The sequence below is a fragment of the Lathamus discolor genome, chromosome 3 (genome assembly GCF_037157495.1).
Source record: "Lathamus discolor isolate bLatDis1 chromosome 3, bLatDis1.hap1, whole genome shotgun sequence".
Taxonomy (NCBI): domain Eukaryota; kingdom Metazoa; phylum Chordata; class Aves; order Psittaciformes; family Psittacidae; genus Lathamus; species Lathamus discolor.
In genome coordinates this window covers 22,954,054-23,022,075 of record NC_088886.1, presented here as the reverse complement: position 1 = coordinate 23,022,075, position 68,022 = coordinate 22,954,054, and the positions used below count along the sequence as shown (strand labels likewise).

Here is a 68,022-nt window from a genome sequence, read left to right as displayed (position 1 = left end):
GCCTATGTGATTTTGGATAACCACAGCTCCTTACACATGTACAGGTTGATAGTGGCTGAGACAAAAATCTTTCTAAAAGGGTGAGGGGAAGAGTCAGTTCTCTCAGTTCTCAGTTGATTCAGTCTAGAGCAGAGCTGGAAGAATCAGAGTATCGGGGTTGTTATCTGAAAGGGAATGAGAGAAAGCAAGCTGGGAAAAGGGACCTTGAGAGAGTGAGAGAAGAAGAGATTCTGGTAGCATGTGCAGGGTTAAAGTGCAATGAGATGGAGGCAGGTGGGTAGATAGCAATCGGGTCCCCTGCAAGTATTAAACTGAGAGTTTCAAAGCATTGGATCACCTTGGAAGGCAGACACAGGGACTGTGATAATGAAGACCTTAGGCCCACTGTAGGAGAGGATCTGGTTTGAGACCATCTTAAGAACCTGAATCTGTACAAGTCTATGGGACCTGATGAAATCCATCAGAGGGTCCTGAAGGAGCTGGTGAGTGAAGTTGCTAAGCCACTGTCCATCATATTTGAAAAATCATGGCAGTCAGGTGAAGTTCCTGACGACTGGAAAAAGGGAAATATAACCCCCATTTTCAAGAAGAGAAAAATGGATGACCCAGGGAATTACAGACCAGTCCGTCTCACCCCTGTGCCTGGCAAGACCTTGGAGCAGATTCTCCTGAAGGCATGCTAAGGCACATGAAAAACAACAAGGTGCTTGGTGACAGCCAACATGGCTTCACTAAGGGGAAGTCCTGCCTGACCAATTTGGTGGCCTTCTATGATGGGGCTACAGAACTGATGGACAGGGGTAGAGCAGTTGATGTCATCTACCTGGACTTGTGCAAAGTGTTCGACACTATCCCACATGACATCCTTGTCTCTAAATTGGAGAGACGCCAATTTGATAGACGGACCGCTTGGTGGATAAAGAACTGGCTGGATGGCTGCACGCAAAGAATTGTAGTCAATGACTCAATGTCCAGCTGGAGACCGGTAACGAGTGGTGTCCCTCACGGATCAGTGTTGGGACCGGTCTTGTTCAACATCTTTGTCGGTGACATGGACAGTGGGATTGAGTGCGCCCTCAGCAAGTTTGCCGATGACACCAAGCTGTGTGGTCTGGTTGATACACTGGAGGGAAGGGATGCCATCCAGAGGGACCTTGAGACGTTTGTGACGTGCGCTGATGCCAGCCTTATGAAGTTCACTCATGCCAAGTGCAAGGTCCTACAACTGGGTTGGAGCAATCCCAGGCACAGGTGCAGGTTGGGCAGAGAAGAGATTCAGAGCAGCCCTGCAGAGAAGGACTTGGGGTTGTTGGTCGATGAGAAAATGAACATGAGCCGGCTGCAGTGTGCGCTCGCAGCCCAGAAAGCCAACCGTATCCTGGGCTGCATCAAAAGGAGTGTGACCAGCAGGTCGAAGGAGGTGATCCTGCCCCTCTACTCTGCTCTCATGAGACCTCACCTGGAGCATTGTGTGCATTTCTGGTGTCCTCAACATAAAAAGGACATGGAACTGCTGGAACAAGTCCAGAGGAGGGCCACGAGGATGATCAGGGGACTGGAGCGCCTCCCGTATGAAGACAGGCTGAGAAAGTTGGGGCTGTTCAGGCTGGAGAAGAGAAGGCTGCGTGGAGACCTCATAGCAGCCTTCCAGTATCTGAAGGGGGCCTGAAAGGATGCTGGGGAGGGACTCTTCATTGAGGACTGTAGTGATAGGACAAGGGGTAATGGGTTCAAAGTTAAACAGGGGAAGTTTAGATTGGATATAAGGAAATATTCTTTCCTGTTAGGGTGATGAGGCACTGGAATCGGTTGCCCAGGGAGGTTGTGAGTGCTCCATCCCTGGCAGTGTTCAAGTCCAGGTTGGACAGAGCCTTGTGTGGGATGGTTTAGTGTGAGGTGTCCCTGCCCATAGCAGGGGGGTTGGAACTAGATGATCTTGAGGTCCTTTCCAACCCTAAGTATTCTATGATTCTATCTTTCTAACTGGCATAGAGAGGTCCTGGACACATTTTCTGTCCCTGGCTGTGATCTCTGTTACAGTCTTTAGAAGCAGTGACAAGAATTTCTGTTGAGGAAGACAGTGGAATGAAAAAATAATCCTACCTACAGTCATTAGGGGGAGTGAAATGCACCAGTCAGCTGCTTATGAGAATAGATGGGAGGACCTTGTTTCTCTGATTTGTGCTCATCTCTTCATCATAGGGTTTTCTGGCAACATCACCAAGTTGCATTTCCTCCTTTTCAGTTTTCACTGCTCATGTTTTCCTTTTCAGTGGTAGTGTTCTGAATTGTGTTATTCAGGTGGAAGAGTAGGCACTGCCTTGCTTCCTGCTCCTCACAGCACTCTCTAGGGTATCCTCTCTGGTTTGCCTCTTCTGTATACTGAACAGCCTCCTGTTTTAATTATGTCCATCCCAGCTTTTTCCTTTGCTAACAGATGTTTTTAGTGTCCACCCTTACACCCTGTTTCTGCTTTGCCCTGGAGTGTCAGTGACACTGCCTGCACTGCAACAAGGATAGCATAGGTAACAAGACGAGATAATTATTATCTTTTAACCTTGTTCTTTCTGCATTTTAGACAGAGGTTTTCAGTGGGCTGGAGGTATCAAGCTGAGTTGTTGGTTAATTGGACTCCGATGATGCCTGTTACCCAAATTATTCTGTCTTGGCACTGAATTTCTGCTACCCAGCCACTGTAGGTCTCCTGGATACTTCAGAAGTCCCTCAGGAGTGCCTTGTGGGGGACAATTTAAATTGCTTAAATCTGCTTGTGTTAAACAATTGTGTTGTTCTGGGCTAATCCTCTGAGTGCATTCTCACCAATGGGTGAAGCACCTCTGAATGGTGATCCATCCCTTCTGAAGGTGAATGCCTTTCTTCTGCCTTGGCAACAGAAGAACCCTGCACAGCAAGCACCTTAGTTTTGAACAGCTGTGGTTGGCAAGGTGAATTGCTGCTTCTCTGTGGTTTCACTACTTTTCTCATCTGTACTGAGTTAACAAAAACAGACATTGGCTCTAGTCCCTGTCTAGTGCTGACACATGTGTGATGATCCCTGAAACTTTAATTTGTATTCTTAAGCAAAAATGCAGAGGGATTTCCTCTGACTCAGCTCCCACTCGCTTGCAGACACTCCCTGTGTCATTGCCATCATTTGTTGTGCGGGGGGCTGCTGACAGATGAACCAGATGTTAATTCTTTGCTAAGACATGGTGATTTGTATCTTGTAATAATCTGTCACTCTTCAGCTTGCTGTGTAAGAAAAGCTGCCTTTTGGCCAAGGTTGTGAGGAACTAGGGGTCTTTGGTGGGGTGTGGGGTTTGGGGCTTTGTTTGCTTGTTTTGTTTTTTCAAACTATCCATTTGCTGACATTCCAATTTGTTGCAGACTTTGAGAGGTAATAAAGATTAGGGCAGCTAATGAACCAAGCATGCACTAATCACATCCTCTCCTGAGTTTTTTATATACGTTTGCAGACACCTCATTGTCTTGAAGAGTCCTCAATGCCTGTTGTCTTATTCAAGTCAGTGGAAGACTCTTACACCTCCTGTATGTGCTCCAAGGAACCAGGAGGAATGAGCCAAGATAAGCCTGATCAGACGGAAAGATTTTCCAACAATCTCCAACTTCGTGAAGCTGTACATCCCTCTGTTCTCCTTATGGCAATGCCTTTTATGGACAACCATAACAGTACGAATAGATTTGTCAGTTAAAGTTAACACGGCGGAAAGCCGAGCAGTCTGTTACTGTGCTGTGAGTCTTGCAGTCACTACTGGGTATATTAGGACTGATGCTGCTTCTTTGCTAGATGAAAATGCTCGTCTTTCTGTGGGATGGACATATGAAAGTAATGAATGGCTGGGTGCAATGCATCGGTTTGACCTTTGTGCAGCAAAATGGATTCCTAAATGTTTAATGGGAACAAATGAATTGAGGTTTATTTCTCCCTCGGTTGATTTTTGTTGTCTTTTTTAGACTTTCTGCTGCTTTCATGCAGAAGTCTTTGTTTCTCCACTTCATACATGGGTCTGTTTGTTTCATACTGAGTCTCTCAATCTTTCAACTGTAAGGGACAAAAGGGTTTTTTTTAAACCCTTATAAGGTCCCTGTCTGGGTGTTCATTTTCCATCTTCCAAATGATGAAGAAATCTACAACACCCATATGAGAGTTGCTCAATTTATGAGGTAGATTAATGACTCAGTAAAGGCAGTGCCTATTTGTGCCTTGGAACAGAGCTTTCTGGCTGGAGTGGAGACCCAGTTCTCCAGGCAGGAGCACTCAATTCACAGCTGATTTCCCACCTCTGGGGAAACTGGGGGGAACATTGGGAGGAGTGGGTGACAGGCTCTTGGATTATACAGTGTTGGGCTCATCAAATAGGTGGGCAGTAGAAAGTCCTCTTGCCATGACCTGGTAAGGTCCAGGCAAAATGTATTTCAGTCTAAAGTGGAGCTCCAGTTTAGTTTCCAATGTCAATACTGTCTTTCTTTTCTGTGTCCTTCCTTATGCAGATGAAGAGCAAATGAGGAGAAAAGACCACCCTGGGAGCCTGTGCTTTGACAGTGGGCTGCCTGACCAGGGGCTGTCCCGGAAACTCTGTCTACCTCCTACCACGCTACCTGCAGTGTTGGCAGCTGCACGCTTAGCCTCGTCCAGTAACTACTTCCACTGGCTCCCCAGCCTGAGAAAAAAGGTGTGAGAAGAGGGGAGACGCTGGAGCAACTGCTGGGAGCAGCAAAGGTCCTCTCTGTGACCTTGCTGATATTTTGTTTGCTCAGAAATGTTTAATTGCTTGGAAAAACTTGGAGTCTTTCATCTTTCCATATGCGCCTGGTACGCGTGATAAATGTTGCTTTTACTGCTAGGAAAATAGTTTGGTTTGGTTTTGTTGTGCTGGTTTATTGCTCTTTAATGGTTCAGGAGAACATTTAAGTGTCACATTGTTATATATCCTTTAAGTTTAGGAGAGGGAAACTGACAACTTGTCCCTCCCTCCTTCAGTGCACGAGCAGTTTGACATTGTGTGAAGAGATGTTTTTGGTTTTTAACGCAGTGGATGCTCTATGCGCTCTTTTTTGTTAGAAGAGCTGGTTGTATCCCAGCTCATGCCCCAGTCCATGGAGGTGCTGTTAACTTGCAAGAAGATGCTCTGATTTTGTTGGTGAATTGTGATGCCACTCATATGAAGCATAAGGAATCCCCTGTCACTGATACTGAATGAAACCTCTGAAGAATCCAGAGAAAGAAAGCTTATGTTGGCCATGTTTATGTAGATCCTTGCCTGTGGCAAGAAATCCTTTTGGGCTTGAGTTTTTTAATGCTGAGGAGAGCTGTGAAAATAAAAGTACCCTGGTTATGCATGCTGGTGTTCAGCTGGTTTGCTGGTGCCCAGACTGTTCCTCAGGGCTTCAGGGGCTTCAAAGACCATTCTGTACCCACCTGCAAATGTGCCAGAGGTATGCTTCACTGCAGACCAGCAAGTAAAGCTCAAGATAGGGTTTAACATTAATATTGCAGTGGATAAAAGACCAGCAAAAGAAGTTTATTGTTTGGGTTTATCCTTAAAGCTCTTTTCCAACCCAAACCATTCTATGACTATTTTGTTTTAATTTCAGCATTTAGGGGTGGTTTTGGATGTGAAAGGTCCAAAAACAAGTAGAGAAAGGAAATCTGGGGCCCATTGTAAAATAGAATCAGAATCATAGAATAGTTAGGGTTGGAAAGGACCTCAAGATCATCTAGTTCCAACCCCCCTGCTATGGGCAGGGACACCTCACACTAAACCATCCCACACAAGGCTTCATCCAACCTGGCCTTGAGCACTGCCAGGGATGGAGCACTCACAACCTCCCTGGGCAACCGATTCCAGTGTTGGAATGGAAATGACCATGCAGAAAGCTATTGAAGGAGAATGAAGCAGAGAGGTAAGGAGCCCTGCCTTGAGCAGGGGCTGTACAACCCTGCGAGGAGGTTCAGAGGTTCCTGACTTCTCTGGTCCCATGTTCAAGCTCAGGGCTTGCTTCAGTTATCTTGCATAGGGAGTGACTGAAACGGAGCTGAGGTTGCTTGCAGCTGTCTGGCCATGGGGTGCTTGCTTCCAGCACCACCCTCTCTGCGGAGGGAGACCTGTTTTGGTTGCACGGAGGTGAGAACTGTGGGTAAGTCCTGAGGAGACCCCAACCTCCTCCCCTGCCTGTCCCTGGGCTGCAGCAGGGGGCCAGCAGGCTGGAGGAGCTGTCGCCATGTCCCTCCCAGATCACTGCTAGGTGGCGGCAGAGGCTGCCTCTGTGCTCCCTTCAGCCTAAAACGGGGGGTGAGGGAGATCCTGCTGGGTGGACAGCATCCCCATTCCCAGCTGGGGCTGCCTGGAGATGTAACTGGCGGCTTTTGGGGATGGATGCTATGGGGGTCTGGGAGGCGTGTGTGTGAACACTGGGAGCTTACATGTGTGCAGACAGTGAGCGTATTCTGTGCTGTTAACCGCTGCATATCACCCTTTTTGTGTGTTCTTCTGGGGTACCTGTTGGAGGTGGGGTGCAGGGCTTTGCTGCTATTCCATGCTGGCACTTAACTGATCAGGATATATTTTTTCCTATGAGTTTTTGCCATTCACGTGTCATCTGCAGGTGCTTGATTAGTTTTCCACACCCTTTCAAGATAAAAGGTGTGATCCTTTAACCCTGAGCCTGGACAGCCCCCCCAGCATCCAAGGGATGGAAAACCCACCTGGAGCTGCTCCCCTGCTCCAGGGTGTCCTGGGCTGATCTTTCCCATCTGTGCGGCAGCATATTCCTCCCCAGAGCAGCTCGGGTCATGTTTCTCGTGCTTAGCAGGTCCCTGTTTGTATGTTTATTGCCTGAGGCTGTAGAAAAAGAGAAAGATGCCTCAGGGACTGAAAAGCGATGCCGCATTTGTGTCCCTGCTCTGGGGCATTGCTGTGCTGGTTCCAGGCGGTGGGGAAGGAGGGGTGGCTGTGCCAGGCATCAGGAAAAACCTGAGCAAGACATGAGGGACTCAGGCCAGCAGAGGTGTCTGATGAAAAGAAGGAAGGTGTCCTGCCCTGTGACAACCCTGTCTCTGCAGGTGTCAGGTCTGTGCTGGAGGGGCTGGGAGTCCCCCCATCCTCATGAGGAACAACTACATGAGGCACTGTGGGCCCTTTTGCTAGAGCACCCTGTGTGTGTGCCCCTCGTTCTAGAGTAGGGATGCATGCGAAGGGGTCTTGCTCTTCCAAAGGAGAGCATCTTGGGGTGGAGCTGCTTTCCTCTCCTTTGCCCGCCATTTCCATCCTCCCTGTAGCTGTGGGGCAGCCATATGCAGGCAGAGGTTATCGACTGGGAGTCCCCCAGGCAGAGAACCAAAATGTTTAGAGCAAATTAAAAATTGAAGGGCAGCGCAGCTCTGCAGCTCTCCCTAAAAGCTGGGGTGAAGCAAACACAGTGAGGTGTGCGCTCCAGGGACTCACTAATGGACTTGGGTGATGTGTGGGGTCTGGGGTCAGCCCTGCCAGCAGGATGGAGCTGGGGCAGGTGGCTCTCCTCCCCACTGAGGTGCTGGGGAGCGGGTGCTGGAGATGGAGACAGGGGTTTCACCTTGGAGATGGAAACTGAAGGTCAGTTGGGGCCAGGCATGCAGGAGCAGAGCCGGACCTGAGCCACCAGGAGAAGGACCCTGGGGTGAGGGTGGGTCTGGGGAGGTGAGGAGTGATGCTCTGTGCAGGGATGTCACTTTGGCAGGGGAGAGGCTGTGGAAGTGGTGTCTGTGAGCAGCTGCCTGGCCATGGCAGTAACCGGGTGCTTTGAGTTTTAAACGGGCTGTCAGGAAGCATTTGGCTGACAGGGAGGAGGCTGCGAAGTGACAGCTTGCTTCATCTGAAGCAGCAAAACAAATGCCTCCCTCCCAGTGCACAGCTGGGCTTGTCAGGGCTAAGGCTGGGGTACCCAAGCTACATGCTGAGGGCATGGGGGGTCCTGGGATGGCCTCTGCTGTTGCTGTGGCTGGTACTAGCTCGGTGTGGTTGAAGTTTTCCAGATCAGTGCATCAGCCCATCCCTTCCCCACACCTCTGCGCTTGTGGCTCAACCCATGCTTTGCAAAGTGGGGTTCAGTGCAGCAAGTCATTTTGGCTTAAAACCAAAATCTGGTGCTTCTGACCCCAAAAAGCTTTGTCTCTTTATTTTTAGATTTTTATTTTTTTTTAAGATGGAAATTGAATCTTTTCCTGGTTTCAGGAGGATAAAAGTGCACTCAACCCTGCATCAGATTGTTTCACTTGACCCATGAGTAAATGCTTTTCTTTCCTCTGACCTGGAAGGATTTCTTTTTCTTTCCATTTTGCAAGAAAAAGGAAAAAGCTAATTCTTGGTACAGGTCACTGCAAAACAAGGTCTCTGGCTCGAGCTAGCTTTTCAGCCTGAGCAATGTGCCAAAACCCATCAGCTCTTCCCACTGCTCCCGAGCGCATGCACCGGTCCCTGGAGTGGATCCCTTTTTCTTGCAGTAAAAAGCCCCATTTTCCCCTGCATTTTGCTGGGAGCAAGCACTGCCAGGTGAGAGAGCAGCCTCTGGCTGCTGGGCTTCGGATGGGGTTGGTACTTGTGCCTTGCTGGCTTTTTGGAGGATGACTTAGTGGCCACCCCAGCATGGTTTGCACAAACTAACCCCCACTTCATCTCTGCAAAAGTCCCTTCGGGTGGGTCTGGGGGAGATGCTGAGATATTCCTGCTTGTAGGAAGGAAGGTGAAGGAGAGCTGGGGCAGCCAATGCTGCTGGAGCATCCCTCAGGTGGGAAATGCGTCAGTGTTACCTTTTAGTTGAACCATGGCTGTGCTCTGGGGCGGATGGGAACTGGTATAAGCTGCAAGGGTCTGTGCACATTGTATCCCACAGAAACGGGTTGTGAGTGTCCTCCCGAGCACCCGCTTGCATCCAAGAGAGTCCTCCCATCTCTTCTCCCATCTCCATCTTGGACCTGGCTTCTTGGGTGTTGTTTCCAGCATCAGTGGCACTGCCCCAAGTGCAGCACCCAAGGGAGGGAGGGGGCAGTTGGGTTCTTGCAGGTGCTGTGCAATGCCTTGAGCTTGCAGATGGCAAGAGGGAGGGGTGAGCAGCACATGGCATGGCATGCTGTGCATCCACAGTTTAGGGAGATAAAAGTACCATCCCACAGGGACCAGTTGGATGTGGGGCTGTTCCTGTTGAAACCCTTCACCATTGTTGCTGGTGCTGGGTTAGTAGTGCAAGCAAGGAGGGCTTGGGACAGGGAAGGTTCTCCCCAGCCCCTGCTGCCCTCACCTTGTGTGGGGGGGGCTCCTCATCCTTTACCTGCTGCCAGGAGGCTTTTTTTCTGGTTCATCTCTTCCAAGGCAGAAGCTGATTGCAAAGGGGTTGTGATCTCACTTGTGCTTTTAATCCCGTTGCTGTCAAGCTCCATTAGGAGGTTTGGCTTCATCTTGCTACCTCTGGGGCTGGGCCGCTGCTTGCCCAGCCTGAAATGAGGACAACCCTGGGCTACGCTGGAGTGGGCAGGGGAGGCAGGGATGCTTTCGGGGCCGTCATTGCCACTGGTTTCCCCTGTGCTTCCAGCCGCCCAGGATGCTGCAAGCAGAGCCTGGCATGGCCGCTTTGGGAGTGGGATGGAAAGGAGTTGGGGTGGTAGCAAGTGCCATTCCCCAGCCATTGAGGGTGTTGGAAAACCTGTCAGCACTTGCAGCCGGAGCCCTCGCTATTCTCCGCACCAGGAGTGTGGCTCCATTTCGGTAACCTGCTCACGATCTCCCTCTGCTCTTGTCACAGCACGTGTGGCTGTGTTCATGCTGCGTGTAGCCAGGCATCCCTCTCTGTGCTGCTGCGTGTGGCTCCTACTGCCTCAGTGGGAGGTAATGCAGCTGGAGAAGCCAACTGTAGGAAGGAGAGCTAATGGGCTGAGCAGCCTCCCCTGCCTCGCAAAATGGACTGCACAGCTCGGCAATGGGAGGGGAAGGTGCTGTCGCTCATCCCTGCCCCAGCCACTGCGAGCACCTCCTGGGATTTCCAGGGTGCTTGCGCTCCAGGCACACATGCTGCAGGGGGGCTGGGGGCTGTCCTAGGACCAGCTTGCTCACAGCAGTTTTACAGCTCTGTCTGTGCGTGGGCTTGCAGCTATTTGGGAAGGAGCCGATACGTGATGAGAGCGTGGTGAAGGGCAAGGAAGATGTGAATACAGAGAGCAGGAGCCCTAAGAGCACCAGGGAGCTGGATGGGTGGACATCAGGGTAACGTCTCAATTTCATCCAACCTCCCTGCTAGCTACGCTGAAGCAGAGTACGGCCAGTCTGGTGTTCTCACGGCTAGGAGCAGCCAGCGCCAGGGTTTGGCAGTGTCTGCTGCGTTGAATATGGCCAGAGCATGGTTGTGAAAGGCTTCCGTGCAGCCCGGGAGGCTGATGGCTCTGCTGCAAAAAGGAGGGGGAAATTTTCAAGGGGCTGCTGCCATGGTGGAGGTCTTCATCCCTTCCCTGTGCTGGGGCTTAGGGATGCTGGTGCTGGTTGGGGGTCGGGTTAGCACCTCTGCAACCCCTGCCTCTTGCTGGTGCCCGCTGAGCTTTTTTGTGGCCAGCACATAAGCCTGGCTTGATCCCCGTGGGTTTGCTCTGTGCTGCCATGTCGCATGGACAGCTCACTGCTGATCCCTGGGAGGATGCTCCAAGCAAACCGCAGCGCTTGCGTTACCCTTGAGCCTGGAGAAGGGGTCAGTGTACATGTGGTAAGGCCACGCTTGGCTGGAAGGAGTTAACTTTCTGCTCTGTCTGTTCTTCCTTCCCACCCCCTGAGAGCCACCCAAAAACTCCCCGTGGGACCAGTGGGCTGTGGTGGGCCTGTCCCCACACCCAGGGGTGGCCCAGCTTGGAGCTGCATGGACCACAAGTCCCACAGGGCATGTTTTCCCTATAAAGCCGGTGCCGCGGCTGTGCCTGTGGCAATCGATGAGCCTCTGCCAAGCCAAGCAGGGCTGCGGCTTGGCAGGCAGAGACCCCTCAGCTGATGGATGCACTCCCGTGCCCGAGGAAGTCCCTGCCTTCCATGAGAGCAAACCAGCATCACCTCTTCACGGCCCCTCTCCCCTACCTGAGGGCTCTTCCACAGGCAGCAGGGCAGGGTGAATCCCCTAAGGGCTTCTTTTCCTTGCTGCAGAGCCCTGGGTTGCTCACACAGTGCAGTGTTTCTTTTCTGGCTCCAGCAAAAGCTTCTCCGCTCCTTCGAAGGCTTTGTGTTTACTGGGAGGGTGCAAGGAAAGATGTGGCTTGTGTTCGTGCTGCACCTGCTAGTGATGGGGAGAGCAGTGGCACTTTCCCTGTGGGACCCCTGTGCTGGCCAGGGAAAATCCTGCCTCTCCCCACAGCACTGGGCAAGGGAATGAAAATTGGCGGGGTTATTTCTATTTTTCCAAGTTTTTCATAGGCACTGCCATTCTTGGAGCTATCCCAGTGGATAAAACCACCGCAGAAGATGGTTTTGACCCAGATGTTGCTCCTTTCCCCTCTTTTTATCCCAAACTTGCCCAGACTCCCTGTGCAGCAGCCTGCTTCCTTTGCATGGCTTGGGCTGTGCCTCCTGGGGAGGAGGAACCCTGAACGATGTTTACCCAGCTCATGGCAAGCATCCCAATTTGTGGCTGAACAGTCAAAAATGTGACATGTGATGTTCCCCCCCACCCCGTCCTGACTCTTCAGGTAACGTAAAGCATATCCACAGCCCCTGGCAGGGCTTAGGAGCACACAGATAAAGCTCCACATTGCACATTTGTCACTAAACAAGGAAAACAGCTAAGGCAGATGGTGAACAGCCAACAGCTCCTTAACTGGGCGCTTCAAAATCACAGCATGGGGCGCAAAACAAATCTCCCCTGACAGTTCCAGATGTGGCTTTAAGTGGCTCATAAATAGAAAAGGCAGCCCTGGCCCAGGGCTGGGGGAGCCTGCTGTGGGAGTTCTGGGCAGCCGGGATGCTTTCTCGGTGCCTTGCATTGCACCTCAAGCACTGCTGCTCGTGCTGCCCATGGCTGTGAGGGTCCCCGGCACTGGAGACGTGCAAGGCTCGAGCACCCTATGAGCTGCATGGATTTCTCCTCCGTAGTTTCACTTGCTGCACCTTGCTCCCGCTGGGCTCTCTCACTGCTTCCCGTGCCTTGGAAGGGGGATACTGAGCCAGCTCCAGGAGAGAAGTGGAAACGGCTCTTGCTTCCAGGCTGATGATCTGGCAGTGGGATGGGTTACTCCTACCCTGCTGCCTGATTGCAGTCCAAAGCTGTAACTTCCCGCCCCATCTCAGGATGTAAGAGAGGGGCTGAGCTTTAATGACGTTTATCTGTGTTTGGGAAGGAGACAGCATAATTCACAGCTAACAATATTACCCAAGGCTCATTCCACCTCTCCTCCAGCACAAAGACGGATGCCACTGCAGGCTGCCTTGTGTGTCCCCACTTGTTTCCTGTCTAGCATGGGCAACCCTGGCCCTCACCAGCCAGGTTATTGTTCCTAAGTGGTCACATGTGATGGAGAAGGATCCTTTTTTTGGGGAACATGATCTTCCTAGATCAGCTCCCAGGGGAAAACATTCATCCACCCCATTAAATGGGCACACAAGTGTCACCGCAGGCCTCTCCTCCACCCCACCAGGTTGGGGGGATCTCTGCAGCCCTCTAGCCGTATTAGATTTGGGGGTGAGCAGCTGCACAGAGGCTTCCTGTGATACTAATGTATGGGCATGTGCCATCCCTGTGTTGCATGGTGAGCGCATCACTTAGATAACGGGGAGGGGTTGGGGCTGCAGGGTAGCCCCTGCTGAATGTTTCTTGTGCTGTTGGGCTTGTTTTCCAGCGCTTGTGCAGGCAAAAGCAAACCCGCTGAGGTGTATAATGACAAATTCACATCTGTTGGGAATGTGCTGTGGAGGGGAAGGCTGTGCATTAACTCTGCGCTCCCCAGGCAGGCTTGGGAGGCTGTGGGGTGTGCTCCCAGGGCCTCACTGGGAGGGCAGAATGTGCCCTGAGGTGAGGGCATTACAGCATCACATCTGATGCTGTAACCAGCTCTGTGCCTGCTCCTACACACCCAACCAGAAACAGGGGTGCTGAAAGCTCTGCCTGACTCCCAAGGCCCCTTCAATGTGTGAATGCCCCCATTTGAAGCCCAGTAACCCTGTTCTTGAGTGTATAAGGTAGCTAAACTCCAAACCTGTGAGGAGCAGGCTGGACGCTGGTGGGGATGGTGTTTTTCACTATCAGGCTTTTCATGATTGATACAGCTGCCCCAGGCTCTGCTAAAAATGAAAATAAAAGCAAATTCCAGAGTAGAGCAAGATAAATTTCCATGCCAGCAGTGGCAGGTTCAGCTCCTGAGCATCCTCCGGCATCAGCATTTTGGGCCAGTGGAAACGCTGGCCTGAACAGGAAGGAAATTATTGATGTGCTCAAGTCCACAGATATAAGATGTAATAACACAAGGCAGGCGCAAGCGCCAGGCTTGAGACGCACGCTGCATCTCTGCAGCATGGCTGTGCCTGTGTGTGCACACATGTGGAAGTCTTGCAGGGTTTCCATGTGTCAATGTTGCTGAAGAAAGACCTACGCAGGGAATCGCTGCAAGGGTTCATCCTAACAAATAAGGGAGTCGAGTATCAGTGTGTGGTAGTGAGGCTTGTAGGCTTAGATTTTTTACAAGAGAGGAAAGCCAGAAGGAAATAAAAGTGTTTTATGGTATGTTTTAAAACTAGTCACTAAAATCCTTTTTGGTGCTGGGAAGAAGGAACCTTATAAAACTTACACAAGCTTCCCAGGCTGGTATGAGTTTAGCTGTAATACTTAAGAGCTTTAAAGTCAATTGTACATGTGGGTACTGCAATGGCCGAGGGCTGCAGAGGGTGAGTTTCTGGCAGGTTCACTATCCCTGTGCTGCCAGAGTGCCTGTGCACCCAGGGCCTGAATAGGCTGAGCTGCTCCAAGCTGCTTGTGGCACCCCAGAGGTGGCAGGCACCGAGATGGCAGCAAGGCAGGGATGCTTTGCAGGTGCTTTGTGTTGCCCTTGCCCCAGAAGAAACTGTAATAAGAACTTAAAAGGTATTTTGGATCAAACTGCTGCTCGATTTACCAGGAGCGCTACCCCAAGCACTCCCAGCTGGGCTTCCCAAACTGTGTTTTATTTACCACCACACTGACTGAAAAGAACAACTACGGGTTTAATTTTCTACCCCACGGTGCAGCATCTGGCTCTCCCATTTCTGAGCTTTCCCCAGCCACCACAAAGGCGGGACTTCCACCTTTTGTGCTCTGTTTGTTCGCCCGTGCACTGCTTTAGAAGATAATGAAATTACAATAGGAAACATGGCTTGGGGAGAAAAATCAGACCAGCAGCAAAATCACGCAAGCTGATAACCCTGCTCGCCAGAGCGATGCTGTTTCACGTTCCCTTTGTCGTGATCTTCTGCAGCACCCACCTGCTTTGGGCTGGAGCCATGGAGGTGATGGAGGAGCAGGATCTGGATCTGGGCAATCTCAGCCCAATGTTAGCCAAGTGATTCCTTTATCCCAGAGAAACTCTTTTCTGTGTCCATCCATGGAAACAGCAAAACGTCAGTTCCTGAATTAGCCATAATAATGCCTCCTGTGGCCCTGGCAGTGCTTTCCAAGGGGAGAAGTGTCTGTCCCTGCATCCTGGGCTGTCATCACCTCCTTGCATCCTGCCCAGAGCAGCCCAGGAAATTAATTTCTCACTTCTCCTGGCCTCCTACTCTTCTGGATGTCTCTAATTCGCATCCCTCCGGCATCTCTGAAGCCCAGCTAAGGGAAAATGCACCTCCGCTACCCTTTGCAGAAATACTGTGCATGCTCACCTTTCTCTCTTAATGCTGCTGCCTATTTACCAGCCCTCTGATGTGCTGGAGTGGGTACTGAAGATTTCTTTATCGGCAGGAAAACAGGGAGGCTTCCCCCGGCCTGGGCTGTGTGCGGGTGTACGTGTGCGCTAGGCAGCCTTGCGCCCGCAGCCGGCAGGCACTTAGATCCTGCGGCACGGAGGGTAAGTGCTGTGTGACAGGATCCACTTATCTCGCCTTTGCATTTCATAATTCATCCTGCCCTTTTGCTAACGGCACAAAGCCATTTGCATCCAAACGAGTGTTTATTTCCTCCCGGCTCAGCTCTGCCACTGGATCCTAGGGAGAAATCAGCGAGTCGGGCTCCTGGCACTGGCAGCAAGCAGCTGTGAGGACTGGGCTGGAATAACGGGGAGAGCGATCCATGGACAACGGGATGCCCTGACTGATGACGAGGGTGACGGAGGAGAAGGTGAGTGTTTTTTTTCTCCCCAGCTTTAGAGCTTGCTCTACAGGGAGGAAAAGTATTGGTGGTGTCCTTTACTTAGGAGAGGAGAAACAGGCACAGGACTGTTCGACTGACTTGCTGTAGCAGAGTTCTTACATTAATCCCACCAAGCTGCACTGCTTTGCAGTAGCTCTCATGCCCCATAGAGACCAAAAACCGAGAAAAACACATGTTCTCCTTGCACAGTAACCCTCACACATGCAGCGGTCAGCTCGGGCACAAGGCATGAGATTCTATTATCCTAACTCGCAGAGGTGAGCAGCTCTGTTTCCGAAGATGATGCCAGCTGTACCTTCTCCAGCTTAAACTCTTGGTTTGGAGCTTTAAAGCTTCCCAGCAGCTGAAAACACTTACTGGGGGCAAAAGCTTTCCATGTGCATGTGTTCATGCCTCCCGAGTGCCAGCATGTGCTTGGGGCCGTGGAGCGATGGGCTGGGCTTCCAGCAGAGCCGGCAGTGCCGTAGTGCAGCCAGGCTCACGCTGGGAAGCTGATGTATGCTGAAGGTCAGCTCTGTTTAGAGAGTCATGGGGAGGGGGTAATCTTGGCATCCTCGCCCCCCGCTCATCGCTCTCACAACAGCGTGACGGATGTTTTTCCTGCCTGTTTGCAGCGCCAGATCCCTGCCTGTGCTGGCAACCAGAAGGGTGTCATTATCTGGACATAGTGGGATGGATGGAGCAGGAGCTGGAGCCTCCAAACCCCTGGTATGGGGCCGAGTCAGTGGTGACGGCAGCACAGAGAACACTGACAGGACAGGGGGAGCTTGGGAGGCTGCAGGTTTGATAGTGCAGGGCTTGGCTTTGGGGATGCCCTGGGGGTACCCAGGAGTCTGGAGGTGCCATGGGGATGCTGCCAGTGGGTGCTCCCGCGGACAGAGCTGCAGCACGGGGGTGTAGCCGGGGGAGACCGAGTGGGTGCACCCCAGTTTTCGCGTCCCTGGGGCAGGGACCCGGGCGCTGATGGGCCGTGATCCGAGGCCCCAGCCTGGCTGCCCCGCCGCGGAGTTGGGGGTCCGGCCCGCGGCTGCCCTCCCCTGCAGCAGGCGGGGCGGGGGGCGGCAGCGCCGGCCCGGGCAAACTCCTCCCCGCTCGGCTCCCGCCCGCCCGCCGGCCGGACCCGCCTCGGCGCTCCCGCTCCTCCGATCCGGCGGCTCTTCTTCTTCCTATTATTTGCTATTACCGCCGCTGCCACCATCGCTGCCCCCTCCTGGCCGCCCGTCCTGCCCCCTCCAGGCCCGCACCGTGCCCCACCGCCGCCGCTGGAGCCGGTTCCGCCGCCGCCCGCCCCGTCACCCAGGTATGACCCGGGCACCCGCTGCCCTCTTCTCCCGCAGAGGGGTCTCGGCAAGGGAGAGGTTTTCACTTGGATCTGGGGCTGCGGTGGGAAGGGGAGCCCGGGTGCCGGGTGCGCTGCAGGCAGGCCAGGTTGGGATGCCCGGGTGGGATGCTCCCAGCATCCCGGGGCTGTGCTGGGCCTCTGCGCCGCAGCCTTGTCCAGGCAAAGCTCCGGGGTTGTGGCTCCCTGCAAGGTCCTAACTTATTTTCTCAGGGCTATGTGGTCCAACTTCGCGCCGAGCTGGGGTTTTTAAGCGAACTCTGCTGGGGCGGGTAGCACTGAGTTTGCCCGTCTCTAAACCCTACTCCTGCACACTCAGGCAAAGTCTGGAAAGTCCTATGCCTTAGGCTCAGCCTCTTGCTGTCGGTGGGAGCCCACAGCCTTGCCGTTCAGCAAGGACACAAGGGCCTGACAAATCCCCAGCCTCGCTAGCAAACCTCTCAGTGGAAATGGTGGCTGGCTTTGCTGAAGTGGAGGAAATCAAATCCTTTTGTTTATTCTCAAGATCTCTGTTTTATCTCTCACCGTGCCGTGGTAATTAAAGGAGAGCGGTGCTCAGGTTATTCGCCTGGTATTTGTTTTCTCCTAAGGTTATCCTGGAGGATTTTATTCCCTCCAAAAGGGCATGTGGAAACATTTAGTGTTTTCAGCTGGATTTTGTTAAGTGTGCTATTGATTGTGTCTCCAGCAGAGAGATTTTCTAAGGTGTGGTGGAATATTCCACCCCAACAGAGGACTGTACTACCAGGACCTTTTTTTTAGCCCTCTCCCAGCCTGGCCCCTCACTTGTCCAAGTCAAAACAGCTTCCCCGTTATGCTGGTTTGGGGGTACTGGGTTTACTGCGGCTGCTGGTTGGCATTCGGTGTTGTCCCATGGGGTCCAAAGGGCTCTAACTTTGGCTTTGTTTTCCCTAGGAAAGGCTTTTTCACCTGTTGAAAAGCCAAGAGGGGAGAGCAGCAGTAGGCTGCTGTTCTCAAAATGATGGTGAACATTGGATCAGTGAGTCTGATCCCCTTCCCGCGCCATCTCCACTGGGATGTGGGATCCTCTCCCATCTCTTTCCAAAGCACTGGGTTTCAGCCCGACCGCAGGCCTGAGAACAGCTGGCGCCGAAGCCCTGCTGAGACGAGGCAGTCTCACCCCGCTCTGCTCCCACCCAAAATGCCTTTAACAGGGTGAAAATCAGGCGCAAAGGCTTTTCCAGTCAGCAAGCCCTCCTCTCCGGAGAACCCGCAGCATCCTCCAGCCATTTTATGTGGGAGCATTTTGGGTGCGCAGAGCAGCGGGAGACCCAGGCGGCTGCCTGTCTGTTGGGAAGCATTAGGACAGGGCATTCAGAGGTTTGCTTCCTTTCCCAGGGTCTGCTTTGTGGCCATGCATCAAACTGGGTAGGCCCCAGGGCAAGTGGCAGACAGAAATAAGGTCAGGCCGTGGTGCTCCTGTTGTTCCCTGCCCCAGCTACCTCCCCTTTCTTTGCCTCCTCCCGCTCCAGCCTCTGCCCCCCATCCCTCCTGGCCTCTCTGCCCATCTGACCTTCCCTGTCGCTGCTTTCCCACCGGGATGAAATATTTATTGAGGCTCTGTTACCCTTGTTTTCTTGAAAGCGAGTTTCACACTTCATTTGCGGGAGACATTAAGAGACTTCACAGTGGGTTTTCCTTCTCACTGGGCGCGTGTGATGCTGTGTGCGTGACCACCCTGGCCGGCCTCGCTCCTGCCTGAGCAGGCAGCACGGCCTGGGCGAGGAGGAGCACCTCAAGCAGTGGAGGAGTCTGTATCCCCACCATGTGAGAAATAACCCGAAAACAAAAGCCTGGTCTGAAATCCAGCAGCTTAGCTCTGCAGAGCTGACCCTTCCGTGCCTGGTTGTATTGCGCCGCCTCCCCCTGGCTGGGATACAGTGAGTAAAAGGACTGTGAGTGGTGTCATAAAGTGACTGGGGGTGAAATTTTCTTATGGCTTTGTGGAAAACTCACTCCTGGACTTGATCCTGGAATGACCCTGTTTGGATTTACTCAAAACAGTGGGATTGCGGTTGGATGCTGAGCAATGCATGGCTCTGGTTTTCCCTGTGCAGCTCACAGGGCTGTGGTCCAATATCCATCTGTAGGGGCTGTCCTGGAGGGATGAATTGTTGTTGGCTTGGAAAGCAGAGCTGCGGCTGAGGACCTGTGCCTGTCCCATGGGGTGGCTGTCACCAGGTGGGCTGCTTTCCTACAGCACTGTATTAGGATTGTTGCAAGTACTGTGAGCATCTGAATTGCAGAGTGAGAAAGGGGGCACGTGCCTTTCCTGTTCCTGTGTGGAGCAGCTTTCTAGGGGTAGAAAGCTAAAGGTCAGTAACAACTGATCTCTCTGGCTGTGTGGGTGAGAAGGGCAGGATGGACTTACCAGCATGCATCCTGGGGATGGGGATCCCCAAGGGTCAAGGCGGCTGTAAGCTCCCCTCCCATGGGTGTTGTGGCTGTCACTGGGTCTGCATTCCACTGGGAAGCATGAGGTACATGGGCAGATCCAGCTGGGTCCACCCAAAAAAGCAGAGGAGGCAGACCCCATAGCTCCTCATGGGTGGTGTCGAGGCAGTGGTGTACCTGCACTACAGGCGGTTGGGTTTTGGGTGGTCCCCTTCCAAGCTGGGTGTATTTTAATATGCCCAGTTTGTTCTCCCCAACCCAGGGTGTCCCTGAGATGGGAGGAGAAGCTCATCCCTTCCCCATGCCACCTCCAGCTCTCTGCCAGGGCAGCCTGTGGTCCCACACAAGTCCTAACCTGCTGAGCAACCTGCTCCTGCTGTGAGGTCCTAAAAGGGGAGTTAAAAACACATGGGTCATTAAGGCTGGGAGATAAAATAGCTGCTGGCCTGAGGCTCTGGAGATGGGCACCAAAGCTCTGGGGCAGGTCATGTCTCCTTCGTGGAGCTCAGGGATGAGCAGCCAGTGACAGCCATCGTGTCAGGCAGATGGAGGCGAAGGAGGAGAAGAACAGAGACATTTCTGGGTTGTTTTTTGGAACCCGACCATGAAGCTACACTGCTCCAGAGCCAGCAGCTGGCCCTGCTGTCTGGCCCCACCAAAAAGAGACAGTCTGTCTGCCTTGTGCTTTCGGGGAGGCGTTGAGAGCCCTCCTGACTGTAGTACTGCCGCACGTGGGAGGCTCCTCTCTCTGTATTGCTGCCTGAATGCAATTAGGCTTTAATGAGTCATTAAAATAAATCTCTGTTTCTACTCCAAGCAAACATGCCGGGGGGATGCTGACAGTCGGAGCTGCAGGTCTTGCATCATGCGGAGGAAGAGGCTGCACTTCCACGCGCCCTCCTTCCCAGGGCTGGGCCCGGCACCCTTCATCTCCCTTCCCCATGAAAAAGAGGATTTTTCCCAAGCAGGTTTGCAGCTACTGCAGGAGTGGGATTAAATTATAGCCAGCGCTAGGGTTCGGGTTCTTTTGGAGGAGCAGTGGTCTGAGGGTTATCTGCTCCCTGATGCTGAAAGGCACTTGCCCACTGGAAGTAGTCAGAGGTGTAACAAATCCCAGATTTTGGCTCCTAGGTTGTTAAAGATGCTGATGGCTGTGTTCCTTTTAACCCATATCTGGATCTGATGGGTAGCTGGGGGAGATCTCAGCAGGCCCTGTGGCTTGGGAGGGATGTATATGAGGTGAGCACTGAAACAGGAAAGTGTGGTGCATCACTGACAGACATCCATATAGTTTTCCTAGCTGTAAATGGGATTTCAAGAGAGCTTGTGAGCCAAGAGGGATGTTGGTGGCCTTTCTCCTCATGGGCAGGCTCAAGGCTCGTCTTCCCTCACTCCACCTAACTGGTAAATGATCCGGTTATCCCTAAGGATGTCTTTGCTAATCTAATCCCTCCCCAGTGGCTGTCCTGCTGGCACGCTTGCAGGCGGGAGGGCAGATGCCAGCAGGACACGGGGGGACGTCCACTGCTTGTCCCCAGGGAGCAGCATCCCTCAAACACAGTCGCTGTGTCAGCCGCCGGCCCCATATTATTATCCAGGCTGCAGGAGGGCACGAGTTAAAACCAGGGGTTGAGCAGCAGAAGTTGCTTTATATTGGCAAGACAGAGAAGTTGGGTGACGTCGAGGCACGACAGAGCCGCGCAGGCACAGCTTGGGTGGCAGTGCCCAAGTGTGCTGTGCTGGGGAGCGGCGTGGAAGCTGATGGGGTTACAGAGGCTCCAGCTCGGCCAGAGCTTTTCCCCCAGCTTTGCTTCCACGAGCAGAGCTTACTGCTACATGGAAAGGTTTTGCACAAGTCGTGTTTCATACACCGGGCTGGGAGGAACTGGGACAGGGCAGCAAGGGCAGAGCTGGGTGGGGATTTGGAAGCTGGGCAGAGGATTTTTGTGGGAATGATGGAAATGAGGAGAAAAAGGCGCGACGGCACCAACGTCCGGGGCAAGGAGGGAGATAACAAAGTGAAGCCTTGGAGAAGAAGCTGTCCTGGGGGTTGATGCAAAGAAAGCTGGTGAGAAAAAAGTCTTTAGTGAGAAACTCACTGCTGTGCTCGATCGGATTTTGTTGGGGATGCTCTGGACTGTGTTGCACAATGCTTCTGCTGGGATGCATGCTCCTCTTCCCGTATGCACCCGGGATGAAGATATGTTTTGGGTCACTGAGTCCCCTGGAGGGATTAGCCCCACTGGAGAGCAGAGCATGTGCCTTCCTGTGGTTGAACAGCAAGAAAATCAAACTGGGGAGAAGATCCTATCTCCACGGGGTATGTTTGCAGTCCCTGCGGAAAGGAGGGGTCTGGCCAAGGCCTTCATCTCCTTGCCCTGGTGGGAAGAGCCTGCTGGTGTGAAAATAAATGGGTGCTGAGGAGGTGAAGGTTCCCTCTTGGAGCAGCGAGGGTGCTGGGAATGAAGGGCAGAGCATCCTCGGAGGGGGGCTGGCTCCACCACACTGCCAGGGAGGGTCTCCAGGCTGTGGGACCAGCAGGATCTGCTCCACCCTGAGACCTGAGTGTGGAATAGCTGAGGGCTGAGAGCTTTTAAAGAGGTCCCTGCTGGCCCATTTTGCTTTGCTGGTGCCTTCTCGCCTTTTCCTGGGCAAGTTCTGGGAACGCTGGCTGACGCAGGGGAAATGCTAATGCTGTGTTAGTGCTTTACCACAGGGTTGAATCCGTCATGGGATACCTACACCAGTGCAAAAAGCTTGTACAAGCAACAAGGGTGACATCGGGGTGAAGGAAATAACCCTTCCTGCTCCTTTTCATGCTCACGAGGATCCATCGCTTGTGCTGTACACAGTGAAAACTCAGGCCATGCTGTGGCAGGGGATCTAGGCGCAGCATGGGGAGTAAATCAGACCCAAGTCCTTGCACTCCAGGGCTGTGTTCACATGGTACCCATGGTACATCAGGATCCAGCTTGGGCTTCAGCTCTCTGCTGGCTGTGGCCATAGGCATGGTCCTGAGCCTTTAGCACTCGTGCTGCAAAATGCTCTTTTTGGCAAAGGTCAGTCTCACCTGGGGCACACCCAGCACTGGCTCTTCACAGCATCGCTCTGCTCTCCGTGTGGTTGCTGCTGCCACAGCTGCTCATCGCAGCGGATATTTGGGTACTGGGAGGGATGGTGCACACAGCAGGGGTCGGCTGGCCAGGGGTTGGCTTGCTCCATGGAGCCTGTGGGGATCGATGTGTGGGGTAATCTCAAAAGCCCTTCTTTGTGTGACTTGGCTTGATGCCACCAGTTTTGTCCCTGGTTATTTTGGGACCACAGTGGAGCGGTTCCCTGGCACATGTGTTTTGCTGGGAGCAGGCCCAAGCAGGACCTCAGGCACAGCAGCAGGAGATGAGCCATGTGGGTCAGGCAAGGGACGTTTCCATCCTGCATCCCACCATGTGCTGCCCCTGTCTGACTCCTTCCCTGTGTCCAGGGCTGCACCAACCACCATGGCTCCCGGGCTGCACTGGGCTGGAGCTGGCCAAGAAAATGCAGCGTGTAGGAGATGGTGGGGATGAGGAGGGAGGTGTCATTTCCCTGCACTGGGTTTTAGGCCATCCTGCAATTAGGAGGGACTGCAAAGGGTTGTAATTATATAGGTAATTGCCTAGATCCAGGTGTAGCCCTGGCCATGCTTTGCAGTATCACATCGGTGTGTGTGCTTGGTGGGGACAGAAGGGGGTGATGGCTCCTTCTGTGTCGCTCCATCTCTGTGCATGGGTCCAGTTAATCCATGCAGGCAGGTAACACAGGATCTGACTAGTTACTTAAGGGTATAAAGGGCAGCTGAAATGCCAGAGTAACGAGATACTTGTGTACTCAGTCTGCGCCTGAGACATCCTAGGCTACAAAGCTGTCCTTCCACCAAAAGTCTGTGAGATGCTCGGAGGTCTTCCTGGGACAGGGATGTGGATGTGCCAGCTGGGTACAAAACATGCTGGGACTTCACACCCCAGGCAGTGCTACAGTCAGAGATGGCAGGGGATGCTTGGTCCTACGTGGCTGTAAAGGCAATTGCCGCTGGTGGGGAAGGTCTCTTGTGCTCGTGCAAGGCAGGATGAGGCCCAGTGTTGGGGGGAGTGAAGCTGGGCTGGAAAGAAGGTGGGTTTGGCAGAGTTTGACAGCCAGGAGAAGGGATCTGCTGGGCTTGGTGGATTGGGAGCACAGCATTAGCAGCAGAAATGGAGTCTTGAGTGCCCACCCAGGATCTGGGGTCTGGCTGGCAGCTTCCACCCTGGAAATGGTTTGATCTGTGTTAATTTCAGTTAGTATCTTGCCTTTTCCACAACAGTTTTGAAGGAAAGGTCTGGTTTCAATACCCCGTTGGCATTTCTTCTGTCCCATCCCTTACCTGGAGAGAGGCAGGGCTGGGAGGACGTGGCAGGAAGCCCCAGGGAGCTGGTGAAGGAAAAGCAAGGGCAGCATGTGGCAGGGCACGGGGTGTTTGGTTTTGATGACTGAGTGCAAATCACCGCAGCGTCAGTGGTGGGACAGTGTTACCTCTGCAGGCTGGCTGTCCTTGTGACACCTGGGACAGGGTGTTTGCTGTGGTTTCCCTTGCAAAACTGATGGGCTTGAGGCACCAAAGGGCCCACAGCACAGAAAAGTCTCCGGTAGGAAACAGGTCACACGAAACACCCTTTCTGCCAGGAAAAGCCTTTCTTGGTGTTCTCTGCAGCAGGTGGATATCCGTTTTCCCAAGTGCTGCTGTGATTTCTGTCTGCAGACTGGTCCAACTTCAATTATAACTTGGGCAGAAATCTCCATGAAGCTCGGTGCTGGCCTGGGAGGTGTTACTGCTGCAGGAGGGAGCAGGGCTGCTCCAGTCACCCAGTGTCACTGTTGATTTTCATGCCTCAAAGATGCTTTTTCCTTAATGTATTTATTAACAGCACACCAAAAGTCAGAATGAGCTGGCCCCATCTCCCCCTTTCCCCCTGAAAGTAATGGGGCTTAAGCAAGCTTATGTGCAAGGGTAAGTCAAAGCAGCAGTCTGTAATGCTTCCCACAATCAGTGTTCTCAGGGCCGGGGTGGACAGCAGTGCCTTGGTGGTTTGTAATTTAAAGTTTAAAGGCTTCCAAGTGACCCAGTGGTTTGGGACCTGGGCAAGAAGCCCCATCGGTGAGTGCTGGGGCTGGAGGGGAGACGCTGGGGGGCTGTTGTCTGAGTGCAGCCCCCCACATCCTCTTGCATCCCAAGGTCACTGGGAAATTCACTTGGGCTTGGCTCGGTTTGGGAGGGGGATCTCATTCATTCTGCTTCCCAGGACTTGCCTTGTCCCGTTATACCTTGCAGCACAAAGCAGCTGACATGCGATGAGTTTGCCAGGCCTCGACCCAGCCTGTGCTCCCATCCTGCCCCATGTTGTCCCACCTCACCAAGGTCTGCAGCCGCGGGTTAATCCACCCAAATCCCACCGCACTGAGCCCGTGCCCTGTTGTTTGCTGCCATAATCTGTTTTGAAAAGGCAGCCCCTGCTGCTGTTTTTTCCAATTAGGCCCTGGGAGATGATTCTGGTAAGGCAGCGGCGGGGCTAATTCAGCAGGCAGACATTTCATTGAATTAGCCCGTGAGCTGCAGAGCAACACCGGGAGAGCAGAGCCCGGGCTGGGGCAGGACTCACCAGCGAGGTTCAGCACGGTGCTCACGGCAGATAGCTCTGCCCTGCCCCAGCCCAGGACCTGCTCCCCAGCTCTCATGGTAGCGTTTGACCCTTGCTGGATGGCAGGGGTGAGCTGGGACACACAGGGTGAGGAAGGACGGGAGATTCTCAGCTGGGCTGAGAGTGCTGGTGGCTGGCAAAAACCTCACCACTGACTTGCAAACTCTGCAAATCTCCTGTGGACGTCATTGGAGGGGAATAAATATAGAAGCCTGAGATGCCACTCGTTCCCAGAGTCACTTTTCAGGCCGTAACTTTGCGGTGCAAGGCAACATCAATTAAAGAAAATGTATCTCTGCAGCAAGCAGTTCTGCACGCCGGCCCAGGGTTGTACAATATGGCTGGGTTCCCTCCCTGTGCCTGCTCCTGTCCCTATCGGGACAGCGCGACACCACTGCATAGCATCTCAAATCGCTTCCCAAAAGCCAGTGAGGGGAAGGGAAAGTAGCACAGCCTGGCTTATATAAATCCTGATTTTATTCAGCAGTGGTTTGTGCACCATAGGGTCTCCATGCTTGCCCTTTGGTCATAGCCCCCTCTCCTGAGCTGCCCAGGAAGCTCAAGTGAGCAGAGAAAAAGCCAAGGCATCTGCTCAGCCTGGGGTATTTAAATATATAAACAGCTCCAATTCCCTTTTTAAGCCAGAGGAGAAATGGGACCGTGCCCCAGGGAACTGGGCTTCTGTGTCCCCCTGCAATTTTATAGGCACAGAATAGAAATTAACTGCTAGGCGGCTAGTGAGCAGGATTTTGAGGGGGGAGGAGAGTAGAAACTTCCTCCTCTCTGAAAGCATCACCGCCAAAGAGATGAGGAAAGGCGATGCTTCTCTTCCTGTTTGTTTTTATTTCTGCTTATTTTTCTTTTTAGCAGTCCCTATTTTAATAAGGAAGAGCCTTGCTCCTGAGCAGGGCCAGTGAAACACTGACCCTGGCAGCCCCAGAAATGGAAATGCCGGACGTGGGGCACGTGGAAGCCTGGCCCTCCTCGAGGCAGTGCTGATCAGACATGTGGCTCTCAGAGGTGACCAAAGAGTCCCCAGGGCCGGTCCCTCCCTGCCCAGGGCTGTTCTCCAAGGCTGCCTGTTCACTCCAAACCTTGGCCTAATTGGATGCTGCTCCCTGAGCTCTAAATCAAATCACAGCTCCCATGAAATGAAGTTTTCTGCATTCGAACGGCTGCTTGCATCATCCATCACTGCCCAGCTCACAGCGGGTCCCTCTTGGGGGTCACTGAAGGTCAATGTCTGCCTTTTCCAGCTGCCCACCATCAGCTTTTCCCTGTTAAGGATGGCACTTGGGGAGGCGATAACTCCATTGAAGGCTCCCTGGTGTGTCCCCCCTGCATCTCCAGTGCCCCTCGCTCTTGGCAGTGTTTCAGGGTGCTTTTTGATAACAGGGTGTAGGAGCTGAGTGTGTTGGTGTCTATTATTAGCTCTGCTGGGTATGGACCTATTGATTTCTTAGGGCTTTTTTTTCCCCCTTTGTTTTGTGTGTGAGAGCAGCTTGAGGAGGAAATCCAATGCGTGCCCGCCTTCTGGCTTCGTACAGGAACTTTCCAAGAGCTGAAAATCAATTTGTGGCAGGCAGGATCCTGCAAATCGCCACAGCAGGGTGAGCAGGAGGGTGATTTGGGGAGGACGGCATGTCCCCATGGTGCCCAGCAGCACATGCAAGAGCAAGGGGCCAGGGCAGAGTCGGGCAGGTCTTGTTTGGAAGCTGCCACCTCTCTCTCAATTAGGGCTGCGTGGTGAATGGGTAATTAGATCTCTTCAGCTGCAACCGGCTGGAACTTGGGCCCTATCAATTAGCCTTGCTCTGGATAAAGCACAGAGGGATGCAGGGCCAGTAATGAAATGTGGTTGTGCCAGGCATCGCCCGAGGGTGGGGGTGGCAGGGACGATGGGTGCACCCACTTCTGGGGTGCAGGCTTCTCACTTTCCCTGAAATTGCAGGGTTTGGGTGTGGGATTGTCCTTTCATGGCGGTTTGGGTTTACCCACCTTTGCAGCACCACCTTTTCTGCTGGTCTCCCTAAAACAAGCAATTTATCCAGCTCCGCTGCAGGAACAGAGGTGGCACCAGTGGAGATGGGGACATTGGGCAGCCCCCTTGAGCTGACGGTGGGTTTTTCTCCTTGTCCTCTCTCCCAGGTCTGCCAGTGTCTGCCTGTGGCCATGCACTGCTGCCTGTGCCAGCCGCCTGTCCCGGGGCCAGTGTGTCCGTGACGCCCTGCCTGTCATTTTCCCTGGTAGGTGCCTGCGGGGTGGCAGGGGGGTGCTGGCGAGAGCCCGTTTCCCAGCGGCACCTAAAACATCAGCTGCTTGCACGGTGATGCATCTGCCTCCCCTGTAATTCATTTTAAAGAGGAAAAGGCAAAGTGCTGACTAAGCGAGGCCTTTGCCCTGTGAAGCTGCGTGATTCACGAGCTGCTGATGGCACAGCCTTGTCCTGTGGAGTGTATCTCTGAGGTCGGGAAATGCCTCCTTTCCCTGCTCCAAATTAAAGAAAACAATCATAATACTTACCATCATTATCATCTGCAGGACCCAAAAATATTTTTGCACCACGCGGGGTCCCAGGGGCACATGCTGAGCCCCATCCCCACGGGACACGGGGTGAAGCAGTGCTTCCTTCCCGCAGGTCCCAAATCAAGACAAATTCTCGGGAAGCAGGGAAACACGGGCAGGTGAAGGGGCACTGTCAGGCCACCACTAACCTCTCCCTCCACTTCTGACAGGTCTAACGCCTCCGTTCCTGAACGTAAGTAGCCCCCAGGTGCTATGGCACAGGGATGGTGGTGGTTGCTGCTTGGCTCATGCCAAGCCCATGTTAGACCCATTGGTGCCTGGCAGGCAGCCGGGGTGTGTTTTTTCAGCTCAGATTGCCACAGTTGTAATGTTCAAAGCCTCCCCTCTGGCTTTTCCTGGTGGAAACCCAGGTTTGCTTCTGGGTTTTAAAGCAGGAGCTGTATTTTCTGCGACAGGATGGAAATCATTCCTTTCAGCTCAGCAAGGGAGGGGGTTCTGTGGGTGGACCGCGGGTGCTTCCCAAAGACCCCAAGCCAGAGGCAGTGATAACAGCGAGGGGCCGTGAGGCTGCATCTCACGTGTCCTCTTGCTAAGAGGAGAATGATGTTAGGTGATTGATAGTTTTTTGGTTGGGGCGGGAGGAATAAGAATGTGATGTTTTGGGATGCCTCATGAGTGTCATGTCTGTGATATGATGATGAAGCCATGGTAGATGACTTTCATCTTCTGGGGTGACGCATGTCCCCGTGGCCCTGCCTTGCAGAGTTTGATGGAGAATCGGTCGGATGACAGCAGGAACTGTTGTTATCACCGGGGGAATCCTAGCGACAGTGATCCTACTGTGCATCATTGCTGTGCTCTGCTACTGTAGGCTACAGGTGAGTGCTGCGGCTGTCCCCATCTTGCCACAAACCCCAGCAGTGGCATTGCTCCTGAGACTGAACTGATGCTGCAGGAGAGGTCTCAAAGGGCGTTTATTGCCTGCGATGGACAGGAAGTTGAAATACCATTTCCCCCAGGTACTGCAGTTATGTCCATTCCTCATCCCAGTGTCAGGAGACTCCCCTAAGGCTTCTGAGGCTCTGCAGTGCTTGCTAATTTAGGTGTAGGCTTGGCTGGGGTTGCAATACCAGGCTGCGATTTCTTGTGTTGGGTTTTTTTTTCGCACTGTAAATGAAATGAGGAGGCTTTCCACAACAGCTAGCCACAACCTCCTGCTCTTTAAAAGTTAATGTAAAGTCTGTGCCATGCAGCACTGTGATGAAAAGCACAGCAGTTACTTGGAGGAGTTTTCAACTGGCATAGTAAAATACCTTCCTCTTGCAAACCTCACTGGGAGGGGAGGACGAGTTCCCAGCAGCTGCCTGCTGCAGAATGCTCAGGTCTGGGTTTGTCCAGCTTCTGCTTTGCAGGACCAGGTACCAGTGGAGCAGATCAGCAAGAGGCCAGCAGAGGGTTTCTCTGCCAGGGGGATGAGGGGGAGGGATGTGGCAGGGCAGGCTGTTAAGACGCATTCAGCTGCTCTGCTTCCCCTAATACAACCCTTTCCCTTTCATGCAGTACTATTGCTGCAAGAAAGATGGCTCTGATGAGGAAGAGGAGGAGGAGGAGGACGAAGAGGAAGAGCCAGACCTTCCCACACACTCGCACCTCGGCATGTGCAACGCCTGCAGCTCCCACATGGTGGACGGCCAGGGAAGCCCTGTGCCCCCCACCAGTGAGCTCAACCAGCACGGGGCTCACAACTACTGCCCGACCTGCTCCCCCTACGGCTCCCCCTTTTACATCCGGACTGCCGACATGGTGCGCAACGGGGGTGAGAGGGTCACCTACACCCCTGCATGCTACAAGGAGATGGGGCCGCCCATCAACATGGGCACCCTGCAGAGCTACCTGGTGAGCCGCCACAGCCTCCTCCGCGAGAGCTTCCCGAACCCACGGGCTATCAGCACGGAGGTGTAGTCACCATTGCCACTAGCACAGGGTGTTCCCAGCCGGCACCTGCTCGAGGGAAGGGGCTTTTCACTTGTCTTTGGAGGGGGGGTCCTGCAGAAAAGACCCCATTAAGTCCAGCCCGAGACCAGCATGGTCCTCCTGCTGAACCGCCCAACGCAGCTGAGTTTTATGGGCAAGAAGACAAGAGAGACCTCAAATGACGACATTGAACCGGTCACCTCTGAACCCATCATAAGTGTCATTATTATTCTACTCTTATCTCCTGAGGGGACTTGTCTAATGAGGGCTATGTACAGTACAACCTAATTTAATTACCCCAGGCTCCCCAACTCCCCAAGCCTAGAGTGAGGCATTGGGTGTCCCCACGCAGCCACCCGAGGTGATGCCCACCACCTCTAGCACACAGAGCGATACGTGACCACCCACCGGCTGCTGCCTCTGGCAAATCCCACTGCTGAGCTGGGAATGGCAGCACTCCTGGCTGATGGGAAAGCAAAGAAGGGAAGATCTAGATCATCCTGCTCCCCTCGTACTGAGTTAGCTGCCGCTAGCAGTTAGCTTTCATGTTCGAGTGTAAGATAGGACACCTTCTACCACCCGCTTCGGTCTTTGCACATTCTGAAGAAGTTCAAGACATGAGTTTATATCACTGCCGAGGGAGGCAAAGTTGCTCACAAAACCATTCACCCACACAAGCGGTCACAGGATGATCTTTCTGCAGCCAAAGTCCCCCCCTCTTTCACTCTTCACAAGCCTTTTTAGGAGTGATTTTAACTTGGACCCATAAAAATAGCAAGATTTTACTTATGGGAAGAAGTGCATCCCTAAATAACTGCAGCTTTGGTCATCTTCAGCTTTCAAAGACCTAGCCAGGCCACCCTGACAGCTCTGGACAGCCACAGGAAGGTTGGTTTTAGGATGGCTTTTGCTTTTGACATCAACAGCAGAGACCACCAGGTCACATCTCCTCCTCTGAGGGGCCCACAACCTGCAATGGGAAAGACATGATGTTCCGTTGGTCAGGATCCCCTCTTCTACTTTTGGAAGAAGAGGGTGCAAGACCCAAACTCGGGTCCACCGGCTCTGTGGCTGGTAATGACAGCCAGTAACTCTGCCTTTCTGCAAAAAATGAATGAATGTGGGAAAGTTCCTTCTTCCTCCATAAATCAGATTAGGTGAAAAATTACTAAAGGACATCTCCATCATTCACAGGCACTTCGTAGCAACTGGTGCAGAACTGCTCAGCTGAGCACTTCACAGTCAATGCAGGAGGAAGGACCAGGACAGCAACAATTCCCACAGCCCTACAGATGCTGTTGGAGGCAGTGATAGGAAATGCTTGCCATGCCTTTGCAATATAGGGTACCACTGCTCAGAAATTTGAGTGGTGGGTTGGTTTTTCTCACCACTGCAATTTAGAAATCATCTTGCTGCTCACAGAAGGATTTGGACTTAACCTCCCTGTTCATGCACAGAAAAAGTAAGTCTTGGCATAGATGCATGTGCTACATGAGTCTTGAATGTCTACGTTATCAGGCAAAAGGCTAATTTACACTTTGGGCCTGCCCATACCTTGGCACCTCTGCACCAAGTACCCAAAGGAGACAGATGAATGCCAAATGTGGTGACAGTCGTAGTAACCAAACACCTTGCCCCAGCCTGCATTTTACACAGCCTTTTGCGCAAACTTTATGCACCATCTTTCCCACCTCCAGCCCAGAAAGTCATTGTATTTCCATTATTCTGAGACTCAGCCTAACTGCAGTGCTTTTAGAGTCTCCTTCCATTCTCCAAATAGTGATACCAGGTTTTAAATATCCTCTCACATTAAGGGCAGGCAGGCAGGAAGACCAAAGTTAGCAGCAGCAAAGCTGTCTGGATCCAATCTGGGCAACAGTCCATGCTTCCCATCCAGCCAGTACTCCTCCCTGAAAACAAAGTCTGTAACTGGAAAAAATATCTTGACTAAGTCAGTAAATACCATCCTTTTCCACTAGAGCATCTGCTCAACTATGTCTCATCCTGCTGGAAGCCACGAGAAGTTACTATATCCCAGCGTGATCTGCGGGCTGCCACCTGCACAGTTCCACCAGACGGCCCTGAAATGCCATCACCTCGAAGGGCACAGAGCCAGCTCACAGGCACAGCGGCTCCCGGCATCCAACTCTACCTCTTGGCACGCAGCAAGGCTTCCCGCCGCAACGACAGCACGTGCCGGGCCGTGACCACCGGAGGGTGGGAATAACACAGGGGCTTTTGCTTCTGTGGGTCACCCTTCTGGTGAAGACAACCGCATCATCCTCACATGCACATTAAGCATGACCCGTCACTGGCTAACGAGGAGCCAAGGCTGGCAGGGCAGTTCCAGAATAGCTGGATAGCCAAGAAGAGGGTTAGCCCCTCTTCTGTTGTAGAGGCAACACAACACCCTGGGTCTGGCACAGCTACAGGGAAATGGGTCAGTCTGAAAGGGCTGGAAACGCAGGAAATGCAGCTGTGGGTTCGAAGGTTTTGGGATGGTGGAGGAACAGGATAGGGTAGAGGCAGGGATCCCAGATTTTTTCAACTTCAGATTCCTCCTGGTATTATTCTGTCTTTGTTGCTCAGCTATGGGTCCAAATTCAATGTCAGAAATAAATGAGGACTTTGAAATACAAACAGGAGCGGTTTCTGTTCTTTGGCAGGCAACACAAAATGGGGTTACCTGGTGTTGCCTGGAAGCTATACTGATGCAAGAATTTTTCCTCCCCACCCTTCCTGCTCCTGCTTTTGTTCCTTGTGGCCCCTCTCCTCCCTTGCCTCTGGCCTAGGTGCATGCATCCCAAAACCACAGTTTCATAGTTCAGCTCTTTATTGTGACACAGAGTTTTTCAGTGTGTTTTGGAAATTGTCCTTCTAGTAAAAAATCTGCAGGGCAGACCAGAGAGATGGCTGCTTTGTCTGTGCCCTGTTGCAGGCTGGCCTCTGCCCCAAACTGCCTCCAGCTAGAGCTCTTCAGAGACGATGACAGCAGGGACAGGCTTTGACAACTCATTTCTCAGTAGCTTTTGAGGAACTGATGGGTTATCCTGTGTAAAATCCTCTTGGTGGAGAGGGAACAGTGATGACTAACTCCTAGGAATTCTTCCTCGGTGAGCAGGCTGGTCTACAGGGACTGGCTCCACAGCCAAGCCAAGTGGTGTGGCTTCAAGTGGTAGAGTCTGGCTCAAGAGAGCTCTTGCCCCTTAACATGGAAGGGAAGTATGACCTGGCAGCAGTCAGGGTGACCTGAGCCGACATGACCAGCAGCAAGCCTTCCTGTAGTACCAGTGAGAGCACAGCTTCACCTTCAGCACCAGCACACAGTTGGCTGTCGCTTTATCTTCACAGTCCTCTTCTGGGGAACAGAAGCATCCACAGAAGGCATTAAAAAGGAGATGTGCTTCCCCAGCAAACAGCTGGACAGAGCAAAGGGCTCCCCAAGGGCTCCACTTCCTCCCTACCCTCCCACACTTACCTGGTGCCTCTGTGGGGCATGGCTGGAGCTGGCATGTCTGCCTGGCTTCTGGTTTGGAAGTAGGGTCACAGCCCTGAGCCAGTGCTTCCCCTTGGTAACACTTTACCTCACGCAGTCGCACACCAGCACCACATGTCTTGCTGCACTGTCGGTATCAAGAGGATAAAGGAATCATGAGAGACATTCTTTTATTTTTCTGTAGTTTCCAAGTTTGCTCTTCCAGTGAGGCCTCCCAGTCCCTGCTTTGGATACTGTTCTTGAGGAGGTCTGGGTAAATTTCACACTGATCGCAAACTTATGCTCCCTTTTTGTTGCTGAAACAGAGCCTCCCTGAGCTGGGGTCAGGGCAGAGCAAGGAAGGTGTTTGCTTCCACCTCTTTAGTGCAACTTGCAATGTTTTTTTCTTGGACTGTCAATGGACTGCAGTAGAAGAAAAATGGCTGCTGTGAGCCAGCCCCAGCTTCCCCTGTCCTCCATTCCATAAAGGCTCACCAGTTAAATCAAGGGAAAGCCAGAACACTGGATGCTGGCTGTATCCTGTACGTCTGCAGTATGGCACATGCTCTTGCTTGAGGCAATAATCCACATGCTAGAAGGTTTTCCCCAGCTTGCATGTGCCATTCCCTTCACCTGCTCCCTGGTCTGCAGAAGAGCAGAGCTTATGGTCCCATCCAGACCTGACAGAGACATCAGCAGAACAGGCTGCTAGAAAACCTCAGTGCAGGTTGGGCTCTACCAACCAGGATTATGAGGCCTCCTCCCCCCCATCCCCACCACCCTGAGCCCTACCTGAGACCATGAGGTAGTGAACCACGTTGCACATGGCCTCCTGAAACAGGTAGCTTGTTCCTCAGGTTTCTGAGAAGCTTCACAGTGCTTCTCAGGGTACTCCCTGTACACTCCATTCTCCAGGCCCGCACACAAGACAGCTCGGGTCTTCACCCCTCGCCCACAGCTGGCATCACACTGGGAAAGAGAACATAAAAGCCAGGTAACAAATGATGCTTGTCAGCTGTAGAGCTTCAAGTAGTATGGCATCCTGCTCAGAAGCAAGGTGCATAATGTCTCTGCTAATACCAGTCTAATGGAGCTAGTGCTGCCCAGGTGACAGCAGCAATGGGAGTCTGCAAAAGAGCGGAGTTTCTTAGGGAGTGGGGACTCCCTAATTAGTGGTAATTAGTGTTTAGCCAGTGCTGGGGATGCCGAATTCACCTCTGCTAGCCTTGAGAGCAGCTACAAGGGTTCTGGAGTAGCCAAGGTAAGACTACAAGATGCTGTTTCTGTCTTATTTTATGTGTATCTATGTTCTCAAAAACCATGTAGCCTATTCATGTAGCAACCTATATTTTGGAGTACTGACAAGCTTTGTGTGGGCCCCAGGGGACTAAACTGGTACAGTGCAGGTAAGTTGCATAGACAAGTACTACTGAGGCCAAAGCTACACGTGCCTAGCTGGGAGGACTCACCCTCTCGGGACACCACCAAGAGAAGCAGCTCATTCTAGCTTAGCTCTGCTTCCTGATGCCCACGGAGGCAATTGCCAGTTTCAGATTTCACTGTTTTGTCCCTTCTTCACCACAGCAGAGCCAGCATAACTAGCTTGTGTCTGCCCTTAGTCATCCTGTGAACTCAGAGCTTATCAGCTGAGAGAGAGAACACAGCAAAGGCAAAGAACCTGGCACATACAAAGGTGGGGAATTTGGATTCAAGCGAGTTTAATAACCTGGGTACAGCTGAAAACTGCACTACAGTATTGTTTGTGACCCACACTATAGGCCAGAGTTGAAGAGGGTTACAGAATTGCCACGGGTCCCCAGGTTTAACTAGTTTGTGATCGTTGCCAGTGTTGGAGGAAGACTCAGCTGAATGTAGTCAACAGCTATAAAGGACAGCAAAATGAGAACAGAGACAAGACTTGATTGCTTCTCTGGTTCCCTAGAAACCATTTTTCTTACTACCCTGTGAATCCGTGTTTTGCTCAGGACTTCAAAGATAAATCCCGAACTGGACTCAATGTGCTCTTCTAGGTACGCTGGGATTTGGATCAGCTTGTATCAGGAAGCCTAAAGCCTCAAGGCCTTAACAACAGAAGGGAAGTATGAAGATCGACAGAGACCAATTGACTTGATTGTTAGAACAAGGCCCCTGAACCATTTTTGCTAGACTGAGTAAAAGTTCTGAGGCAAGTACACAGTCAATGGCCTGGACATGACTTCCAGGAGAGAGATGTGGGCTATAGTTCAGGTTTATCTTCAGATATTATTTATCAGAGATGAAGCTGTGTTTGTTGAGGCTTTCTCTTTAGCATGTAGGACCAGACTCTTGAAATGAGTGAGTGCAGGTTCTGGACAAAGAGCTCTGCTGAGGTGTCTGCAACAACCCAGCTATGACCCAAAAGTGGAAGAGGGTAGTTTCTGTAGGTCACTGCTGCCCTCCAATGGAGGTCACTGGGAAGACAGCAAATGCCACAGACTCCGTGGCAGACTATAGGGTATTGGAGGCACAGGGCAAGCTAGGGTATTCATTACTCCTTCCTCCTTTCTAAAAGGAACTACGAGAACGGTACAGCCCCAAAACTAGAGGTCACACCATACAACCTTATTCCAAGGCAGCCAGGCTCCTACCATCTCCTATGGGATGCAAGGTGGAAAGGAGGGCTGAGGACACAGGGCTGTGCTTGGCTTTACCTGGTCCCACTCCTGCTCCACCCAATGTGCGGGGCAGTTCTTGTCTCCACACGGATGGACAGCCAGGGGCTTCGTGACTGGGTCGCACTGCGAGCTGGAGATCACCTTGCCCTCCAGGTTGCGACACGCGATGAAGCGGCTCATGCGTCCCTCACCACACGAACCTGAGCACTTGGAGGAATAAAGGGCATTTAGACACATCAGAAAGCAGGAAGGTGGAGGGGTCAGGGTTGGTGGTGCCAGGAGACCTCAGTCCAGAGCCTGGCCCTGCCACTGGGACTGTGGCACTGGATCCCAAGGGTCTTTAGAGATACATCTGGTTAGGGGCTTCCATTTTCCTGGTGCCATGAGCTTCCCAGGTAACGGAATGTAACTCACCTCACAGCTAACCAAAATTTACAGCATGAAGAGGCAAAAATACTCTAGTTTCTTTAGATTAGCCTCTTCCAGAAGCAAGCCAAAAGAGAGCAGTAGCATGACAGCCTGCCTGCCAGCCCTGCATCCCCAGCATCAGGTACAAGCAGAAGCAGACCCTCGGCACTCACCGGGCCCCAATCCGATGCAGTCCAGTGGCGGTCGCAGGGTGGGCCTGTGCAAGCCTTCTCGCTGCTGGGCTTCTGGGACTCATCACAGAGGGGTGCTTCCACCGAGCAGCGCACCTCCCGCTTCATCATCCCCTGAGTGCCACACCGGGCTGAACACTGCAATGGCCATACACAGTCAGCCCTGGGGCTGAGACCAAGAAGGATGAGCAAAGGTGAGGGAGGCAGCTATGCCTCCTCCCATTTCCTTCTGCAGCACTAGGTGAGAGGGGAAGAGCACCAGCAGGGACAGGAAAAGGTGGGTCCGTCTCTATCTCTGCTGCTTATTTAATTTGGGTCCTAGAGTTCCAAGGCTCCAAGATGCTGATACCTGGAGTAATGTTCAAAGTCACTACTAGTTCACTGGTCCAGTACCAAGCAGACTGTGAAGAGTTAATCAAAAGAATTTTGATTGAATTTTAGCTTCTCTGTGTCTCCACGCTACGGTTTCCCTATTTGCTCTTAGAATCATAGAATTGTTTAGATCCTCTGGAAGAGGGAGGTAAAGCCTCTTGCTTGCAGGGCTTTAATTAGGTCCACATCCTGCTTGAGAAGTGACCTTAGAAAAAATGTTTTGCAATGGATATTGTCTGCTGAGCAGTACCAGAACAGGGTAGCCATGCATAAAGGCAGCCTTTGCTTCCCCAGGATGCAGGTAGCCAAGGGCTTCTTTAGCACCCAACATCTACTAGCCACCTTCCTCCAGGCCCCAGCCCAGCCCTGGCTGCTTACCTCTGGAAGCAAAGCTCTTCTGCTGCATACCTACCTCAGACCACTCGGAGAGCTCCCACTGGGGCCCACACGCCTTGTTCTTGCAGGCTTTCCTCTCCATGGGCCTGGCCAGCCCAGCTGACTCACAGAGGTCATCATAAACAGAGCTGTCGAAGCCTGGAGCCAGCATCTTCCAGCAGCGCACAGTGCGGTACTGATAGCCCTCACCACAGGTTCTGGAGCACTCGCTCCACCGGCTGGTCTCCCACCTCCACAGGCAGTCCCAATGAGAGAAGGAACAAAGGAAAACCCAGGTAAGGGAGACAAAAGGCATGGGGTAGCTGGGGAATGCCTGCACACCTGGAACCTCCTCACCCAGTAGCTGCTGCTATGAATCTGCTCATCACAGATATGCCTGTGTTAAGGCAATGCTGGTCTAACTGCAGGCAATTTAGACAGCAAATTTCTTCCCTCTTTTTGCTTAAAGAGGATACTTTCAAGTTTAAGCGTATCTTCCAGCCTGGAAATGGCTGTATACATTGAGCAAAAAATGATCCTTAGAAAGACATCTTGTCCCTGTGGACAGCTGATGTCATTTCCACTCACCTAGGCTGGCAATCTCTTCCTGTGCAAAATTCGTGAGTAGGTTCTGGTCGGGTTAGGGCATCACAGTATGTTTCATCCACTTCCACTCCATCATACCGGACACATATCGCGTAAGAGGCACTGATACCTGCTGAGCAATCAAGACACTCCCCTGGTCACACTCCATTGGATTAAAAGCCTCCACTCATCATGATTAAATTACTGGAGTGCTCACTGCATCTGAAATGCTACCTGCCATTTTAAAAAATACCAGTATTCACTCCATCAACAGCCAAAAAGGACTTCACATGATCAGTCACTTGAAGCCAAACCTACCTGAAGTGCATGTGGAGCTGCAGGGGGCATAAGCTGAGACTTTCCACCGATACATGTCAGCCAAGCTTATGTCATCATGGCCCACAGGGCTGACATCAAACTCATTGCTGTGGAAAAAGGAGGCAATATGAGCTAAAAATGAAGAATTGCCACATACATAATATATTGAAATTCCTCTTCAGTGTCTCTGAAGATGGGAAAAAACCTAGTGTTTCTCCTCTCCACCTCCCCAACCTTGGGCAAGGTGGACCACTGAACATAATGTAAAGACTTGATCCACCTCCTGAATTCAACAAGCAAGGCAGTGTGTCAACATCACTGCTGAGAGGAGGCAACACTCATTATGAGTCTTGTGTATATTATGGTCTTTTGACCAAGTGGGTGCCCTCAGCCTCAGTTCACACTATCACCTTGAGAAGTATACTAGGTGGGAAAGGGGAGCTCAAGCACAGTCCTTCTTAGTATATAATTTCGTGAGAAGAATTCACATGTGACTTGCCAGAAATGTTTAAAAGTTGGCCCTCATTCTCCTGCCAAATATTTACTGATGTTACAGAAGTTTCAACAAGCTTATGTGCTCAGAGGAATGCAACAGAAGGGGCATGATGTAGGGGTAAACACGTGACATGCTATAGACTCCTAGCCTTCTTTACAACCACGTCAGTGTTGGCTTCACAGGTCCTTCAGCATGTTTAAATGGATCCCCTAGATGCAGGGGACCTGAAATACGTTCTCGGAGCTCTGTGTCAGGCCATTTGTGACAATCAGTCTTTGGAGGACATACCATTGCTCAAGCATCTACATCAGCTGCCGTGGGCAGACACTGGTGAATGGGGACATCAAGGACAGCAGTAGGACTACCAGAGGACTGGCTTGTCCTTCCCTCCCTAGCTAACCATGCATTTGTTTTGCCCAGGAAATCAAGTGCCACCTTTCAGTGCCAGGAGCTTGCAAAGGCTCTGCTTGGCTGATGTCCATGGTTGGGCTGGCACCTAGCACAGGGCTCTCCACAGGTGCCATCATGCTGTAGTTGGCTGCTTCCCCCTGACTCCCAGCAAATGCCTCCACCTTCAAGTCTTCCAGTGAGTTCTTACGGGCCAACACTTTGTGGAGGCCCTGTAGCCACCGAGCAGCTGTCTCAGTCCATAGTCCTGCTGTGGAGTTCCTTGAGGCCACCCTGGCAGCCAGGTGCTGCAACTCCCTACAGAAGGCAGTGTTGTGTGGGTCTCGGTGACACAGGCGCCTGAAGAGATGAAGCCTGGAGGATGCTATGTGGCTGTTCTCTGGGAGCTTGGATCTCCTCATGCTGTAGGGTACAGCTGTGCTGATGGAAATCTGATTGAACCTAAGAGCTGGAAAAAAATACAGGCATGCTTGAACCATACTGAATGGCTTAAACTTCAGCATGCGGTATTTAACAAGACAAAAAACCTTATTTGGCCTCAAAATCACTTTTTTTTTTTTTTTTTACCACCAGGGTGCACCAACAGGCCTTAACTGCCCTGAGCAGCTCCATACACACTCTGCCCATTGCTCAGGAGCTCCAATTAAGCGCAGACTTGGGCATTCGTTTCTGGTGTTCTTTCTTCCTAAATTGTTGTTTGGCTTCCCCAGACTGACCTCAAAGTGGACTTCTCCCCTTGTTTTCACCTGATTATCTCTGGACTGTTGCTAGGACCTGCTCCTGTCCCTGCCCTGCCTGCCAAGCTCAGGTGCTGTGGGACTGCTCTGCCTAAGAGGGCATTGAACGATCTCTGCTGCGGTCACTCTCTCCCAGCTCCCTTTCCCTAACAGAGTTACTAGCCCTTGCTGCTCCCTGACAGCCTCCACCCCACTACGAAGTGTCATTCCCTCCTGTCCACCTTGATGGTAAAGCCACCTTAGATTTCAGAAGACCAGTGTGGGATGTCCTCTTCCAAAATAAATCGAGAGAGAAGGAACAACAAAGCAACCAACCCGCCTCTGTTTCTCGACCAGCTGCTGCTGCTTTCTCCTCCTCTCCTGCTGTGTTTGTGGGATAGATCTGTCTTATCTGGAAGTCATACTTCTTCTCTTCACCTTGTTCCCAGCCCCAGTCCTGAGCATGACTGGTGGAGTTGGTCTGGAAGAAGTGTGGGTGACCCAAGCCTAAATCTTCATGCCCTTCTCTTAGAGGAAGCTGTTCACTGGTATCATCTGGTGACAGAGTGAGCCACGTGGCATTGAAATCCTGGGCAGCTCTGGAGTTAGCTGGAATGGGATAGTTCTGGCTGGTCTCTGGGAGGTGGTGGTAGAGAGGTCTGTCTATATCAGGGGCTGCAGTTTGGAGAGGCAGTATCCGTGGTACAGTGTAGTCATAAGTTATGTGTGGCATTTTCCCATTGAAGTTGTAGTACTGGAGGAAATGGAGAAAGAAAACAAAACTCTCTTTAAGGGCATGTATTTTCCAGAGAGCTCCCCTAGCCACAGCCATCTTGTGATGGATGATAAAAGAAGACAGCATCCTCATAAATCCAAGAGAAGTACATACAGCCAAACCAATATATGGCTTCCTCAGCCACCTACCTGTTTGGCTTGGGAACCAGGTTAATATTCCCCTTGTCTGAGGGAGGCTGACAATTTTAGTATAGGCAAGATAGGAAAGCTTAAAACTATTTCCTTACATACCATGGCATTCAGAGACTGGTTAGTGGGTCCGTGAGCTATGATATACTCCAGTCCATCTGAGTTCAGGCTCAAGGGCCGCCGGTACTTGAAGACTGTGCCAGCTACCCTGAAGTTCTGAGGGTTGTCAATAGCAGAGTTACCGTTGAAGAAGAAATGTCCAGATTCATCTGCAAGTGCTTCAAAGAGAGAGAAAATGGGTAAATGCGATACTCCGTGCAGAACACTGGGGCTGCACTGGTAGTGAGGAGAGCAAACAGCTCAAGATCAAGAAAAACCCAACAGAAAAAGAACTATAGGCCTTCCAGCATTCATCTTCCATATCAGGTCAGCAGTGTTCAGTGCTTGGTGCCTTCATTTCCCTCTCCAACAAGAGCACAAATGTCTTCACAACAGGGACAGTCCATAGTGAGCTCAGTTACCAAATGTCCCTCTTGCCACTGATTGCTGGAGATACAACTTTGATTTATGGATAAATGAAGTGCCCTTACGCTACCCTGGAGGAAATGCTCACAGATAGCTCTCTCACAGGATTGATGAGAGTGCACAGAGCCATCTTCCCACCTCCCAGGCAGCTGAACTGGGATCTCCACGTCCATCTGGTTCCTCTACTTACCTAGGATGTTTTCTGTTTTCCTGCGCTCAATGATAAGGATGTCTGTGGCACCAGCTGGAATGTTGGTGATGAACACATAACCTAATGAACAGAACAGAGTGTGAGGAAACCTTGAGGACAAAATAAAAAGGTCTGGGTAGGAAAAGCAGCTCGTGGGACAAGTGTGTATGTAGGAGGGCAATGCTGCCCTTCAGGGGCAGGACTCTTATTTGTATTACAAATCACTGTTACAGATCTCTAAGGCTCAGCCTGAGCACTACTGGGTCTGGAGTGAGGAAGGAGCTGCGCAACAGTCTGGCTTTAACGTGTGGATGAACGTGCTGTTGCAGTCTTTCTGTCAAGAGCAGAGAAAAAGCTTATTATGATCAGGACTAATGCTAAACAGAGGATGGAAAAAAACACAGGGCCCCTCAGCAACTGACTCAACAGAATTTGTCTCAGGAGTAGCATAAAAATTGACCTTTAAAGGGAGAGGAAATAAGAAGGCTCTTAAAAGTTGTGGGTTTGGCAGCTAGTCTTTCCTGCTAGAAATGCAGGTCTTGTCCATTCTGTAAGATTTTATGAGGACTGGAATTGGAAGCCAAATCCGTATCTGTACTGCTAGAGAGGTTAGCACCATTACCCCTGCTCTGGAAAGGGGCCTGAGTGCTTTTCCTAGTCTGGTGTCTGTAGGGAGTGATGCAGACTAGTGAAACATCAACAGTGGGAAATGTTCCAAAACACTCTCAAACACCAGTTAATTAACTACTACTGAGTATACCACAGTCTTTTTCTTCTGTGGGTGGAAGAATGGGCCATGAATTTGCAAGGGATGAATCTCAGCCCAGTTTCAGGGGGACTTCTCCTCAGCTGTGCCAGCCATAGGATTGGGTAAAGCAGGAGACTACTTGAAGGCTGAAACACTGTGACCCTCATCAAAGGAGCTTAAGTTTCAAATGAATACACAGCACAAATAAAAAATGATTCGTTGATCTCTTCACATTATCTGAGGTAGGCAAGATGCCAAAATCAATAGGAACAAATAGATCCCCAGCTGCTTCCTGTTGTAAAGAGGTGAAGGGAAACCTTACCAGCCTAATATAGAGCACATCAAAACCCATCTCCTCTGGTGAATAAGTGAAAAGGACAAATTACAGGCATTTAAGCAGGCATGGTATTCTTCAGTTCTTTCCATCAAGCAGCTGGGAAACTCCTACCCGCATCAAAGCCAGTCACCCTTCATGCCCGCTGGTGTAAGAAGTAGCAGGTGAAGTCTCCAGACTGTGGTAGCAGGGAGTACCTATCTGTGAGATTGCCTTTCGGAAGCTGCCCGAGACACGGTGGCAAGTGCTGCCGTCCCCTCCACACACCCTGCATCTGTCCATCGTCCGGGGTGAGTACAGGCTCCCATCACACCCAACTGGCTGCAAGGAATAGAACAAGATAGGGTTTCCTGTGGCCAGTATATCTCCACAGGTCAGGGTCTTTTCAAGAAAATGCTACCATGCTCTTTTGGTGAGGCTCTGGGAGTGGGTGATATAGGTTAGCTTGGAATAGAGTAATGAATGAATCCCACAGCAGCAGTAATTCATCCAGGCATGCACCTACATACTCCTGATTTCTACACTAATTCCTCCCAGAGCCTCACCTCACACTTCCCATTGATGCAGACCCCTTGATAGGTCCTGTCCTTGCAGGAAGTACCATCCTGTGCTTGGACCATCAGCTGCCTCTCTCCACTTTGTGTAGTGCACTGGAGGTCACATGGCTTATTGGAGATACTGGTGTAGTCATCTGAAGGGACAGAGGCAGAGAGTCACCAGGCAGATCAAGGTACTCAGAGATGGGCAGTGAGAAAAGGGACTTTCTTCTTACTCATACTGATGTCAGCTTGGATATTCTTGCTGCTTGAGATGAGACCCCAAGGCTACATATTTTGTAGTACTAAAGTGGGCATGGTATGGGGCTGCAGCTGGGAACCACACCTAGCAGAAATAGCTCTTGCTGGCAAGCCCTTTTCTTTGTCATACCCTCTCCCCTTTGCAATGCCCTGTGCCAAACACAGGACTCTGCATTAGCAGATCCCAGGCCACACATAAATACAAAAGAGCAAGCAAGACCTGTAAGAGGGATACTGACTGTGTGGGGCTGTGGGCAGGTCCACCCCATTCAGCTCAGAAACCAAAGACAGAGGTGCAGCTATGTCCCCTTGGAAGTTAATGGAAAAACAGGTGGGTCCAGAAAGAGGGTAATATCTGTGGTGAGCTATATCTGGGCCTCAAGGCACAACTGGCAACCCATGTGAAGCAATCTGTCTTGCCTGTACAGGAAACAGATGGGCATCCTGTGCAGAACAACCCACCACCAACCCCACATAAAGCATGCTGGGTGACAGAGGCAGCCAAAATTGTAGAAGGCACAAAGAGCGTGAACACCCACTCTGCCAAGATGACTGCTGGTTAGCCAAGACAACTCAGAGAAGCCTGTGTCCTGTCTGCCCACCAGTGCTTGCTGATGTAGGATCCAAAACAGGAGCAATGTGGTGAGAGAGGAGGCCTGGCTGGGTGGAGCAGTTCTGTGAAAAGACAGGGAACGATTTCTCCAAAGCAGGGAGCATAAGGAAGCACTTCCAGACCAGCCAGGAGCATCCATCCCTTTTCCCCTGGGACCTTCCCCTTCTCCTGTGTCAGAAAATCCTGTGGTTTTTTTTCTCCCCCTGATCCTTTGAATGAAGCTGTGAAAACCCACCTGGATAGAGAGGCATCCAGTGGTAGTAACGCTTCCCAAAGGCTTTGGCATTGAAACTGGAGCACTGCTGCTGTTTGAAGCTTGCTGTGTTGGCTGGGCAGGGCTACGGAGGGAATAAATGTGATCAAAAGCTCCCTATGTCACAGCCACGGTTGTGACAGCTGCTTATCCCTTCTGCATCCCTGGAGGATGAAAATGCCCTGTCCACCCTGGAAGGAATCAGTGATGGACTCTGAGATGCTGTAATACAGGCCAAAAGGCCAGGCCTCTGTTGCCAAGAGCCCTTCAGACAGCTGTATTTAACAGTCCTGCAAAAATTACTTCCAGCAAAATAGAAACATACTGGAAAAACTTTATCCACCTCCCCACCCCACAACAAATATATTTTTGTATCCTTTTCCCCCACCTCTCACTCCCAGAGAGTAGAGCCCATCTCTTATACCTTCAAAGACACACTGTCACCCACCCCAGGAGTCGATCACACCCCTTGTCTGCACTCTTGAGTGCTGCTACTCTTGCAGCGTTCCCAATTTCACCTTCTCCAGTGAGGACCAGTTAGTACTGGAAGTTGTCCTTACCTGCTGCTGACACAGTTGGTAGTGCCTGGCTTGACCAACACATATGGTACTGTTTGTTGCCTGGGGTATCTGTAGCCTGCAAACCAGAAAGAAAATGAGCTGGAGGTCTGTGAAGTACTGAGGTAGTTAAGGATGACAGAGAAGCTAGGCCTGACTTAAGGGGAAGAAGCAAGGCAAGTATTTTATCACAGGAAAGCTTTCTGGATCTAGACTAGCCAACATCTCTGAAGCCCATTTTCTGTGCTTTAGGTGAACTGCTATTTTAGATTACTCTCATTTTGGGACAGGTTGAGCAGACAAGAAGCAACTCCAGAACCACCACCTCTGAGTCTCTTGACCTCTGAGCTCCAAAAGGGTTGATGTGATGAAATGACAACAGACCCTGATGATGCTTCACTCCCATGGAAGCACATAGGATTTGCAGTGACCAGGGAAGCTGATCTCAGGATTCACTTTGCAGAAGGCAGAGATAGAACCTCTCATGTGGCCTGGCCCAGTTAAAAGATTAGCAGATGATGGACCAAAACCATGGAAATTTCTCAACACTTCAGCTCTGGCCGGCAAGGGTTATCAATGGGACACTGGAGTCCTGGACTGATGCAAAGGCAAAAAAATTCTTGAAAGCTGGGAAGATGTATGGAGAATGGCCGAGACCACAGATTAAGGCAACAGTGTGTGTGAACAGGAGTAGCAGATAATGTGTTAACAGTATTGGGAACTTAGGGTGCATTGTGTAATGAAGAACCCTGTAGGCATACTCAGGCTGGACTAGCTGGAGGCTCTGCAGCTGTCCCTCCAGAACAATGCTTTACATGACGTAGGCAAAGCCTAAATTTACACCAACCAGCTTGAAAACTGCCATCCTTTCCAGCTGAAGTAGAGGCTGCCTGCAGCCTCAGAAATCATTTTGTGGGCATACCTGGCTCAGACTTGAGCCAGTCTCCTTAAAGCTGAAAAAAACCTTTTGACTGGCTTTTATGGTGAGGTGTTTTTTGTTTGTTTGTTTGCTTGAATCTGACTCAATCCCTGGAGTAAAATGCCATAGCAAAGACCTCCCCTCCCCAGTTGTGGTGTCAAGGATAGAGCAGATGCCAAATGGAGAGGAAAACATCTCTTCTGTCAGCAGGCAAAGGGCAAACAGGCTGCTCTGGCTGTGGGGGGTATGGGACAGCCCCAGGCTCCTTCCCACCCTTTGTTTCCCACTCCTCTCCCATCATGGCCATAGCGTGCCAGGGTAAAGCAATAGCAGAGACATTGGCAAGGTAGCATAGAGGCTACATCCAGATGGAAGGTACTGCAGCACACCTGGACCCTCACCATGCTGTCAAAGAGCCCACATAAAATAAGTTTTCTGCTGAAGGAAGGAGAGCAGGTTGGGGATCCTAGCTTGAGCTTCCTCCACTCAGGAGTGCATCCATGCAGAAGGGAAAGGGGCAGAGTATGGGGTGGGCAGCGCCTGTGAGCTTGCTGTGCTGTAGGATGCCGGCTCTCATTAACATCACAGGAGCCTGGAGTAAGAGATTAGTGAGGTGTGCAGGAAGAGGAGAGCTTGGCAGCAAGGTGACCCAGAAGATACAGCAGGAGTTCAGGCAGCTGAAGTTCCCTAAACTTCACACAAACAGAAAGCTCCCACAAGCCCAGTCCAACTGATACCAGGACTGTAGCAGCTGTAGGGGACAAATGTGGCTGTAGGGGACAAATGGAGATGCCAGATAAACCACAGAGAGAAATAAACTTGAAAGCTCTGCAGAGAATAAAGAGGGGAAACTGCTGAGATGTGGCTGAGCTAACTGCTGTCAGGAGTAAATCAAGTCCCCATAAGGCATCTGGGATTAGGTACCCACATCATTAGCCCAGGAACTGCCTACAAATTAGGGTTAGGTTGGTCAGAGCTACCACAGCAAGTGAAGGAAAAGGAAAGTGGAATAGAGCTAGCTTTCTTCAGCTCACAACTCCGTCAAATCTCCCACAGACTCCAAAAGAGGACCAATCCCTTGCTCCCTATCAGATGAACCAGGCTGAGTGGGTGACGTGTTCAGGGGGCCTGTGGCTTGCCCCATTGCAGCATGCTTCTCCCTTGCCAGCCCTCCCCACCACTGCCTGCTCATCACCTACCCCATACCCCATGGGCCACAGCCACCTTCCTTTCCAAGAGACCAGGGATGAAGACAGAACAGCCGACCCTACAAACTCAGGAGGTTCATACCTAAAACGTAGGTCAGGGGCACCCCATTTCCCCTCTGCCACTTCAGACCTGGCCAAGGACTCAGGCTGGGACACAACTCACCTCTGTTGCAAGCAGTGCCTCTCCCGGGACATCACACCTCCTCCGCAGGACCGGGAGCAGGTGGACCAGGAGCTCCACTCTCCCCACCACTTGGTGACTTCTTCATCCCAGAAGCCAGCTCCATCTGCTGCCTCACTACTGTCCTGACAGAAACAGAGCATGGTTAGCTGGAGAACCTGGCTCCTCACCAGCCCTGAAACACAGAAGGACCTTCCAAACGCTGCTCCCTCAGGGACCATGTCACTTGGATGCCCTCTAAATGGGCAGCACTGGGACAACCACGGCAGGATCTAGGTCCCTGTGGGGCCACACCAGGCTCATGCATCTCAAAATTCAAATTTCCCTCAAAGACTGAGTTATAGGAAGGAGAATGCCTCTGGGATCTTGTGCCATGCTGTAGAGAAGGGCTGTTGGGCGGGTTATATGTGACAGTAACACCAGCTGCAGCCTGGGTCAGGGAGAACAGCAGATCACAGGTCATACTGCCTGCCTGGATCTGATGCAAGGTCAGGAGAGAAGAGGAAGATCTGCGGTGCTAGGCCATGCAGATGTCTGCCTGCAGGGAAGCTGGGGGTACACATCTATCACTCACTGGAGCTGCATTTCACCAGGTAAACTCTTTGTGATTAAATCAGCTCACATCCAAGCTCCTCTCCCTCCAGCCCTCACAAGTCATTTTCAAGTGTGCTTCAGAACCTGAGCCTCCTGCAATTGCTGTTGCTCCCTTTCCCTATGCACCCCACTATTCTCAGAGGTGGATTACTCCATCTCCCAGCATGCCTTGCTGGGGCTGAGCCTTTAATTTTGCCAAAACTGAGCTCTCCTGGCCCCAGTATGGTCATTGCAGCAGGCTGCTGTTGGCTGTGCCTTCACAATTCCCAGCAGGTAAGAGATTCTGTGCTTTAGCTTCAGGTTTGGGTTTCTTTCTTAGACTATTTTCCTGTTTAGTGTCTGTCTGATGGCTTGAAAACTCCCAAGGACTTTGGCAAACTAGCCTGTGCAGGAATTAATTTGCTGTTCATCGAAATACAGCTGTGAGTAGTGTTAAATGCAGCAATGAGTTTAACACAGGACAGTGACTAGAAGGGATTTATCCAGTTGAAAACACTGACAATGTTTGAGTACTAGTAGAAGAAAATGAAAAATGTGTGTGTGTGAAGTCTGCTATGTTGAAGTAAAGGCTCAGGGAAGTTGTATCAGTGCTACCATCTGTGGCAGTGGCAAATAATCCTGTTGCAAAGAACCAGTCTGCAAAGCTTAACCAATGCATGTGAAAGAAAACTCAGCAGGGTTTGCTCATCACTAAATGTGCTCTGTATGCTGTTTTGGTTGTCTGCCTCTTGGCTTTACACTCTTTCATAGTGTAATACGGCCGAAGTGTTCTTCATCTTATAGTGTAATTCCTGCCTGAAAACTTCTTTTTACAGCATCTGCCAACAGAACACCCTCTGGGCAGAGGAGATGCAGCTGGTTCATGCAAATGTTTTTAAGCTGTAATTTAGAGTGGCTGAAATACGCATAGTGCTGCTTCTTGGTGATAGCCAGAACACGCTGAAAGTAACCTTTTCCGCTGCAGAAAAGCACCATAATACCCAATGCTTTATTCTCTAGTGATTACAATAGTTAATTTTTGAAAACAGTAATATGGTAAAACTTTTTGCTGTACTGAGATGTCCTGGCTGGAGTTAACTTGCCTGACAAGGACCAAATGCTGTGGTCAGCAGCTGAGCTGCTCAAGATTAAAATTCAGTTTACAGGAAACAGACATATTTTCACAACTAACTTTTTCTCTTCTTCCAAATGATTGTCTCAACATATGTCATACGAGAATTTTTGTCTGACTGTATACTATCAGACTGTAAATGGACATGCTGACTATGTTGCTTTCACACTTAGAAATGAAAGAAACCAAAGGTCTCTTATTGTAAGGTATTTTTGGCTAGAATCTTTCCCTGACCTCTTCTATGCTTCTCTGTGATAAGCATCTCAAGGCCTGTGGAGAAAGAGCTCTTCACAATTGTTGGGATGGAGAATGCCAATGATTTATCTGGTGTCTGTCCAGAGAGTTCAGCACAATACAGATTCTCCATTGCTGGGGTAATAATCAAAGCTCGTGTCTCACCACTTCACTAAACAGTTGCATGAGACGCATGGACAGCCCGGGGAGAAGGCATGTGGACTAAAAGCTGCAATATTTACACAGCTTTTCCCCAGGTGGCAATAAAAATCTGACACTCTAACCAGCAAGATAATCCTGCTCCACAGATTTTACAATCCAAATAGGCAAGACAAGGCAGAAAGGAAACAGGAGAAGGGAAGTTAGATGGGCTGTTCTACTGACCTATCCCTAGATATGAGAAAGACTTTGTGTATCTGGAGTGGTGGAAAGTTGCAGACTTCTTTTCTAGGTTACTGCTCTTGGGTGTTTAGCCTTGATGCAAGGAGACTTGGCATGTTTGGGGATGATCAGCATCTCTCCCTTTGTGTGCCTCTTTCTTATGGTTAGAATAAGATACCTTTCTCTCCACACTGGGACTTTCAAGGATGACAGGAGCCCAAAGGAAGATTTATTGAAGGATGCTAGGCAAAACCTTTTTTAAAAATAAAATGTGTTTCCCTATATCCATAAATTCTGCTCCTGCTTCCTCATTGAGCTGCAGTAATCAATCACTTTTAAAGTAGATTGATTTGGCTCTCAGGTTTTCCATGACCAAGCTCCCTTGCCGATCTTTGCCTAGGAATGCTTATTTTCTTGTGTAAGTAAGGACAATGCTGAGCTGTCCCCTTGGCCAGTAAGACTTACAGCATGACTACACCAGTCCTAGGCCTGGTGACGCAGAGGGGGAACTCCAGGTACTTAGAGCTGTGACAGCTGGTTTCAATCTGTGCTGAATTTATTATACTGTCAGAAACAAATTTGCACTAACCGTGACACACAAATGGTTCTTGTTTTTCATTAGTAATACTTGCATTTTCCAAATTTTCCAATAGTAAATTAAAGACTGTGGGAAAGACTCCAGATTAGATTAGCTCCTAGCTTTAGTTCCCCAAACTCCTCAGCAAATCCCAAGAGTTACCTTCTGGCCAAGTGAATTCCTCTCCCCCACCTCCTCCTTGTAGGATAAATCAAAGGTGCTTAAAAACAACTCTTCTGCATTCTCCTTGTTGTAGGAGATGCTGGAACTGCTCTAATTTGCACTCTGCAAATAAAAGAATCAGAGCAGGCTAGAAACAATGGAGCAGGAAATGTGAGTAGGTCCAGTCTTTGTAAGGCTGGTTCTGTCTGGGCTTGAGTGAGGGCTCTGCCTAAAGGAGGTAAGAGGGTCAGGTGTGATTCCTTAGGTAATGAGGAATATAAGGCCTAGAATTTACATCTGTAGAAAAGAGGGACCATATTTCAGTTCACCCAGGTGCTCTTGTCAAGAATTTCCCCTCAGGCGTTTGTGGCTTGGCACCGGTGATTATATAGCTGCAGTTCTTCCTCTCTGAGGTTAACCGAACTATTTCTGTGCTTCTGCACCTACACGGGAGGCCATGCAACTGAGTAAGTGAGAGTTGCCCTCCTGTCTCCTTGTTGGGGGAACCACATCTTTGAACCCCAGCCTGCAGAGAACTTTCTGATGACAAAATATCTGTCTCCAGATTTGCCAGTATCAATAGCAGAAATGTCAGTCTCTCGGCCAGCATCACTGAAAGCTTTTTTGGCGTAACTGAAGCCCCAGCAGCTGCTTCCCCTCTCCCCCCCTGCCAAACAAAGGCTGACACAAACAAAATGCTTCAGTCCTGCAAAGAAGGGTGGGCTTGGACTGACATCCTATCAGATTTCCAGGCGGTCTTTCTGAAGAGCTGAAAGGGATAAAATAAATTCTCCACTGACTCCCTGTCATGCCCTGGATCAGCTCTAAGCTATGCTGGGTTTCCCAGAAACCTGGGAAAAACTGCAATTACTGTGTCGGTGGCCCAGTCTCCTGTGTTGCTTATTGTTGTGCCTAATCTTGAGATTCGTTAGAGCCTGGGTCCTGGAAAAAACGCTGTCTGAGAAGAGAGACCACAAACATGCCTGTCTAGTTCCCTTAATAGAGGAGCTTGGGGGGGGGAAGCTCTCCTGCTGCAGCCTGGCATGCCTTAAGCACTGGCCCACCCCTGAGGGGCACAGTAGCTGTTATAAACTGTTCTGCTCAGCCCTGTCTAAGCTTGTAAGACTACTAGAAACAGCAGCTGAAAATGAAATAAATTCTTCACAGACTTCTTCTGAGGCTATTAACTGTACATCCTCTACCAAAAGTTTCCATGATCCCTTTACTGAAGGGCTTCTCTCTACAGCAAACCACACACACTACTTACTGAAATACTAAGTGGCTTCAGATGTCTTAATGCCTGGAATGGATGTCAGATTATTATCTGAAAATGAATGACCATGTTTAACTCCCCTTCTCTGAGCTCCCCATGTCATTCTCTGACTAAAGCTGTGGTGAAAGATTCTACCACAGCCCTGAAAAAAAACGACAATAGCATTTGCAGCTATGCCTTACTGTTTTACAAAAGAACTGGTGTTTGTGTAAAGCTGCTTCTCATCCTGTCATGGTTTTATCCTATTTGGGTAGGCTAAATAGTTTGTATGAGAGATTCAGTGTTGGAAGCAGACACAAAACCCAATTTTCTTTAGAAGAGTTGAAACAAGATACGGGAGGAGTCTTCCATGAGGGGAAGGTATCCTGAGGTAAAATAAGCAATGCAGCATAATTTTTAGGGGATCAGGAAGAACGTTAATCTGGGTGGAAATGTTAGCTTGCTAAAGATGTGATATTGCAGCAGGTATGTAACAGAAATCTAGACATATAATGAGGTGCAGATGAGAAGCAAATTAGAAAACCAGCGAACAGAAGCCCGTGGAAAACTATCAAGTACGTTTGTAACCCTGTTGTGACAGAAATTTCACAGGCAAATGCTGCACGTCATTACAAAACACTTGATCCAAGTCAGGTTCTTCACTTCAAGTGGGATAACTCACTTATTCTGGGGCAAGCTGGTAAAAAGGATGGAAATCTGTGAAGGGGAAGAATTGAATAACAGGCGGTGTGTATGAGAGGCATCTCACTGTCAGTTTTTTCAGAGGCACTGAATGCAATTAGCCCCACATAGGAAGGAATTTGCTTACCCTATCTATAGATTTAGGCTTTCTATGACACCTTCTGTATAATCATGTTGTATAAAGAAAACAGGACAGCAAGAGAAACTGTAGGTTAATTCCCAAATGACCATTTTATGCACTGGCTTGCACTGGAGATACCAATCAATACTAGGCACATCTGCTAGGCCAACTTGCACTATGCAATCCTTGATCAGAGTGCTCTGTGGGATTCTCCTGGAGTAAGGGAGTCTTCAGGGCAGACCTGGCAACAGTACTGGTGTGTGTTTGTCCTGGGGAGAGCTCAGCAGCCCTTTTCCCAGGCCCACATGCCCTCAGCTTAGGTGCTGTACAAACACAGCTGCTGGGGGCAGAGAGAACCACCAGCAGCCAAGGCTTGCGTGCGCATGCTGATGGAGGAGTCCATCCAGGTCACTCTTAAATGAAGGACTTCACATCTGTTTAACTTGACCCAGCTTGCTCTGCCTGAAGTTTTCTCTGACTTAGCCCTATAGCTAAGGGGTAAACAGAATGGGCAGTGGATGTGTGTGAAGGTAAAAACAAAGTGGAAATGAGACACTTCAGCTGTAAAATTAAGATAACCCCAAACCAGGAGATGCTGTTGCTCCTTAAACTGGGATTATAGACAGTAAAGCTGGTGTCCAGTCTTCTCTGCATTTAAAATAGCTCCTGTGAGATTGCTTCACCCCCATAGAGGCTGGCTTGTGGGGGTGGGAAACACAACCCCAAACCCTCTTTTCCCTTCTGCAGAGCAGAATCCCTTTAGCAGCAAAGAAATCTGGCCGGGTTTCCCTTGGGGAAACAGGAGCGCTGAGCCAGAATGCACGCAGTGACCCGTGAAGGCAGGGGCACGGCCGGTGCCCTGCGAAGCTGGGATTTCTGCCTCCCTGCCACAGTAACAGGGGCAATTCCCCCAGGCTGGGCCTCAGGGAGAAGGGGACTGGCAGAGGGGTTCTGGTGTTGCCGTGGAAAAAAGTGCTGCAAGGAGGGCCAGGCTGAGAAAGTCCTCTATGGAGGAGAGCACAGATGAGGGGAGCGTGGGGCTTCAATGCCTGGACATGTACCCCACTTAGCAGAGAAAGCTCCTGCCTGAGACCCATGCGTGGGGTGGCAGGAGGGCCAGGGAGGATCAAAGTCTGTTTTCAGCCCTAAACTGGCGTCAGCCCTCTGCTAGAGATGAGCATGGGGGCAGCCCCTGGCAACCCTCCCCCCCGGGAAAGGCCCTGCTCCTCGTGGTCCTTCAGGTGATGCTGGGAAGCTTCCTCAGGCATCGTTATCCCCCTTTTATAAAGTCAGGCGCTGGGCAACGGGCAAAGCGTCTGGTCCTTGGGGTAAATTTGAGGGAAGACAGAGCAAAACCCCCTCCTCAAGTACTTCAAAGCTGAAGGAGGGCAGCGGGGGAACCCCCAAGTCCAGGCTACTCCCTGCAGGAACCAGAAACCTACGGCGAGGGGCGAGAGGCCGCTCCCTGCCCCGCGCAGGCCCCGGGTGGCCAGGACCAGCGCCGCCAGCTCGGAGCGCCCCTCCTGGCCCCGGGCCCACCGCGGCTCCCTGAGGGGAGGGAGGGAAGGAAGGAAGGAAGGAGGGGGCGAAGGGAGGCTCCGCCGCCGCGGGCCCACCCGCTGCCGCTTACCTTAGCGCCGAAGGGGGCGGCGGCGGCGCTCAGGAGGAGGAGGAGGCGGAGGCGCTGGGGAGCGGCGGCCATGCCGCGCTGCTGCTGCTGCTGTTGCCGCTGCCGCCGCCGCGGAGGAGACGGCGAGGCGGCGCGGCGGCCCACCAGCGGCGGTGGCAGGAGCAGCCGCCGGCGGAGCGCGGGCCGGCATGGCTGCGGGAGTTAATGACTTTACAACCTGCCGGGTGGCGGGCGGCGACCCGCGGCGCGGCCGCTCGGCGGGGGGGCAGGGGCCGGGCGCTTCTCGGGCCCCGCCGCCCCGGGGCTCGGTCCCGCGTCCCGCCTGCGAGCTTGCGGGGCAGGGGGGCGGGCAGGCTGGGCCTGCCGCCTCGTACCGCCCTGCCCGCTGCCGGTCCCAGCGCCCGGCACAGCACCAGTTCCTCTCGCCTCTTTCTGCGCCTCCTTCGTAGCCCCGCAGCGTCTCCCGGCAGCGGCGGGATGCAGCGAGCGGCCCTGCCGAACCGCGGCCACCAGCGCTGCCCGCTGCACCGCGCACTCCCCCCGCTGCCAAGCGAAGTCCTCCCTCCGCTGGCTTCCTCCTGCACAAAACACGTTTGCTCTACCCAGTTCCTCTTCCCTGCCCTTTCTGGGCAAGCTATGCTTTTTGGTGCATCCCTTTTGGTTCTCCTGGGGCTGAAGGGCAGCATGTGCTCCGTGCCGGAAAGGAGGAAACAGACCCGGGACATGCAGAGCTGCTCTTTCTGGAGCTGCAAATGACTTGTGCCTGTGTGCGTAGTGAGCCCGATGACCTGGTCCATACTGAAAGAGGATATAGTTGCCTAGAGGCCCCCAGATCTCCACCACGATTTGTTAAATTGCATACTAAAGCGCAGCTTAGGCCACACGTGGAAGTTGTTCAGTCTGTGCATCCTGACCTTAGGCAGTAACTGCAAAAAGCACGGTGCAATATCAGACCATTTGAACCTACTCCAGCAGTCTGCTCTTTGCTAGAGGCCTTCTCAGAAGATGCAATGGCACCTCAGAAGCCCCCATAAGCTCTCTGAGACCTTTCAGGCTAAAGAAATCTGTTGATGCCTGTCTCCGGGTGCTGCTTTCAGGCTGGAACACTGAAATAGTCAAGTGTGTAACTTAAGAGGAATGAATTTACTTGCCCTCCCTTCTGGATCCCAATTTGTTGTGCTTGTGATCAGAAGACAGCTCTTGGTGATATCCTGTGAGTCTCCAGCTGCTGCAAGCCGTGGACAGAGGCTGTGCAAAAATGGCATTAGGTGTCCCTGACCTGGGGCAGGCGCCTGGGCAGCAGCAGTTCCTGCCTGCCAGATGTGCTGTAATTAGTGTAGGAAGGTGATCCGAGTACTCCACACCTCTCCCCTACCAAGGGTTTCAGCCTCAAGGTGAAGGGGAGGAAGGGGAGAGGAATGATGGAGGGGTGTCAGCATGAGGGAGCAACCGGGAGCTCCCATCAAAGCTGCCAGGAAGGGGGGCAATGCAAGGAGAGGAGGGGAGCAGTGTTCTTCTGACCCATCCAGAGAAAATGAGAGTGAGGAGCACTGACAGTAGCACGGTTGCATCATGAGCTGCCTTCCACAAATGGGAAGGAAGCTTCAGAGTCAATTCTTGACCTTCCTGCCCTGCTGCAGCCCTGTGTAATGTTCCTCTGGACCCAGCTCCTGCGCTGCAGATAAGCAAAGCTGTGGAGAGGCAGTGGGGTGGGGGAGAGGCTGTGCTGAAGAAGAAAAGTGTGTCTGGCTCCAGCTGAGTGAGGGAGTCAGTAGCAGTTCGGATCTCACATGAGTTATGGTGTGTCTGATGTCCTACAGCTCAAACCCAGTGCATGAGCAGGAGCCCAGGGAGGCAGAAACAGGCTGTTGTATGCTGTTCAGTGCAAAGACAATTTGAGGAGGGGGATCTGCATGTGAGGCGTGAAGGGAGTGTGATGGTGCAAATCCAGGTGGCTTTCAGTGCTCTCCCCTCCAGGGCCCCTCTGTGCCCCCTCTCCTGACCTTTCTTGCTAGGCCAGTTTGCATCTCTTAAGCACAACTCCTGAGCCTCTTCTGCTCACAGGGGTGATGCAAGTGCAGTATGAAAGGCAGCAAGACACTGTTAAAATGCCGCTTGCCATTTTACACGCTGAGTTTAAGCAGCATGGTTGTTTTCTTGATGTTCAGAGCACTTTTTGAATAATCTCGGTCAATGTGGGAGCAGTGGTATAGGAGATAAAGGTTCCCTCTTAGTCTTGAGAACCCAACCCCCACTAATCAATATATGGAAGGGTTTGGTAGTGTATTGAACTGATTAATACACTTAAAACTTTGCTAATAAAACCATCACCAGTCACTACAACCAGCTTCCAGTCTTGTAATCGTTTCTAATCCACCTCTCTCAATTTGTGGGTTTTTTTTCCCTACTGTCTTTATTTAAAGTAAATTTGCCACTTTCTAACTGGGCCAGCTGGTTCTGCTGTATTATGTACATGAGCAGGCTGAGCTCTGCATGTGCAGCAGCTCTTTGTGGTCTTGCATTCAGCCTTACCATTGAAAAGGGCTTTTCCTCTGCTGCTTCCCAGTTCCATGTGCCCTGTTAACAGAAAGTAGGTCTGTATTACCACCAGGGAATGTTTAAAGGATTTGTGAGGTTGAGGATCTCCCCTTTATTAGCACCCAAGAGCACAGCCATATAGTTTCATCGTTACAGTCTCTCCGTAACCAAATATGAGCTGGGGCCAGTCAGTGTGTTTCACTGTAGGTGCCAGCCACATTTGGACATATAGGCTGCTTGTGGGGATCTGATCTGTGCTCATCTCCTGCCCTCTGGAAATTGCCTAGAGTTATTGCAACTTCTTGTTTCATTGAATTGTGTTTCATTAGCCAACTGTTTCTCCAAAAAGCTTCCAAACACAGTCAGGTAGAGAAATCAAGGCATATTGCCTTTACAAAGGAGAACCAATATTTGTGGCTGTTGTTGCAGCAGGTCCTGCAGGACTGGATTACACCATCCTTTAACATTACCTGAAGGGATTTATTGTGCTCACAACTCACTTGCAGATGTCAAGATGGCAGCTATCTTCCCACATGGAAAGTTTCAGCGTCATAACTATAGAGGTTGTGAATTCAAAAAAATGCATGTGAGAGATTGGTCTGAAGCGTGAAGGTATCTGGACCTCTTTATTTCCCTGAGTGTGTGTGTTTTCCTTCCATTGGCCAAGCTGCTGGAGGAAGCCTGTCTTTGACAGCAGTCTTGCAGGACACTGCAGTGGGTTTTCAGTCCATACCTCTGGCCAAACGGTCACAGTAACTCAGTTGGCTTTACCTGGTGTTTGCCCCAGCACAGATGCCCCTTCCTGGCCCTTAGAGCAGAAACAACTGGACTTTGCCCTCCCTTTTGTGGAAGACCTGTGTGGTCCAAGGCTTCCCACTGCAGACACAAGCTCTGACTAGGGAAATGACTGGTTCTTCTTTCTGTCATTCTGACTAGCTCTAAGGGGTCAGCTCTGTTAACAGAAAAAACAGCGGCTTCATTCAGCTCAAGCTGTTAACTGGGAGAAGAGGCCAGGTCCGCTCTCCTGTAGAGATCATCACGACCTGAAACTGCTTCCCGGAGGTGTTTGAGGGGTCCCTAAGTTGCTGGGGCAGAGGCTAAAGCAGACCTCAAAGGATGTGTGGTGTGCGGAGGCTGTTTCCATCCCTTGTGTTGAACCCCGGGGCTGCCTCCGCTCAGGCTCCGAGACGATCCTCAGCTCTCGAGTGCCCTCTCTCGGGCTGAGCGGAACTGCACACTCCAGGCAAAGCGGGGAGAGGCAGCAGGAGGTCTGTTCATGGCTTTGCCTCCTCCCTGTGCTGGCAATACACTTGCAAGCTGTATTCTTCAAGCCTTTTCATTGCCGGCTCCTAGATCCACACCCCACAGGCTGATGCTAAGCTCCTTTGTGCAGTTCATTGTATGGCTGCTTCCCCTGGAGAGGTGAAGGAGGGAAATAAAAAACCTGTTAAGCTCCCCGTATATGCAAATCTCTCTTACAGTGGAGGTTTTGTAGGCCTAAAAGTGACCCCCAAGAAACCAGCCCTCTGGCAGCAGAGCCTACCCATGCATGGAGCTGCAGGAGAGTTAAGCTGTCAGAGAGCTCCTGGAGGTTAAAGCTCAAAAGAAGAGATGTAGATCAGCCGGGTTCACTACCTGTCTCCTTATGTCCTGTCTTCTTCCAGTTTTAGCCTGTGCTGGTGCAGAGGGGCAAACAGAGATGTGGCATGATGCGCCTGTTGCAGGGACAGGGATGCTGCACAGAGAGCCAGGTGGCATGCCAAAACCCACGCAGCACTGGCTGGGCCACTTGCCTTTAAATGCTGGAGATGGTAAGTTTATGTCCTATCACAAGGCAGTGACACATTCACACATACTATCAGTGCTCATTTTGTGGTGGTACAGTCCAGACTGGCCTTCCAGAACTGGTTTTGCCCCTCAGTTGAGCTGCTGTGTAATTTTCAAGGTGATTTTTAGGGTTGTTGAGCAGCCTGTGGCAGCACATCCTTCCCTGCAGAACTACTGCTGCAGAGAGCAGTACTAAAAAAAAAGGGGATAGCTGGGGAGTGGAATGCTTTAATAGGCCACGCAGAAAACGATTTTTTAATTTTTTTAAGATCAGGAATTGAAAAATAATTTCGTTTTTTGCATTGATGTAGCAGCAGGCAACTCATAAGCCCCAGCCAAACCCATGGCCTTGCTGGGCTTGGGTGATGTGTATGTACAAGAAGAGATGTTCCCAGAGAGATTATGAACTAGGCCTGGGAAGAATAATTTACCTGCGATGCTGCAGAGCTGGACCATGTCCTGCTTCATCCTAGTCTTGTGGTGACCTGCCACAGCCTGGGAAGGGGAAGCTTTAGTTCCTCCTGAGCTGCCATGGGTGTATCTGCTCCCTATGCCCCATGAGCTCTGTGTCACCTGGCAGGCACCGCTCCCATTCCCGGTTCAACCTGTTTTTTGGAGCAGGTTCGAGGATGATGATTCTGTTTGCTAACAGAGATCTTAAGGTCCTTTCCAACCCTAACTATTCTATGATTCTATGGTGAGCACACCATCTAGGGGAAAACTACCAGTGCATCCTTCTGCCTGGAGACGCTCTCGGAGCTTGTTCAGCCGGTCCCTTTGCACTCACTTTCAAATTCATGTGCAAGACTAAAAAAACAGCCTGGATTTGTCATCCACCAGTCACTTAACCTGGTGACATCAGACTTTCATCTGAATCTTTGGGCTAGGACCAAGTCTTGCTCTTTTGCATCAGACAACAGGAGACAAGTGATGTTTACTTCTGGCAATCGATCACGTGAACATCTATGTGAAAATAGATGCCAATGTTATGAGTATTTAAGTTGTCAGGGCCTGGACAGGGACTGAAGAAAATCCAGAATGAAAGGGTAAACCCTCTTTTGTTCAGCCTTTTCTCTGTTTAGGCCTGAGCTGGGCAAAGTAATTAATCACAAATATAAGAATTTGCGTGTGCTGACATGGTGTGACATTGGGTGCAACCGATCTAATCAAGGGTGTTGAAATATTTGCTTTCTGCATTTCTCAAGTATTTCAGTTGTCCATGGATTTTAGTTTAATTATTATCATTAAGCATTACGCAAACCTTGGTATGTTCCAGTCTGCATTGAATTCAGCAGCTGTTTGGGGGTTTTAGTTTTGATTTAGATGAAAAAGCTGCAAATGTTTGCCCCGAACAACTGAGAAAAAGGTTGTTTGGGTTTTTTCTGGAAAAAGCTAATATTCGGTTTGTTTGCACAAATATAGCCCTGACCTAAAAAAACCTTTGTCTAATATCTAATGATCCCTTCTCCTTAATAAACTGAAAATAGCTAGCGGAGGGGAAAAAAGAAAGAACAAAACCAAAACACCAAAAAAACCCCAACAAAAACCACCACCAAAAAAGCAAGCAAATAAACCAACCGATCACAAAACCAGAATACGTATGGCAAGACTCCAGTCTCGCTTTGAGGACTTCTGGTTTCTTTCACAACCTCATTATTTATTTTTAAATAGAAGTCTCGGTTCAGAAGCAAGCAGACAGGTTGTCTTTAAAAGGTCATAAAAATATCTGTCTCAGTATTAGACCAGCTCAGGTGGGTGAAGCTTACAGTGATGTGCCCAAGCAGTGTGAATTTGGCCTTCCATACCCTGGCTATGCATTACAAAAACAGTGCATAGAACTGAGAGTGTGATAACATTAAAATACAGACTTCCTTCGAGATATTGACATGATTAATGCTCTGCTGGTTCTTACATCAACACCCATACTGAACCGTGCAGAGCAGAAACAATATTTTCCGTTACCAAAGTAGTGTTTAACAATAAAAAGGAGGAAGGGGAGGAAGCAACCTGTATCTTGTACGAAACCACGCTCTGGGCTGCCCTGCTAATGCTGAGCTCCAGCAGGTAACTCTCACATCCAGCCTAGTGTTTGTCATGGTTAAAACTCTTTGGTTGTGTCTTCATGTCCCCAACCAACAAAGTTGTCCTTTGACTAGAACATGAACAAATAACCCCTTCCTCTTCCTTCGTTTTGTCCCCTCCTCCAAGTTAGTGGCCACATACCTCCTAAGAGAGGTCAAGGCACGCAGCATGAGGAAAGAAGAGACAGACTGTGGTTTTAGGGTGCAGGGTTGTACCTCAGCTGACCCATCAGTGGGGCACATCAGCAAGGCACCATTGGCAGGAGACCTGGACAGCACCAGCACTCTGAGGAGCACTTACAGGTGCTGCTTGTAAAAACACCATAGCGTTCTCAATTTGTGTCCTGTTTGGATACAGAGCCTGGCTCTGTAAGGCCCCAGTCTGTGCTGCTTATATGGAAATAAGCCATGCTCTGCTACAGCTGCTCCTTCCCTGGCAGACAGCTCTGTAGGCACGAGGGTCTGACACCCAGGGCAGGTTGCTGTGTTGTTATAAATGCTGGAACCTGCACCTACCCCTGAGGTGTTCCCTGAGTTGGCTGCTTTGTCCCAGAGTCTCAGAGCACCTGCAGAAGTGCAGTGTGCAGGGGCAACACAGTGTTTCCAGGACTTGTATTTCTCTTCCTGATATGCAGAAGAGGAGGCACAGTAAGAAACCAACTTGCTTTGTTGGGGAATTTTAGTGTTAATGTGAGAGATTTTGTCTTTACCAGCTAATCCCAGCTCTGTTCCTGGTTGCTTTAGCGTTATCACAGAGCACCAGCTGCCTGTCAGGGAGGCAAATGTACCTTTGGAGGGCAAAAACCTGGAGTGCTACCCTATGCGATTTGAAATAAATATCAATGCTAACTTCTACATTCATCAATAAAAGTTAGCTGGGGAGAGACAGGCTTCCTGTCCTCACACAGATCAGAGACCCAGGTGAAGAACAATTCATCATGTAGGACCACAGCTGGTGCATCAGCCCAAAGATATAGTCATAGTCTTGTGGCAGCAAAGGGATCAACAGTGGACATTTTTTAAAAGAGGTAGCATAAGTTAAACTGTGTTACTCATTCTTTTACCTGTGCAGTCAGAGCAACAGTGAGGTGGTTTCTGTTTCACTGCTCTCTGAAATTTCTTCTAATTGATGTTTAGGGGATTTCTGAATCGCAGGCTTGTTTGGACATTCTATATTTAGGATCTGGTCTTTGCAAGGTGTCAATTTGTCTGTGCAAGTGTGACCCTATCAGGACTGACTGGTCAAACCCCTGACTAGCAAATGAGTCTTCTTTTTGAAGTATGCCTTCAAAATGTTGGGCTTTGAGGAATTTGACCTTCCTGTGTTTCAGCAGCACTCTGCAAATGGAGAGAAACCTTCTAGATAAAGTACATTCTGAGACCAGTTGTACATGACATTAGCAAACTAAGAGGCAGGGAGAAATGAAAGAGATACTGAAGTATCTTTCTGGCATACTAGTTGTGTACGTTATTTGTGTATCTTCTGATAGAAATGCTACCTGCAAAGTCCTGTTTTCCCTCCTGCCTTCACACACAGCAACGTTCTCCTGTGCAATTAGCAGTCTAGAGTACCCACTCTTCCCATCTGCTAGAAGGAAGTGTGCAATCTATCATCTCCAAGCTGGCAAACAGCCTGAATCAACTTATACCTGTCAAACTCTTTTGAGGAAGATGCGAGAAACAAATTGAAGAGAAATAGCACTGTTTGTGTATGCCTGCACCAGAGTTGACAGGACCATTGCCCAACCCTCCTCTGAGGCTCTGGCAGCCTCTGCCTCTAGGATTTGGTGTGGACATGGCAGCCTCCTTTCTCGATGGCCTGCACAGGGTAGATCGGTAGGACCAGGTGGGAGATGCGGCTCCACAGCCCACTGAGCTTGTCGGAGTCCATGTGGTCGGGGGAGCGGGGGGTCCCGGTGTCAATGAACCTGGCCCAGAGGAAGTCACGGACACTCTCCTCCACCTGCTGGAGGCTGATGTGGGTCTCCAGCGTCTCCTCCTCCAGCAGCACAGTCAGCAGCAGGGCCACGTCCTTGAAAGCAGCACTTTCGTGGTCACAATACTTGTAGAAGATGAGGGTGGCCCCTGCCGGCAGCAACTCAAAGCGGTGGATCACTGCAGCACGGCTCCTAGCCTGGAAAGCTGAGCTCAGCTCCATGTCTACCTCCAGCTTGGCCTTGTCACTCTGGAGCCTGGATTTCCCCATGCCATCAATCTGGACTGTGCTGCCATGCAGGGCAGCCGAGTAGGTGTCAGCCACATGGGTGCTAAGGCATTGCAAGGTCTGCTCACCCTTGCGGGCAGCTGTAAAGATAATGATGGCTGGCTGTGTGTGGTGAGATGCACTGAGGTGCTTTTGCAGGAACTTGCGCCCGCGCAGCCAGAGTTGAGGACTCTGCCCTGGAAACCTCTCCTGCAGCTGGTCGAACTGGGACAGGAATGCCTCCACCGTGGGGTTCTTGGGGGCTTGCTGGGAACTGGAGGTTGGGTTGCTGAAGCAGAGTAGGCAGAAACCAAGCAATAGAAGGCTCAAGGTGATAAGCCCTGTTCAACAGGGGAGAGACCCAAGATGGGGAACAGAAGTCAGTCCCAGGTGACCTGCAATGATATGCTAGAAAGTAGCTATGAAGGTTCTTTTTTCTCATTTCAGACCTTTTCCCCTACACTAGGAAAGAGGTTCAAATTGACATGTTCTCTGGGGGACCCAGGAATGAAGTAGCTGCTCCATGCATATTGAGACCCATGCTCCTACCCACCAGATGGGGGGCTACAGCTCCAGAGATGGAGGCGAGGCCACAGCTTTGTTGCGCAGAATTTCCTGAAGAAATTGCAGCTGTCTACAAGCTTTTCTCTCTTTCACCCTCTCTTTTTGCTTTAAGGTTTGTGGCTGTTCAGAGCACCTATCTCCACATAGTGACATGGTTTAGTGGGGGACTTGGCAGTCCTTCAGTAAAGGTTGGACATGATGATCTTAAAGGACTTCTCCAACCTAGCTGGTTCTATGATTCTATATAGAGGTGTCTGACCCAGCTAAAGTGTTGTGTTCGCTGCCTTCCTCCTAGCTATGCTGGGTGAACAAAAGCTACCATGCTTCTGCCCCGAAAAGGACAGCGAGGTCCAGACACAACTGCTTCTGTCCCTCTCCAGATCAGCATCACAGCTCCTGCTTGGGGCCCCATGACACAGAGGGAGACTGGGAAGGGAAACCATCAATGTAATGGCATGAGACCTCCCAGGGCATGCCAACGTAATCCCAGCAGGCTGAACATGCTTTTCATGAGCATGTATGCCTGCTTTTGAGTATGCAGAAATGGATGAAAGCTGTTACTATAGGCTCAAACAGAGCCTATTTTTAAGGGAATGTTTTTTCCCTCAAGCCCTCAGAAAAGGCTGTGAAAGGTCACAAGAGAGAAAAATTATTAAATGTGCTTCATTACTTGTTCCTGGAGGATCAGGGCCTTCCAGTCGGTGAGTAACATGCAAGGGAAGCTTCTTTTCCTCACCTTTCAGGAAGAGGGACTTTTTTGCCTTCTCCTGGTCTGTGCTTTGGGTGGTGACATTCTGCAAGCAGGACTGAGTCTCTGGCTTCGGGGATGTGTGCCCTACAGTAAGAAAAAGAAATGTGCCACTCACGGTTGAGGGAACAGGTAAATTGAGCTGTAACAGGAAAAGCAACAGAGCTGCCAGGAGCTCCCAGCTGAGGGAAAGAGTTAGAAGTCAATACTGCTTTGCATTGACACTGCTTTGAGTCTTGACAGTCTGCTATTTGGGCAGGGGAAGGAGAAAGATAATGCAGAGTGCAGGACAGTACCCAAAGGAGAGAGAAAGAGAGAAGCCAGATAATTTCTTATACCTTCTTTCATGCTTGACTCCGGAAAATTGACAATAGGCACTATAGATTTCACCTTACCATTTTTCTAACGCCTACGCGAATGTGAATAGTGGAAGAGTAGCAACATGCAGCCATCAGCTCACCTTTCATCCCATGTCTGTTCCTTAACATGCCTTGGGATCCATTTTCCTGTGTTTCTTGCTCCATGTTCTCTTCTGGCTCCTGATCTAGGAGAGGAGCACTGGTGCTCTTCTCTGGCAAGAAGTCCTTTGTGACATCTTCTGTGGCAGTCACAGCCAAATGTGGCACTTTACTGTCAGAGCTTAGTGACTTGCTTCTTGATGAAGCATCTTCCTCTGCTGTGTAGGAGCTTTCACATTGCCTGCTTATCTCCTGGCCCTCCCATGTTTCCTGCTGTTCAGGGCTGTCTCCTTTGCTGTCCGTTTTATCATGAGCCAGCTTGGCTATGGGGAATAAAATTTGCAGACCTACACTTAAGTCTCTTTGTTCTTATTCAGCACAAGAACCAACAACCCCCTCCTGCATTTTTGGAAATGCATTTTATGATTCTGTATAGAGATGAACACAAGGAAGGCAGTGAACACAGCACTTTAGCTGGGTCAGATATCTCTATATAGAATCATACATGCATTTACGCACTTTTGGAAATGCTGGATGAGGAGAGACTTACCGTCATCCAAGTCATCTTCTTCCTGGCATGTTTTGGAGACACAATCACTTGTCTTCCTGGATTCTTCCAGTGCTATTTCAGTTTCCTGGTGAACCTTCTCTGCTGTGGGGCCAGCTAAATCGGACAGTGCTGTGTCTCCATCAGGAGTTGGTGATTTACATACTGAAGAGTCCTCCTCTAGTCTACAGGAGGTCTCAGGCCACTTGCTTGCCACTTGGTGCTCAAGTGTTTCTTGGGTGGGCTCTTGGTGGACAGGATGCTCTGCTGTGCTCTGCACCTCATCCTGGGCTGGCCCTGCTGTTGAGATCAGAGTTCAGAAGCTCAGCTAGCCATACAGGAATCAAGAACACCCTGTGCTTTACCACCACCCTGTAAAATTTCCAGTTCTTGCATTTCAGAAACCTCTACCCCAGGTGAGATGGGGGAGAGAATAGGTGACCGAAAGTGAGAAAACTCATGGCTTGAGATCGGGACAGCTGAATAAGTGAAGGAAAGGAGGGGAAACCACAAGCAATGCAAAGGCAATTGCTCACCACCTCCTACAAGTGAACTGATGCCAGGCCACTCTTTGAGCACTGTCCAGCCTCAACCAAACCCCCTCTCCCTTTCTTCCTGTACCCTATTTTTTGTCGCTGAGCGTGATGTTATACTTTACGCAATAACCCATTGCCCATCTTGAGTCTCCACCCAATCTTCTGCCCACCCCAAATTAGTTGCTTGGAGCAGAGAGAGAAGGGGGGAAAAGAAAGCCTTGATGCCATGCCAGCACTGTCCAGCAATCGCCAAAACACTGCTGTGTTATCAACACTATTTTTTTTTAACCACAAATCCAAAACACAGCACTGTACAGGCAGCTGTGAGCAAAGTTAACTCAATCCCAGTCTATGTGCCATGCTGGGGCAAGCAATTCTTTTATTACATGGTAGGATATGTTACCACATCTTCCACAGATAGTGGGATTTCCTAGGCTGGCAAATTAAGGTGATGGATTTGAAGAATTTCTAAGGCTGTTGTTGAGAACTGGCCAGAACAGTTAAGCCAAAGCACTTCAAGCATCTGTCTGAATTGTAAATGTCAGCTCTGCTCATGCTCCTTCTCTGCTCCTGTTCCGGAGCTGCTCTCCCAAACAGCTATGGTAACATATAATTAAAAGCAAACAGTGGAGCATAATTCAATAGAGAAATTCTCCGGCTGAAAGTAAGTGTTTGTAACGTATTCTGAATCTTACAAAACCAAACACTGCAGCTCAAATTTCAGGCACTATTTGTGGAAAACTGCTTATGAATGATCAAGCACTATAATGACAGAAATGATCATGCTAAAACTAGAATAAAGACTGATAAAAATGGCAAGGAACTCCCCGCTAATTTGAAAATGGAGAAAAACCTGCATTTGTCACATATCAGAATATGTTGTCCTTTGGAGCATGACTTTTACATTCCTTGTTGCTGATTATGATGGGAAAACTTCTGATCAGTTAGGACGGATCTGAACTAGTTATAGCATCACAGTATCACTGAAATACTTATATATAGTAGTCACAGTGAGGCACATGGAAGATGTAAGTACATGGTAGAAACTGAACCAGGAGGAACCTCAAGGTATCCTGCTGTTCAAGCTGGGTACAAACAGTACTCCTTGCTGTGCCTCTCCAGAGGTTTTCCATCCATAGGTGATGGAAAACTGGCCTATTATTTAAGCACCTGTAAATGGGAAGCACTGGGATGCAGGGAAGAAATCTTTCCCAGCTGTAGCTGCATCTTTAGCCTTTCTTGTACTGCCATCCTGGACACAGAGTCTAAACCTGTTGCAGACTGGAATCCAAAACTGAACCAACTTGTTAATCTTTCACCCTTCAGAAAAAGATAGCACCTTGCTTTTCTGGGTCTGGAAAAGAGGGGATTCTTTTTATTATTTTTATTTTTTACTATTTTTATTTTGTTTAGGTTTCCCGTATCACTGTTGAAGTCTTCTTGCAAAGGGGTTTTCCTAGTAGATGGAGTTAAGCATATGATTCGCTTACCTCCAGAGAGATCCACACTTGGATTCTCTTCCATTTTCTTTCTTCCCTGGAGCTCTGGCTTCTGCACTGTTTTGTTTCACTTTCTTCTTTGGTCATAAGGAGACGTATCTCCCTGCTGTTTGAGTGGCTGATCAAATCCTCCCCTCCTCACAGACACCATCCTGTCTAGGTCTTGGGAGTTGCTATTAAATGCCCATAAACCTGATAACCAGAAACATAGCAGCAAGTGATTCATGGTGAAGAAGGAGGCTACTCCCTCCTCAATTACCACGGTGGTGTGAAAATGGATGGATACTGCTGATAAACAGAAACCTTTAGCCCAAGAGCTATTAGATATTTTGCTTCCCAGCAGGCTGCTGTCTTGGGGCACGCCAGTGGAGGGAGGCACCGGTTTGTCACCCAGGTGGACTTGGATGGACTCATTCACTCTTGAGATGGCAGGACTGGAGCCTGCAGCTTGGCAGGCTGCCCCATGTGCTTCCGGGCACCTGGTATCCCACAGCCAGGCTGACAGAGCAGTGAGCCTGTTCCACCTTACCTTCCTGCCTCTGGCACGTCAGAACGGGACACGGTGGTGCTGGGAGGTGAAGCCACTGACAGAAACACCGAGTGGCCTGTGTGCAGCAGTGTTACCCCCACCCGACCCTCAGCAGTGCCGGAGCTGGGTGCTGTGAACATGGAGCAACACCCTGACTCTCCTACACCCCCAGAAATACTTCCCCCTCTGCTAAAGTGCTTTGGGACTGGATGGCCATGCTGGCCTGCTAGTGCAACCTCAGAAAGTGGATGGCTTTTACAAGAGCAACGCCTGCCCACGGAGATCTGTGCAGCTTGGAAAACTCCTGAGCAGCTTTCCCCACTGGGAGTGGTTTGTGGGGATTTCCATACAGAAATCTCAAGCGCAGCCCTCTCCGCAGCCCGTCTAGCATAGCGGGGCACCTTCTCCCAGCCGCACTGTCTCTACAGTTGAGCTTTCTTGCTAAACACCAGATTTGGGAGGCAGGGTGGGAGGGTGTAAACCTGCTGCTCCCTGCCGCCCGGCTCTCGTCCCTCCCCTCCCTGTGCTGCTGCCTCTGGCACAAGAAGGAAGTCAGAGAACAAAGTGGTTTGCAGAGTGAGATGCTTACCCGGGCAGACTGGGAGCTGCTCAGGGCGCCGCAGTGAAGCAGAGGGGCGCCAGGAGGAAGCCAGCGCTGGCCGCTCCACTTGCCCTTCCCAGAGGCCCTTCGGCTCCGCTGTGGGCCGGACAGCCCCGGCACCCGCCACACACCCTTAGTCCTCCGCTGTCAACGTGACAGTGAACTCTGCCCTTCCCCGGCTGCCGGGAGCTGCTGGGAGCTGTAGTTTTCCTGCCCTCCTGCTCACCAAAGCCGGGCGGATTTTCCGCAGTCGCTGTCGGGAGCGTTCAGGAAACTCTTAACTTCTTTTCTTTGGCTGTATTTCCGAATGCGATCGTGCGCAGTCTCTTTCTGGCAAACTGGATGACCGTCAGCTTCCTGCATTAAGTAACAGCGCTGCAGATTTAAACCAAATGACAGTGAGGAGGGAGCTGTTTTGAGAGCTGATTTATGCAGATTGAAAGTACCACAAGAAAAAGAAAAAAAGCCAAACATGTAGCCAGCAAACCCCGGGCTCTGGAAATGTCACACTGTGCAAGTGCAGGGAAGACGGGGAGCCATGGGCTGTGAAATGGAGTGTCT

General features: G+C 50.8%; 4 protein-coding genes across 24 annotated transcripts in view; 2 read left to right on the top strand and 2 right to left on the bottom strand.

Moving 5' to 3' along the window:
* TDRD5 (tudor domain containing 5) overlaps positions 1–5,361 on the top strand; it is a 23,235-nt gene extending 17,874 nt beyond the window's left edge. For 8 of the 13 annotated variants that reach the window (XM_065674072.1, XM_065674076.1, XM_065674075.1 and 5 more), the window contains 2 exons: positions 3,477–3,690; positions 4,513–5,361. In XM_065674072.1, coding sequence (XP_065530144.1) covers positions 3,477–3,690; positions 4,513–4,700 — 402 coding nt within the window. In that variant the 3' untranslated portion in view covers positions 4,701–5,361. Of the gene's footprint in view, positions 1–2,578; positions 2,841–3,476; positions 3,754–4,512 lie in introns of those variants that run through there. The other 5 variants (XM_065674070.1, XM_065674079.1, XM_065674077.1 and 2 more) reach the window with 5 other exon arrangements.
* Positions 5,362–16,469: 11,108 nt separating this feature from the next.
* LOC136011765 (protein FAM163A-like) lies at positions 16,470–31,959 on the top strand. Of its 3 annotated transcripts, none has more exons than XM_065674064.1 (5): positions 16,470–16,654; positions 26,968–27,065; positions 27,555–27,577; positions 28,109–28,223; positions 28,906–31,959. In XM_065674064.1, exons 4-5 carry the CDS (start codon positions 28,131–28,133, stop codon positions 29,305–29,307), a joined length of 495 nt encoding a protein of 164 aa, XP_065530136.1. In that variant the 5' UTR covers positions 16,470–16,654; positions 26,968–27,065; positions 27,555–27,577; positions 28,109–28,130; the 3' UTR covers positions 29,308–31,959. The 3 variants fall into 3 exon arrangements, with proteins under 3 accessions (XP_065530136.1, XP_065530137.1, XP_065530138.1); XM_065674066.1 differs by lacking the exon at positions 16,470–16,654 and adding an exon at positions 20,051–20,076; XM_065674065.1 differs by lacking the exon at positions 27,555–27,577.
* A 175-nt stretch (positions 31,960–32,134) lies between these two features.
* LOC136011763 (ADAMTS-like protein 2) lies at positions 32,135–53,989 on the bottom strand. 5 transcript variants are annotated; one of them, XM_065674059.1, is made up of 18 exons: positions 53,331–53,986; positions 46,549–46,691; positions 44,262–44,337; positions 43,684–43,786; positions 42,584–42,729; positions 42,236–42,359; positions 40,957–41,037; positions 40,344–40,519; positions 39,654–40,071; positions 38,629–39,049; positions 37,698–37,804; positions 37,383–37,512; positions 36,832–37,045; positions 36,030–36,185; positions 35,485–35,655; positions 33,587–33,763; positions 32,798–32,942; positions 32,135–32,677 (listed from the first exon to the last, which is right to left on the bottom strand). In XM_065674059.1, exons 1-18 carry the CDS (start codon positions 53,400–53,402, stop codon positions 32,559–32,561), a joined length of 2,979 nt encoding a protein of 992 aa, XP_065530131.1. In that variant the 5' UTR covers positions 53,403–53,986; the 3' UTR covers positions 32,135–32,558. The 5 variants fall into 5 exon arrangements, with proteins under 5 accessions (XP_065530131.1, XP_065530132.1, XP_065530134.1 ...); XM_065674060.1 differs by having other exon boundaries at positions 37,383–37,509; XM_065674061.1 differs by lacking the exon at positions 32,135–32,677 and having other exon boundaries at positions 32,819–32,937; positions 53,331–53,988.
* Positions 53,990–59,312: 5,323 nt separating this feature from the next.
* TOR1AIP2 (torsin 1A interacting protein 2) lies at positions 59,313–67,772 on the bottom strand. 3 transcript variants are annotated; one of them, XM_065674057.1, is made up of 6 exons: positions 67,450–67,772; positions 66,323–66,523; positions 64,300–64,593; positions 63,752–64,072; positions 63,214–63,378; positions 59,313–62,320 (listed from the first exon to the last, which is right to left on the bottom strand). In XM_065674057.1, the coding sequence occupies exons 2-6, from the start codon at positions 66,354–66,356 to the stop codon at positions 61,554–61,556; spliced, it is 1,581 nt and encodes a 526-aa protein (XP_065530129.1). In that variant the 5' UTR covers positions 66,357–66,523; positions 67,450–67,772; the 3' UTR covers positions 59,313–61,553. The 3 variants fall into 3 exon arrangements, with proteins under 3 accessions (XP_065530129.1, XP_065530128.1, XP_065530130.1); XM_065674056.1 differs by having other exon boundaries at positions 64,300–64,596; positions 67,450–67,771; XM_065674058.1 differs by having other exon boundaries at positions 63,280–63,378; positions 64,300–64,596; positions 67,450–67,769.
* Between the last annotated feature and the right edge of the window lie 250 nt (positions 67,773–68,022).

What these genes read in the sequence shown, in the direction of transcription:
- LOC136011765 (XM_065674065.1), top strand. Translation starts at nt 28,131, where the DNA reads ATGACAGCAGGAACTGTTGTTATCACCGGGGGAATCCTAGCGACAGTG. An exon ending in TCTGCTACTGTAGGCTACAG is followed by an intron (nt 28,224 to 28,905) that starts GTGAGTGCTGCG and finishes CCTTTCATGCAG; the next exon opens with TACTATTGCTGCAAGAAAGA.
- LOC136011763 (XM_065674059.1), bottom strand. Translation starts at nt 53,402, where the DNA reads ATGGCCGCCGCTCCCCAGCGCCTCCGCCTCCTCCTCCTCCTGAGCGCC. An exon ending in CCGCCCCCTTCGGCGCTAAG is followed by an intron (nt 46,692 to 53,330) that starts GTAAGCGGCAGC and finishes TGTTTCTGTCAG; the next exon opens with GACAGTAGTGAGGCAGCAGA. An exon ending in AGGCACTGCTTGCAACAGAG is followed by an intron (nt 44,338 to 46,548) that starts GTGAGTTGTGTC and finishes TCTGGTTTGCAG; the next exon opens with GCTACAGATACCCCAGGCAA.
- TOR1AIP2 (XM_065674056.1), bottom strand. Translation starts at nt 66,356, where the DNA reads ATGGAAGAGAATCCAAGTGTGGATCTCTCTGGAG. An exon ending in AGAAGATGACTTGGATGACG is followed by an intron (nt 64,073 to 64,299) that starts GTAAGTCTCTCC and finishes TATTCCCCATAG; the next exon opens with CCAAGCTGGCTCATGATAAA. An exon ending in CCCTGATCCTCCAGGAACAA is followed by an intron (nt 62,321 to 63,213) that starts GTAATGAAGCAC and finishes CCTGTTGAACAG; the next exon opens with GGCTTATCACCTTGAGCCTT.